At 46.5% G+C, this 72,089-nt stretch overlaps 1 long non-coding RNA gene across 3 annotated transcripts; it reads left to right on the top strand.

The window, feature by feature from the left end:
* Nucleotides 1-33,540: 33,540 nt before the first annotated feature.
* LOC125513136 (uncharacterized) lies at nt 33,541-36,031 on the top strand. Of its 3 annotated transcripts, none has more exons than XR_007285696.2 (4): nt 33,541-33,971; nt 34,042-34,197; nt 34,274-34,734; nt 34,953-36,031. It is a non-coding gene; the product is annotated as an uncharacterized LOC125513136 (long non-coding RNA). The 3 variants fall into 3 exon arrangements; XR_007285695.2 differs by having other exon boundaries at nt 34,896-36,031; XR_007285694.2 differs by having other exon boundaries at nt 33,542-33,971; nt 34,274-36,031.
* Nucleotides 36,032-72,089: the final 36,058 nt, after the last annotated feature.

Genomic DNA, 72,089 nt, shown 5'->3' with positions numbered 1-72,089 from the left:
GGCACCGACCAGAGACATGTCAATGGACCGAATCAAGGCCTTCCCACAAAGGCAAATGTGGTTGCACTGGGAAAATCTCGATTCAGTGGAACCATGACCCAGTCAACGATATATTCAAGTTAAGTTATATTCAGGTTCAACTTAAAATGAAAATGATCGGTGTCATAGCATGCCATGAAATGCAATACTACACATGCATCATATAATACGAAAATGTCTGCTGTCAACCATATTCACACTAAGCATAAGCATCAACAACTTATCTTACTTTCCTGGTCTCACTTTAACAACATATTTTTCAGCAAGTAACATTATTTTCTCATGCAAGAAAATAACTTCGATTAATTCTTCATATGCATACTAAGATTCTACCATCATCACCTCAAGCAAATCCTAATTTCTTTACCAATCAAGTTAGGTTCAAACATTCTGGAAATTAAGTAAAATGGCTACACCAACACTAAACAGGATATATTCTAGCAAATTTAACTATTTATTTATGCAAGAAAATAACTTTAAGCAATTATTCATACACATAACAACTCATTTCATCATTACCATAATTAGATCTTAGCCTCTTTACCAACTAAACTAGTTTCAAGGTTCTTTAAATTAAGCATAATACCAGCACACACTTTAACAGCATATAAATAACATAATAGTTATTTAAAATGCATGGATTAATCATTCAATTCAAGTAAGAAATTCATCAATATTGAAATGGCACCATGAAAATGTTGCTGTGGCTTGCCTTAGTGCAGATGAGGTTCACAAGCCTTCTGGTGATCCTCAAGACAAGTCTCACCCTCTGAAAATAATTTTAAACACAAGAAGAAAATATCAAGAACTCTTTTAAAAATCACCAGAAATTCTAGAGAGCTCAGAAAAATCTCATTTTTGGTGAGCTTATAGATTTCCTTGCCAAGAACATAATGCAAAAAGAATTAATTCATTTGGACTTATGGTTGAAAAGTTATGGCTGTTTGAAGCTCTCTGGAATTGAATGAAATTTGAAATTAAATAAACAAACTAGGGGGTGACGTCGAAGGCGTAAAGCCTCAGGGCGCCACCACTCGTACCGCTTCGCGCGCGTACATGGCTGACTAGCGGGCCCTGCTAGTCAGGTGAGAAGGAGGGGAGAAGGAAACATGGGAAGGTCGCGGCTTCGCCGGAGCTCTCGCCGGCGACGAGGGCTCCTTGGACAAAACCAGAGGGAGGGATCGAGAGAGGGGGGTTGAGGCGCACCTGCCCGTACCCGTAGCGTAGCTAGGGGCGGTCGGACGGCGTCGAAATCTTCCTCGCAAATGGAGGTAGAGGGCGGGGGTCGCCAGAGATGAAGAATACGGCGAGCAGAGGAAGCTCCAGGGGCTCCAGGGGAAGGGAGGGCTTCTCCGGAGAGAGGCGGAGGCCCTGGAAGGATCGCCCTGGCCTGGGAGGGGTTGGAGCTACTACGGCGACCAGAGGGGATCGCCAGCGAGCTCGAGCTCGAGGGAAGCGGCCCGCGGCCTGCCCGGCCGGGCTACGGCTTCCTACGCGTTTGTGGGGTGTGTGGGAGTGGTGGATGGTGCTCGAGGAGGCCGGGGGCGGCTCCATTTATAGGCGAGCGGAGAGGGGGGTTCGGGCTCCGCCGGTGGACACCTGTCCATGGCGCCCGATGACGAGCGGCATCAGTGAGAGGGGGAGAAGGTGATGCAGCTCACGCGGGAACTGTGGGCGAGCGGGGACGAGCACAGGAACGAGGAGATGGTGACGAGCACAGTGCGCACCGCACTGTTGGGTTGGCCGGACCGTGCCCGTGCTCGCTGTGGCGAGCTCCGGCGTTGGCGAGCACCAGGGAGGAGTAAATGGCGTTGAGACGATGATGGTGGCGAGGTTTGGCACGCTTAGGCAGGCGGGGAAGCGAGCACGTGAGCAACAGAGGCTCGGGCGCATCGCAGAGCGCGTCGGCTGCATGCTAGCATGCCTGGACGAACATGGTCACCGCGTGAACTATGACCTCATGCCGACCTAAGCCCAAACTCCATGTCTGGCATGTTGTTCGTGGTAGTTTTGAATGTTACCATGCCTCGGTTTGGCTCCAGGTGCAGTAGAGAAGATTTCACATGCCAGGTAAGCTTTTGATCAGTAACTTTGAGGTGTTACTGAGGTTAAATGGCTGGGAGTTGGGGGCTGTGCTTTGGAGGCTAGCCATCATCTACTAAGGTGATGATGCACAAGAAAATTCAGACACAAGGGAGCAAGTAAAATGGTAGTTGCTGTAGAAACCACCATTTCTGTCCAAAACAGAAAATATTTTCTGTAGCAAAAATATTCCAAAAAGTGATGAAATATTTTTGCTTAGGAAGGAGCCCTAGGGTTCAAAGAATATTTGGGAATTTTCTCAGATTTTTGTGGGCCATAAAAATGAGGGTTTCTTTGGAGCTCGTTGCTAGAGTTTTAGAGAAGAAAATGAATATTTTTCATTTAAGAAAAATATTCCCAAGATTATTTTGAGATGGATCAGAAGGGGAATGATGATTAGAGAGGGGAATGATGCACTTGGGTGAAAGCCAAGGGTACCCAAGTGTTTAAATCCATATGAAAAGATTCAGAAACCCCAACTTTCAAAATAAATCCAAATGAAAATCACGCAAATAAGAGAGAGCAAAATCAGGCTGTCACACCCAACGAGGAGCAGAAGGAAATGATAAGCGGTTTTCAGCAAGGTATTCTCTGCAAGCACTAAAATTATCGGTAACAGATAGTTTTGTGATAAGGTAATTTGTAACGGGTAACAAGTAATAAAGGTAAATAAGGTGCAACAAGATGGCCCAATCTTTTTTGTAGCAAAGGACAAGCCTGGACAAACTCTTATATAAATGAAAGCGCTCCCGAGGACACATGGGAATTATCGTCAAGCTAATTTTCATCACGTTCATATGATTCGCCTTCGGTACTTTGATAATTTGATATGTGGGTGGACCGGTGCTTGGGTACTGTCCTTCCTTGGACAAGCATCCCACTTATGATTAACCCCTATTGCAAGCATCCGCAACTACAACAGAAGTATTAAGGTAAACCTAACCATAGCATGAAACATATGGATCCAAATCAACCCCTTACGGAGCAACGCATAAACTAGGGTTTAAGCTTATGTCACTCTAGCAACCCATCATCTACTTATTACTTCCCAATGCCTTCCTCTAGGCCCAAACAACGGTGAAGTGTCATGTAGTCGACGTTCACATGACACCACTAGAGGAAAGACAACATACATCTCATCAAAATATCGAACGAATACCAAATTCACATGACTACTTATAGCAAGACTTCTCCCATGTCCTCAGGAACAAACATAACTACTCACAAATCATATTCATGTTCATAATCAGAGGGGTATTAATATGCATAAAGGATCTGAACATATGTTCTTCCACCGAATAAACCAACTAGCATCAACTACAAGGAGTAATCAACACTACTAGCAACCCACAGGTACCAATCTAAGGTTTTGAGACAAAGATTGGATACAAGAGATGAACTAGGGTTTTAGATGAGATGGTGCTGGTGAAGATGTTGATGGAGATTGACCCCCTCCCGATGAGAGGATCGTTGGTGACGACGATGGTGATGATTCCCCCCTCCTAGAGGGAAGTTTCCCCGACAGAACAGCTCCGCCGGAGCCCTAGATTGGTTCCGCCAAGGTTCCACCTCATGGCGGTGGAGTTTCGTCCCGAAAGCTTGCTTATGATTTTTTCCTTGACGAAAGACTCCATATAGCCAAAGATGGGCATCAGAGGGCTGCCAGGGGGCCCACGAGGCAGGGGGCGTGCCTAGGGGGGTAGGGCACGCCCCCAGCCTCGTAGACGGTGGGTGGCCCCCCTCTGGTACTTCTTTCGCCCAATATTTTTTATATATTGTGATACATGCTCCCGTCAAGTTTCAGGACTTTTGGAGCTGTGTAGAATAGGTCTCTAATATTTGCTCCTTTTCCAGCCCAGAATTCCAGCTGCCGGCATTCCCCCTCTTCATGTAAACCTTGTAAAATAAGAGAGAATAGGCATAAGTATTGTGACATAATGTGTAATAACAACCCATAATGCAATAAATATCGATATAAAAGCATGATGAAAAATGGACGTATCAACTCCCCAAGCTTAGACCTCGCTTGTCCTCAAGCAAAAGCCGGAATCGAAAAATATGTCCACATGTTTAGAGATAGAGGTGTCGATAAAATAAAATACGGACATGAGGGCATCATGGTCATTTATTATAATAGCAACATGTGACGCCCGGGTAATTAAGCTACAGTAATCCTCACTAATGATGCCACGTCACCTCTGTCACTGTACTTAATCTCGGGTTAAATCAAAACGGTTTCGAAATTCAATTCAAAATTATGATGGTAATAAAAGTTTTCAAAAAAATTAATCAAACTAAAATGTTCGGGGGTTGTCAAAAATTACAAGGTTAGTTATGGTGGGGTGCACGCATTTTTATAAAGTGTCTGAATATTTTAAAATGAAATAAGACAAAAGAGAAAATACAAAAGAGAAAAACTAAAACCTAAGCTAACAGAAAAAAAAAGGGAACCCCCCCCCTCCCACGGCCCACTGGCCCAACTGGTCGGCCAGCCCGCCAGGCCCACCCGGCCGCCCCCCCCCCACCACTTAACCCCACGACCCCCACTACCCAAACCCTAATTCCCCCCCGTCGCCCCACTTCCTCCTCCCGATCCGATCTGGATCGGGATCGATCCCTGTCAACCTCGCCCGAGACGCCCGCTCCCCGCGCCCCCGACGTCGGCGCCCGTCCCCGGCGCTGCCCCGCCCCGTCACCGGACCTCCTTCGCGCCCATCCTCTCCCTCGCGTGGCGCCCGCCGGAAGCCGCGGCCTCGACCCGTCGCCGCCCGGAGCTCGACGCGCCTCCGCCTCCCCGCTGGAACTGCCTCCCCGTCTCCGTCGCGCGTCCCCGACCTCCACCTCGCCCCCCCGCTGCCCGAATCCCTACCGGCCCCGTGAGCTTCCCCCGCCCTCCTCTCTGCTGCCGTGTCGCGCGCATGCTCTTCCGTGGCCACGCCCTCTCCCCCGTGCTCGGCTCCGCCGCCCGACGGTGCTCGTGGACAGCCGCACCCGACCAACCCGCGGCGCCCGCGCCCTCACCGCCCCGTAGCTTGCCGCGCGCGCACGCCCCGCGCCTAGCGGGGCCTCCTTCCCCTCACCGCGCTCCGCCCCTGGCCTCCTCCTCCTCCTGCTGCCTCAGGCCGCCGTCGTTCGCCACCGCGTGCGCGCCCGCTACCACTGCCCATGTCCGCCTCCCTCCCCCCCCCGCTCGCCCCTGCTGCCCGCTGTGGGCTCGGCCGTGCGCTTGCGCCAGTCGCAGCCGCTGCCGCCCTTCCCCGTGGCAGCCCCGTCTTCTGCCACGGCTCCGTCGCGCCGCCTAGTCCGCTCCCCGGCCGACTCCCCATGGCCCGTGCCTCGCCGTGCCTCGTCTCCGCTCGCTGTGGCCCCGACTGGCTACGACCAGTTCGGGCGCCCCGCAGCGCCCCAGCGCTCGTGCCCGCAATGGCCATGGGCCTATGACAGCCGGGCCCCGCGGCCCCAAAACGTTTACAAAAAAAAAATATAAATGTTAAAAACAAAGAAAAATAATAATTAAATAAATAGAATTAATAATTAATTAATTAAAGAATTAATTAACTTAACTAAACTTGGGTTAATTAAACCAAACAATTAATTAAACTAATTAATCATAATTAGATTAACCAAATAACTAATTAAACTAACAGCTGTTAGTTAATTAAATAGTCAATGACAGTGGGGCCCACCCCCTAATTAATCATGTTTAGGTTAATTAAAATTGATTAATCAAATATGACACTGACAGGTGGGACCCATGCGTCAGGTTGACCTGGTCAACTGCTGACGTCATGATGACGTCAGCAGACACTATTCTGGATAATGTTGATTAAATTAAATAAATAAATCCTAAAAATGATTTAAATCTTTTAAAATTTATATAAAATAAACCGTAGCTCGGATGGAAAAGCTTTGTACATGAAAGTTGCTCAGAACGACGAGACGAATCCGGATACGCAACCCGTTCGTCCGCCACACCCCTCTAACCTATCGAACTCGCAACTTTCCCCCTCCGGCTCCTCTGTCCGAAAACGCGAAACACCGGGGATACTTTCCCGGATGTTATCCCCCTTCACCGGTATCACCTACTACCGCGTTAGGGCACCTCTAACGCCGTAACTTGTCTTTTCATGCATCACTATGCATATGCTTGCATTATATTTATTGTTTCTTCCCCCTCTTCTCTATCTAGACACCGAGACCGACGCCGCTGCTACCCCGTACGACTACGGAGTTGACGACCCCTCTCTCTTGCCAGAGCAACCAGGCAAGCCCCCCCTTTGATCACCAGATATCGCCTACTCTTCCCTATACTGCTTGCATTAGAGTAGTGTAGCATGTTACTGCTTCCCGTCAATCCTATATTGATGCATAGCCTGTCCTTGCTACTACTGTTGTTACCCTTACCTGCAATCCTAATGCTTAGTATAGGATGCTAGTATTTTCATCAGTGGCCCTACATCCTTGTCCGTCTGCCATGCTATACTATCGGGCCGTGATCACTCGGGAGTTGATCACGGGTATATACTATATGCTTTATACATGATACATGTGGTGACTAAAGACGGGTCGGCTTGTGGAGCACCCGCGAGTGATTCACGGATTGGGGGCTGAAAGGACCTTTGTCCCAACGGCCCTCTGTGTGGATCTTTGAGGCGGAGCGACAGGGCAGGTTCCGACCACCTAGGAGAGAGGTGGGCCTGGCCCTGTTCGGCGTTCGTGGATACTTAACACGCTTAACGAGATCTGGGTATTTGATCTGAGTCTGGCCATTTGGTCTATACGCACTAACCATCTACGCGGGAGTAGTTATGGGTATCCTGGCGTCGTGGTATCAGCCGAAGCCTTCTTGACGTCAGCGACGGAGCGGCGCGCGCTGGATTGGACTGGAACGCCACTAGGCTAGGTCTGCTTCCGGCCGCCCACGCAACGTGCAGGTGTGCTAAGGGCGATGGGCCCAGACCCCTGGGCGCTTAGGTTTAGACCGGCGTGCTGACCTCTCTGTTGGTCTAGGTGGGGCTGCGACGTGTTGATCTTCCGAGGCCGGGCATGACCCAGGAAAGTGTGTCCGGCCAAATGGGATCGAGCGTGTTGGGGTATGTGGTGCACCCCTGCAGGGAAGTTAATCTATTCGAATAGCCGTGATCTTCGGTAACAGGACGACTTGGAGTTGTACCTTGACCTTATGACAACTAGAACCGGATACTTAATAAAACACACCCTTCCAAGTGCCAGATACAACCGGTGGTCGCTCTCTCACAGGGCGACGAGGGGAGGATCATCGGTTAGGATTATGCTATACGATGCTGCTTGGAGGACTTCAGTCTACTCTCTTCTACATGCTGCAAGACGGAGGCTGCCAGAAGCGTAGTCTTCGAAAGGACTAGTTATCCCCCTCTTATTCCGGCTTTCTGCAGTCCAGCCCACATATAATAGCCTTATTTCAGTTGATACCAATGCATACATATGTAGTGTAGCTCCTTGCTTGCGAGTACTTTGGATGAGTACTCACGGTTGCTTTCTCCCCCTTTTCCCCCCTTTCCTTTCTTCCTGGTTGTCGCAACCAGATGTTGGAGCCCAGGAGCCAGACGCCACCGTCGACGACGACTCCTACTACACCGGAGGTGCCTACTACTACGTGATGCCCGCTGACGACGACCAGGAGTAGTTAGGAGGATCCCAGGCAGGAGGCCTGCGCCTCTTTCGATCTGTATCCCAGTTTGTGCTAGCCTTCTTAAGGCAAACTTGTTTAACTTATGTCTGTACTCAGATATTGTTGCTTCCGCTGACTCGTCTATGATCGAGCTCTTGTATTCGAGCCCTCGAGGCCCCTGGCTTGTAATATGATGCTTGTATGACTTATTTTAATTGTAGAGTTGTGTTGTGATATCTTCCCGTGAGTCCTTGATCTTGATCGTACACATTTGCGTGCATGATTAGTGTACGGTCAAATCGGGGGCGTCACAAGTTGGTATCAGAGCCGACTGCCTGTAGGAACTCCCCTTCCACACTCCTTGGCCGAAGTCGAGTCTAGACATTGCAAAAACTTTTACTAACTTGGCTGTGTGCCTTATGGGCCCATGTCGCCATCGGGTGGTACTAGGATCTTTTACTCCTCGACCTTTACTCTGGGACTCTGAACTCTCTTCTACTCGGGTTAAACGAATTTACTAACTCTGACACTAGGTTCCCGTTACGACATTCACCCCAAAGTTGGATAAGCCCTAGTTATTCTTTAGAATTGTATTTGAACATTATTCACATTGTCATTTGACTTCTGTGAAAACATCTGTGTTTTCAGATGGAACCCACGAGGCAGGTCGTGCGCCACACGACGGCCATTGGTGCCTCAGGGTCACCTGCTGTGTTGGTTGAGATGATGACCTATCTGGGTTACCGCTGGCACCCTGAGTACACCGTCTATGAGGAGTATCAGGACTTCAACCAGGAGCAGTACCGTGCCATCGTCCACCTCTACTCTCGGGAGTATGACTCCACTACCGTGCTGCACACCGCTCATGGTGTTGGAGTAACTATCGATATGGCGGTCCACGATGCTGCTTATGCTGCTCTGACACGTCTCCGTGGAGAGTATCAGGAGTTGGATACCTCCCCCTTCAGGCACATTGCTATCGCATCCGATGTTGGTGCGGAGGGTTACTACACTGCTGCCTACTCCACTGTCACCCGAGAGCCCTTCTACCATCAGAACCTGGTTCTGCATGCTGATGGGCTGGATCGAGCTAACCGAGCTCTTCGCCACGAGTTGTACACCACTCGTCAGCACCTCTACCGTGCTCTGACACTGTTGCACCCCTCTGTCCGCTCTGGTGATCTGTCGCGTTCTGCGATCTACCCATCCAGGACCGTGATGCCCCAGGGCGTCGGCTGGCCAGATGTGGGAGGCTACTCTCCTGCATTGGGCCCTCTCCTGCCACCTGCGCGTCGGGTTCCGCACCAGAGTATCCGCGGACCCCAGGCTACTCGTGTGGAGGTCTTCCCTTCGCGTCACTGCCAGCTGTGGGGCTACACCTACCTCCGCAGTACCGCATGGGACTGACGTAGACTTGCTTATTAGTGTTAGATGCATTCGCCGCGAGCCTGCGTGCCGCCTATGATGTCTTAGTCTATGTACTGAACACTGTGTAACAAACTCTATGCATGATCTCTTTTGTAAGATATGCCGACTACTATGTGGTATCTATCGTGCTGCTTTCGTTGTGCATGTTTCATCATGAATGATTCTTGTTTTTACAATTCCTCAATGCTGAACTACCCCTGTTAAATATTAGCAGGATGGTTAGACCAGGTGGTCGTGGTCGTGGTGGCAACGCCCCACCACCGCCTGAGTACATGGCTGGTATGATCCAACAGCTTGAGATGAATCGCCAGTTCATGGAGAATATGATGGCTCAGTTTCCTCGCCCCAATATGAACCAGCAGCCAACCCCAGTAACTCTGCAGGATTTCATGCGCCTGAACCCAACAGTGTACCGCAGCTCAACCCAGCCTCTGGATGCTGATGACTGGCTCCGTGACATCACCTATGAGATGGAGTCTGCTGATGTAGCCCCTGCCAGCTATGTCACCTTTGCTTCCTTCTTCCTGAAAGGACCCGCAGCTCAATGGTGGGACAGCCACAGGCGTACACTGCCAGCTGGAACAATCATCACCTGGCCAGACTTCCAAGCTGCCTTCCGTGCTCGCTTCATTCCTCAGGGAGTCATGGACCGGAAGAAGCGTGAGTTCCGCAACCTCACCCAAGGCAACAAAACTGTGGAAGCTTATCAGCGGGAGTTTCTTGACTTGTCCCGCTATGCTGAAGAGGACATTGCAACTGATGCACGCAGACAGGAGAAGTTCCGGGATGGCCTTCAAGCTGACATCAAACTCGCACTTCTAGTGCATGATTTTGCTGATTTCGCCACTCTGGTGAACAAAGCCATCAATGTCGAAACTGGTCTGCAGGAATACCAGAGCTCTCACAGGCGCAACCGTGACACGGGCTCATCTTCGGGCCCGTCCTCGCAGAAGCGCAAGATATGGATTCCCAATAGCTTGTACCAACCGGATGCACCTACCCCAAGGCAGACCTATGCTGCACCTCGTCTGCCTACTCCTCCGACTAGGCGGCCAAGACTCCCAGCTCCACCACCACAAGCTCCTGTTCCCACTCCCAATAATGGATTGTGCTTCAGGTGTGGACAACCAGGGCATCGTGCTAGGGAATGCAACCAGAACCCGAATCAACTGGCCCTTCCAGCAACTGGCCGTGGAAGCAACCAGCCCCGCAGCAACAATGCCAAGTCTTATGGTCGTGTTCATGCCAACCACGTTGATCTGAGCGAAGCTCAAGACCAGCCTGCTACTGTGATGGGTACCCTCCTCGTAAATTCAGTACCAGCATCCGTTTTATTTGATACAGGTGCATCGCATTCATTCATGTCAGAAGGTTTTGCATGCTTGCACGACATTAAATGTGAGAACATGGATGCTTCACTATTAGTACACACCCCTGCGGGCCAATGTCGAACCTCCATGATTTGCAACGACGTCCCTGTAGAAATCGAAGGACTGGAATTCCTTGTCTCTCCCATCGTACTGAAGTCCTGTAGCATTGATCTCATTCTGGGAATGAATTGGTTAAAAGCGCATACTGCTTCTATAGTTTGCGCCACTAAGGTCGTCCATTTGCTACACCCTTCTGATGAAATAATAGCTTATCAAGCTCATCTAGTTCAGAACGCCGAGGCACGACTTTATGCCTTGAATGCGTTGAACGCTGCACCACTCGAGGGCATTGAAAACATTCTTGTCGTTCGTGAATTCCAAGATGTCTTCCCAGAAGAACTTCCAGGGATTCCCCCTGCTAGAGCTGTCGAATTCATCATCGACTTGAAACCCGGCACCACCCCTATAGCCAAACGACCCTATAAGATGCCGCCGCATGAACTCATTGAGCTTAAGGAGGAAATCGACAAATCTCTTGTCAAAGGTTTCATTCGTCCTAGTTGCTCTCCTTGGGGAGCACCTTCTCTCTTTGTTAAGAAAAAGGATGGGACAAACCGATTAGTCCAAGACTACCGTCCTATAAACCAAGCTACCATTCAGAATAAATATCCTCTTCCTCGGATCAATGATCTTTATGATCAACTGGCTGGCTCATCAGTGTTCTCCAAACTCGACTTGAGGTTGGGTTACCACCAGATCCGTGTTCGTGAAGAGGACATCCCAAAAACCGCCTTCGTGACTCGGTATGGATCATATGAGTACACAGTCATGTCATTCGGCTTAACGAATGCTCCCGCCACCTTCTCTCGTATGATGAATTATATATTCATGGATTACCTCGACAAGTTCGTCGTGGTTTATCTGGACGATATCCTTGTATTTTCCAAGAACAAGGAAGAACATGCTGGACATCTGCGTCTTGTGCTAGAGAAGCTTCGAGAACATCAACTGTATGCTAAGTATTCCAAGTGTGAATTCTGGCTCCCCAAAGTAACCTATCTTGGGCATGTCATCTCCAAGGATGGTATTGCCGTCAACCCTGAACGAGTTCAGGCTATACTCGATTGGACTCCTCCGAAGAACGTCAAGCAAGTCCGAAGTTTCCTCGGTCTCGCCAGCTACTGCCGTCGATTCGTCGAGAACTTCTCCAAGATTGCCAGGCCCCTGACTAATCTGTTGCATAAGGGTGTCAAGTTTGACTGGACAGACAAGTGTCAGGAAAGTTTCCAGGCGCTCAAAGACAAGTTGACTTCTGCCCCCGTGCTTGCACCACCTGATACTAAGAAGGACTTCGTCATTTACTGCGACGCTTCCCGCCAAGGATTAGGCTGTGTCCTAATGCAGGAGCGCAGAGTGATTGCTTATGCCTCTCGTCAATTGCGCCCTCACGAAGAAAACTACCCGGTTCACGACCTCGAGCTTGCTGCTGTCATTCATGCACTGAAGCAGTGGCGACATTACCTTCTCAGTAATCGTTGCGAGATCTTCACCGACCATCAAAGTCTGAAGTATCTGTTTACTCAGCCAGATTTGAATCTACGTCAGCAAAGATGGATGGAGACTGTTGCAGACTTTGACGTGGATATATCATATACCCCCGGCAAGGCTAATGTAATGGCTGATGCCCTGAGCCGCAAGTCTTACTGCAACCACCTCCAGGTCCACAAAGTTCAGCCCTCGCTTACCGAAGAATTTAGAAGGCTGAACCTTCATATTGTTCCTCCGGGATCACTCGCTCCCCCTCCCGAAGGTTTTCCCAAACGGAACCTCCATGTTGTTTCCAAGGGTTCTCTCAATACCCTGGTTGCGAAACCAGATCTTGTGGACACCATCAAATGGATACAGAAATGTGACGATGAGGTCCTCAAGATTAAGCGCGACCTCAAAAGAGGAAAGCCCTCATTCTTCACGATCGCCGACGATGGCGCCTTGTATTTCAAAGGCCGCTTAGTGGTACCATGTTCGAAGAAAAACCTAGATAAGACTAAAAGGGTTATGCAAGAAGCTCATGATACGCCTCTGTCCATCCATCCTGGTAGTACAAAGATGTATCAGGATATTCGTCAAAGATTCTGGTGGTCTAATATGAAGCAGGACATTGCTCGTTATGTTGCTGAGTGTGACATTTGTCGCCGAATCAAAGCAGAGCATCAAAGGCCCGCTGGGACTCTGCAACCTATCTCTATTCCTGAATGGAAATGGGACCATGTTGAAATGGACTTCGTCACTGGATTTCCCAAATCGCAGAAAGGTAATGATGCTATTCTTGTCGTCATTGACCGGCTTTCCAAAGTTGCCCATTTTCTGGCGGTCAAAGAGACAATCACTGCTAGTCAGCTTGCTACTCTCTACATGGCTAGAATTGTTTCACTTCACGGTATCCCACTGGTTATCAGTTCAGACCGTGGCAGCTTATTCACTTCAAGATTTTGGGCGAGTTTCCAAGAAGCTATGGGGACTCATCTGTCGTTCAGTACTGCGTTCCATCCTCAGTCGCAAGGACAGGTTGAACGTGTCAACCAAGTTCTCGAAGACATGCTTCGAGCTTGTGTAATCTCATTCGGCAAGAAATGGGAGGAATCTCTTCCATATGCCGAGTTCTCTTATAATAATAGCTATCAAGCTAGTCTGAAGATGTCCCCCTTCGAAGTGCTTTATGGACGAAAGTGTCGAACCCCTCTGAACTGGTCAGAAACTGGGGAACGCCCACTCTTCGGTCCGGATATTATCCAACATGCCGAAGAACAAGTTCGCATTATTCGCGAGAATCTCAAGACTGCTCAGTCACGTCAGAAAAGTCAGTATGACCGTCATCACCAAGACATGGTCTATCAACCTGGCGAAAAGGCTTATCTTCGAGTTACCCCAATGAAGGGTGCTCACCGCTTCGGGATCAAGGGCAAGCTAGCTCCTCGCTATATCGGTCCTTTCACTATTCTCGAAAGGCGTGGTAAAGTGGCATATCAACTGGAGCTTCCGCCGAACCTTTCTCAGGTTCACGATGTGTTCCACGTGTCACAACTCCGACGCTGCTTCAAGGACCCAATCCGAGCAGTGGATCATGAAGTGCTCGAATTGCAGCAGGACCTCTCCTATAAAGAGCATCCGGTCCGCATTCTCGACCAAGCTGAACGCCGCACACGTCAGAAGGCGATCAAGTTCCTCAAAGTCCAGTGGTCGAACCACTCTGAAGACGAAGCCACCTGGGAACGCGAGGATCGTCTGCGTGATGAATACCCCGCACTCTTTCCTTCTACCTCCTAAATCTCGGGACGAGATTTCTTGTAGTGGAGGAGAATTGTGACGCCCGGGTAATTAAGCTACAGTAATCCTCACTAATGATGCCACGTCACCTCTGTCACTGTACTTAATCTCGGGTTAAATCAAAACGGTTTCGAAATTCAATTCAAAATTATGATGGTAATAAAAGTTTTCAAAAAAATTAATCAAACTAAAATGTTCGGGGGTTGTCAAAAATTACAAGGTTAGTTATGGTGGGGTGCACACATTTTTATAAAGTGTCTGAATATTTTAAAATGAAATAAGACAAAAGAGAAAATACAAAAGAGAAAAACTAAAACCTAAGCTAACAGAAAAAAAAAAGGGAACCCCCCCCCTCCCACGGCCCACTGGCCCAACTGGTCGGCCAGCCCGCCAGGCCCACCCGGCCGCCCCCCCCCCCACCACTTAACCCCACGACCCCCACTACCCAAACCCTAATTCCCCCCCGTCGCCCCACTTCCTCCTCCCGATCCGATCTGGATCGGGATCGATCCCTGTCAACCTCGCCCGAGACGCCCGCTCCCCGCGCCCCCGACGTCGGCGCCCGTCCCCGGCGCTGCCCCGCCCCGTCACCGGACCTCCTTCGCGCCCATCCTCTCCCTCGCGTGGCGCCCGCCGGAAGCCGCGGCCTCGACCCGTCGCCGCCCGGAGCTCGACGCGCCTCCGCCTCCCCGCTGGAACTGCCTCCCCGTCTCCGTCGCGCGTCCCCGACCTCCACCTCGCCCCCCCGCTGCCCGAATCCCTACCGGCCCCGTGAGCTTCCCCCGCCCTCCTCTCTGCTGCCGTGTCGCGCGCATGCTCTTCCGTGGCCACGCCCTCTCCCCCGTGCTCGGCTCCGCCGCCCGACGGTGCTCGTGGACAGCCGCACCCGACCAACCCGCGGCGCCCGCGCCCTCACCGCCCCGTAGCTTGCCGCGCGCGCACGCCCCGCGCCTAGCGGGGCCTCCTTCCCCTCACCGCGCTCCGCCCCTGGCCTCCTCCTCCTCCTGCTGCCTCAGGCCGCCGTCGTTCGCCACCGCGTGCGCGCCCGCTACCACTGCCCATGTCCGCCTCCCTCCCCCCCCCCCGCTCGCCCCTGCTGCCCGCTATGGGCTCGGCCGTGCGCTTGCGCCAGTCGCAGCCGCTGCCGCCCTTCCCCGTGGCAGCCCCGTCTTCTGCCACGGCTCCGTCGCGCCGCCTAGTCCGCTCCCCGGCCGACTCCCCATGGCCCGTGCCTCGCCGTGCCTCGTCTCCGCTCGCTGTGGCCCCGACTGGCTACGACCAGTTCGGGCGCCCCGCAGCGCCCCAGCGCTCGTGCCCGCAATGGCCATGGGCCTATGACAGCCGGGCCCCGCGGCCCCAAAACGTTTACAAAAAAAAAATATAAATGTTAAAAACAAAGAAAAATAATAATTAAATAAATAGAATTAATAATTAATTAATTAAAGAATTAATTAACTTAACTAAACTTGGGTTAATTAAACCAAACAATTAATTAAACTAATTAATCATAATTAGATTAACCAAATAACTAATTAAACTAACAGCTGTTAGTTAATTAAATAGTCAATGACAGTGGGGCCCACCCCCTAATTAATCATGTTTAGGTTAATTAAAATTGATTAATCAAATATGACACTGACAGGTGGGACCCATGCGTCAGGTTGACCTGGTCAACTGCTGACGTCATGCTGACGTCATGATGACGTCAGCAGACACTATTCTGGATAATGTTGATTAAATTAAATAAATAAATCCTAAAAATGATTTAAATCTTTTAAAATTTATATAAAATAAACCGTAGCTCGGATGGAAAAGCTTTGTACATGAAAGTTGCTCAGAACGACGAGACGAATCCGGATACGCAACCCGTTCGTCCGCCACACCCCTCTAACCTATCGAACTCGCAACTTTCCCCCTCCGGCTCCTCTGTCCGAAAACGCGAAACACCGGGGATACTTTCCCGGATGTTATCCCCCTTCACCGGTATCACCTACTACCGCGTTAGGGCACCTCTAACGCCGTAACTTGTCTTTTCATGCATCACTATGCATATGCTTGCATTATATTTATTGTTTCTTCCCCCTCTTCTCTCTCTAGACACCGAGACCGACGCCGCTGCTACCCCGTACGACTACGGAGTTGACGACCCCTCTCTCTTGCCAGAGCAACCAGGCAAGCCCCCCCTTTGATCACCAGATATCGCCTACTCTTCCCTATACTGCTTGCATTAGAGTAGTGTAGCATGTTACTGCTTCCCGTCAATCCTATATTGATGCATAGCCTGTCCTTGCTACTACTGTTGTTACCCTTACCTGCAATCCTAATGCTTAGTATAGGATGCTAGTATTTTCATCAGTGGCCCTACATCCTTGTCCGTCTGCCATGCTATACTATCGGGCCGTGATCACTCGGGAGTTGATCACGGGTATATACTATATGCTTTATACATGATACATGTGGTGACTAAAGACGGGTCGGCTTGTGGAGCACCCGCGAGTGATTCACGGATTGGGGGCTGAAAGGACCTTTGTCCCAACGGCCCTCTGTGTGGATCTTTGAGGCGGAGCGACAGGGCAGGTTCCGACCACCTAGGAGAGAGGTGGGCCTGGCCCTGTTCGGCGTTCGTGGATACTTAACACGCTTAACGAGATCTGGGTATTTGATCTGAGTCTGGCCATTTGGTCTATACGCACTAACCATCTACGCGGGAGTAGTTATGGGTATCCCGGCGTCGTGGTATCAGCCGAAGCCTTCTTGACGTCAGCGACGGAGCGGCGCGCGCTGGATTGGACTGGAACGCCACTAGGCTAGGTCTGCTTCCGGCCGCCCACGCAACGTGCAGGTGTGCTAAGGGCGATGGGCCCAGACCCCTGGGCGCTTAGGTTTAGACCGGCGTGCTGACCTCTCTGTTGGTCTAGGTGGGGCTGCGACGTGTTGATCTTCCGAGGCCGGGCATGACCCAGGAAAGTGTGTCCGGCCAAATGGGATCGAGCGTGTTGGGGTATGTGGTGCACCCCTGCAGGGAAGTTAATCTATTCGAATAGCCGTGATCTTCGGTAACAGGACGACTTGGAGTTGTACCTTGACCTTATGACAACTAGAACCGGATACTTAATAAAACACACCCTTCCAAGTGCCAGATACAACCGGTGGTCGCTCTCTCACAGGGCGACGAGGGGAGGATCATCGGTTAGGATTATGCTATACGATGCTGCTTGGAGGACTTCAGTCTACTCTCTTCTACATGCTGCAAGACGGAGGCTGCCAGAAGCGTAGTCTTCGAAAGGACTAGTTATCCCCCTCTTATTCCGGCTTTCTGCAGTCCAGCCCACATATAATAGCCTTATTTCAGTTGATACCAATGCATACATATGTAGTGTAGCTCCTTGCTTGCGAGTACTTTGGATGAGTACTCACGGTTGCTTTCTCCCCCTTTTCCCCCCTTTCCTTTCTTCCTGGTTGTCGCAACCAGATGTTGGAGCCCAGGAGCCAGACGCCACCGTCGACGACGACTCCTACTACACCGGAGGTGCCTACTACTACGTGATGCCCGCTGACGACGACCAGGAGTAGTTAGGAGGATCCCAGGCAGGAGGCCTGCGCCTCTTTCGATCTGTATCCCAGTTTGTGCTAGCCTTCTTAAGGCAAACTTGTTTAACTTATGTCTGTACTCAGATATTGTTGCTTCCGCTGACTCGTCTATGATCGAGCTCTTGTATTCGAGCCCTCGAGGCCCCTGGCTTGTAATATGATGCTTGTATGACTTATTTTAATTGTAGAGTTGTGTTGTGATATCTTCCCGTGAGTCCTTGATCTTGATCGTACACATTTGCGTGCATGATTAGTGTACGGTCAAATCGGGGGCGTCACACAACACACACACATATATATATATTATCATATGATATCTTATTCTAAAGTAACAATTCAATCACAATTTCAAGTATGAATTAGAAACTTCATTGAGAACCAACGAACTATAATCTCAGTCACTGAGGCAATTGCAATTTATCATAACATCAGAAAGAGTCAATAAGAGCTTTTCAGCAAGTCCACATACTCAACCATCATTTTAGTCTTTCACAATTGCTAACACTCACGCGGTATTTATGGTTATGAAGTTTTAATCGGACATAGAGAAAGATAGGGGCTTATAGTTTTGCCTCCCAACCTTTTACCTCAAGGGTAATGTCAACAATAATAGTTCATGAAAACTAACATCCGATTAGCCATATATATCAGGATCTCTCCAACACATTGTGCTTGCCAAAGGATAAAATGTAAAAAGGAAAGGTGAAGATCACCATGACTCTTTGCATGGAGCATAAGACAAAAATAAAAGACAGACCCTTCGCAGAGGGAAGCAGAGGTTGTCATGTGCTTTTATGGTTGGATGCACAAAATCTTAATGCGAAAGAATGTCACTTTATATTGCCACTTGTGATATGGACCTTTATTATGCAGTCTGTTGCTTTTATTTCTTCCACATCACAAGATAGTATAAAGCTTATTTTCTCCACATTAATAAATCATACATATTTAGAGAGCAATTTTTATTGCTTGCAACGATGACAACTTACTTGAAGGATCTTACTCAATCCACAGGTAGATATGGTGGACTCTCATGGCAAAACTGGGTTTAAGGATATTTGGAAGCACAAGTAGTATCTCTACTTGGTGCAAAGAATTTGGCTAGCATGAGAGGGAAAGGCAAGCTCAACATGTTGGATGATCCATGACAATATAATTTATTTCAGGTGTAAGAAAACATAACCCATTACATTGTCTTCCTTGTCCAACATCAACTCTTTAGCATGTCATATTTTAATGAGTGCTCACGATCATAAAAGATGTCCAAGATAGTATATTTATATGTGAAAACCTATCCTTCTTTATTACCTCCTATTAATTGCAACGATGACCAAAACTATGCTTGTCAAGTCTCAACAATTTTTATTCATCATACTCTTTATATGTGAAGTCATTACTCTCCATAAGATCCATATGATCTCTTTATTTCTTTTTATTCTTTCTCTTTTATTTTATCCCCTAAAGATCATAGTAAGATAGTCAAGCCCTTGACTCAACACTAATCTTTATTATATATAGCCCACGGACTTGATTACATAGAAGGATCATAAAGCAAAACTCAAAACTAGATCATACTAAAACTTTATTCTACTAGATCAAGATATTATCAAAAGGATCGAACTAAGAAAAACGGTAAAGATAAAAGTGTGATACGATACCGGGGCACTCCCCCAAGCTTGGTAGTTGCCAAGGGAGTGCCCATACCCATGTGTTTATGTCTCTTTCTTCGGGGGTGGTGATGTGATATTCTTGGCGATGATGCCCCTCGGGATACGATTCTCTTCCTCGAGCTTATTGACTTGCTGCTTGAGGTCCATTATTTCCTTTCGAAGCTTGCCTGTGACGGCTAAAGCTCCTTTCACCCAAGGATGTTGCATAGCTGTGGGAGAACAAGTAACACTCTTTTTCATATTTTCATAAGAAATAAATCTAACATTGGAAGGGATGACCGAGTTTGGAATAGCTGAGCTCTGTAGTTCCCCCATCGTGAATCCATCTCGGAAACAAGAAGTAACTTCTTCATCCTCCTCCATGGCATCTATCCTTTTCAAGTCAGCCTCCATCTCTTCCTCAGTTGATGGTCCAAAGTGGTCAGCATCGCTATTTGCTCTTGGCCCTCGTGTCGGATGAGACACCCGACTCTCCCCGACTGACTCTTGAGAAGACATCTTGCTCTATATCTGTGGCAGAAACAGCTCGAAACAAAGACAAAGGACATTTGCGTGATACGGTGGTCAAAACCTTCGGGAGATTATATAATGAATTTTTACCAACCATAAGAAGTATCGTGCAAGAAAACGGAGTCCGGAGAGCACACGAGGTGCCCACGAGGCAGGGGACGCGCCCTCCCCCCTCGTGGACGCCTCGTGTCTTTCTCGGACTGCTTCATATTCTCCTATTTTCTTAAATATTCCAAAATGGAGAAAAAATGCTATTAGAACTGTTTTGGAGTCGGTTTACTTACCGTACCTCATACCTCTTCCTTTTCGGAGTCTGAAACATTCTGGAAAGTGTCCCTTATGTATTCCTCCGGGGTTACGGTTTCAATAACATTAGTTTCAACATTTATAGGATTACTTGAGATATAATGTTTGATTCTTTGACCGTTCACCACCCTCGGATTTGTGCCTTCGAAGTTGTTGATTTTTATGGCACCGGAACGATATACCTCCTCGATGACGTAAGGGCCTTCCCATTTAGAGAGGAGTTTTCATGCAAAAAAATCTTAAACGAGAGTTGTATAACAATACATAATCACCTACATTAAACTCATGCTTTTGTATCCTTTTGTCATGCCATCTTTTAACCTTTTCTTTAAACAGTTTGGAATTTTCATAAGCCTGGGTTCTCCATTCATCAAGTGAGCTAATGTCAAAAAGCCTCTTCTCACCGGCAAGTTTGAAGTCATATTTGAGCTCTTTAATGACCCAATATGCCTTATGTTCTAGTTCGAGAGGTAAGTGACATGCTTTTCCATAAACCATCTTATACAAAGACATACCCATAGGATTCTTATATGCAGTTCTATAAGCCCATAATGCATCATCAAGTTTCTTAGACCAATTCTTTCTAGATCTATTAACAGTCTTTTGCAAAATTAATTTAAGCTCTCTATTGCTCAGTTCTACTTGACCACTAGACTGTAGGTGATATGGAGATGCAATTCTATGATTAACATCATACTTAGCAAGCATCTTATGAAAGGCACCATGAATAAAATGTGAACCACCATCAGTCATTAAGTATCTAGGGACTCCAAACCTCGGAAAAAACTTCTTTAAGCATCTTAATAGAGGTGTTATGATCAGCACTACTAGTTGGAATAGCTTCTACCCACTTAGTAACGTAATCAACAGCAACTAAAATATGTGTGTACCCATTAGAGGAAGGAAACGGTCCCATACAATCAAAGCCCCAAACATCAAATGGTTCAATAACAAGTGAATAATTCATAGGCATTTCTTGACGTCTACTAATATTACCAATTCTTTGACATTCATCACAAGACAAAACAAACTTATGGGCATCCTTGAAGAGAGTAGGCCAATAAAAACCGGATTGCAATACCTTATGTGCAGTTCTATCTCCAGCATGGTGTCCTCCATAAGCCTCGAAGTGACACTTGCGTAGGATCTGTTCCTATTCATGCTCAGGTACACAACGTCTAATAACACCATCTAATCCTTTATAAAGACGTGGGTCCTCCCAGAAGTAATGTCTTAAATCATAGAAGAACTTTTTCTTTTGCTGGTATGTGAAACTAGGTGGTATAAACTTAGCAACAATATAATTACCATAATCAGCATACCATGGAACAGTACGAGAAGCATTTATCACAGCTAATTGTTCATCAGGAAAGCTATCATCAATAGGTAGTGGGTCATCAAGAACATTCTCTAACCTAGACAAGTTGTCTGGAACGGGGTTCTTAGCTCCCTTTCTATCAATAATATGCAAATCAAATTCTTGTAGCAAGAGAACCCATCTAATAAGTCTAGGTTTGGCATCTTTCTTTTCCATAAGATATTTAATAGCAGCATGGTCAGTGTGAACAGTTACCTTAGAATCAACTATATAAGGTCTAAACTTATCACAAGCAAATACAACTTCTAAAAATTCTTTTTCAGTAGTAGCATAATTTCTTTGAGCACTGTCTAGGGTTTTACTAGCATATTGGATAACATTTATTTCGTATCAACCCTTTGTCCTAGAATAGCCCCTACAGCATAATAACTAGCATCACACATGATTTCAAAGGGTAAATTCCAATCAGGTGGCTGAACAATAGGTGCAGAAATCAAAGCTTTCTTAAGTATTTCAAATGTTTCTACACAATCATCATCAAAGAAAAAAGGAACATCTTTTTGTAAGAGATTAGTTAGAGGCCTGGAGATTTTAGAGAAGTCCTTAATGGAACTCCTATAAAAACCGGCATGACCAAGGAAATTTCTTATACCTTTAATGTCCTTAGGACACGACATCTTTTCAATAGCATCAACCCTAGCTTTATCAACTTCAATACCTCTTTTAGAAATTTTATGCCCCAAGACAGTAGCTTCATTAACCATAAAGTGGCACTTCTCCCAATTCAAGACAAGATTATTTTCTTCACATCTCTGCAAAACTCGATCAAGGTTGCTTAAGCAATCATCAAAAGAAGTTCCATATACAGAAAAATCATCCATGAATACCTCAACAATCTTTTCACAAAAGTCAGAGAATATAGCAGTCATACATCTTTGAAAGGTAGCAGGTGCATTTCATAAACCAAAAGGCATACGTCTATAAGCAAAGGTACCGAACGGGCGAGTAAAAGTTGTCTTTTCTTGATCCTCTTTTGACACAGGTATTTGAGAGAAACCAGAATAACCATCTAGAAAGCAAAAATGTGTATGTTTGGATAATCTTTCTAGCATTTGATCAATAAAAGGCAAAGGGTAATGATCCTTTTTAGTAGCTTTATTTAATTTGCAGAAATCAATTACCATTCCATAACCTGTAACAATTCTTTGTGGGATCAATTCATCTTTATCATTAGGAACAACAGTAATACCTCCCTTCTTAGGGACACAATGGACATGACTTACCCATTGACTATCAGCAACGGGATAAATTATACCTGCCTCCGGAAACTTTAGTATTTCTTTTCTTACCACTTCTTTCATCTTAGGATTTAACCGTCGTTGGTGATCAACAACCGGTTTCGCATCCTTCTCCAATTTTATTTTGTGTTGGCATAGAGTGGGACTAATACCCTTAAGATCATCAAGAGTATATCCAATAGCAGCACGGTGCTTCTTCAGAGTTTTCAATAATTTCTTTTCCTCATGCTCTGAAAGATTAGCACTAATAATAACAGGATATATCTCTTTCTCACCAAGATAAGCATATTTAAGAGTATCAGGTAATGGTTTAAGCTCAAACACGGGATCACCCTTGGGTGGAGGAGGATCCCCTAGGATTTCAACAGGCAAGTTGTGTTTCAAAATAGGTCCCTGTTTAAAGAATATTTCATCTATTTCCATTCTTTCATTCATAAACATATCATTTTCATGGTCTAGCAAATATTGTTCTAAAGGATCACTAGGAGGCACGACAATAGAAGTAAGACCAATAATTTCACCTTTACTAGGCAATTATTTATCATGGGGTTGTCTACGAAATTTAGCAAAATTAAACTCATGAGACATATCCCCTAGACCAATAGTAACAACATCCTTTTTGCAGTCTATCTGGGCATTAACAGTATTCAAGAAGGGTCTACCAAATATAATGGGACAAAAGTCATCTTGTGGGGAACCAAAAACAAGAAAATCAGCAGGATATTTAACTTTCCCACACAAGACATCAACATCTCTAACAATCCCAATTGGTGAAATAGTGTCTCTATTGGCAAGCTTAATTGTAACATTAATTTCTTCTAACTTAGCAGGTGCAATATCATGCATAATTTCTTTATATAAGGAATGAGGTATTGCACTTGCACTAGCACCCATATCACATAGCCATGATAGCAATGATATCCTAATTTAACAGAAATAACAGGCATGCCTACAACAGGTCTATGTTTATTTTTAGTATCGGGTCTAGCAATTCTAGCAGCTTCATCACAGAAATAAATAACATGCCCATCAATATTATCGGCCAAGAGATCTTTAACCATAGCAACACTAGGTTCAACTTTAATTTGCTAAGATCGAGTAGGTGTTCTAGTATTACTCTTACGAACCACAGTTGAAGCTTTAGCATGATCCTTTATTCTAACAGGGAAATGTGGTTTCTCAATATAAGCAGTGGGAACAAAATGATCATTATAAGTGATAGTCTTTTCTTCAACTTTAATGGGTGCAACTACTTTTACTTCAATGGGAGGATTATATTTAAACCACTTCTCCTTAGGGAGATCAACATGAGTACCAAAGGATTCACAGAAAGAAGCTACAATCTCAGAGTCAAGTCCATATTTAGTGCTAAATTCACGGAAAACATCGGTATCCATAAAAGATTTAACACAATCAAACTTAGGTGTTATACCTGACTCCTTACCTTCGTCGAGGTCCCAATCTTTAGAGTTGCGTTTAATTTCTTTCCAATAAATCCCATTTGAATTCAATAGTCTTCATCATAAAAGAACCAGTACAAGAAGTATCGAGCATGGAGCGATTACTGAGAGAAAGTCGAGCATAATTTTTTTGAATAATCATTTATTTTGAGAGCTCATGATTGGGGCATGAATATAACATTGACTTAAGCCTCCCCCAAGCTTGAGTGATGCTTTCTCCTTCGCGAGGCCAAAAATTATATATATAATTATGATCACGATGAACAAGATGCATATGATAAAACTTCTGATGAAATTCCAATTTCAATCGGTTGTAGTTCCATGATCCCATATCATCACATAGCCTAAACCATGTCAATGCCTCTCCCTTCAAAGATAAAGGGAAGACCTTCTTCTTGATAACATCCTCGGGCATACCTGCAAGCTTAAATAATCCACAAACTTCATCCACACAGATTAGGTGCAAATTGGGATGTAATGTTCCATCACGTGTGAAAGGATTAGCTAGCAGTTTCTCTATCATACCCGAAGGAATTTCAAAGTAAACATTTTCAGTAGGTTCAGTAGGTTGAGGATCAACTCTTTACTCTACTGGTCGGGGTGAAGATACCCCGAACAAGCCCCTCAAAGGATTATGTTCCATAGTAACAAGTGACAGTAAATTTCAGCACACTATATAATTTTTTTTCCTTACCAAATTCCACCTACCAAAGGCGCTTCACTCCCCGGCAACGGCGCCAGAAAAGAGTCTTGATGACCCACAAGTGTAGGGGATCTATCGTAGTCCTTTCGATAAGTAAGAGTGTCGAACCCAACGAGGAGCAGAAGGAAATGATAAGTGGTTTTCAGCAAGGTATTCTCTGCAAGCACTGAAATTATTGGTAATAGATAGTTTTGTGATAAGGTAATTTGTAACGGGTAACAAGTAATAAAAGTAAATAAGGTGCAGTAAACATTTTCATCACGTTCACATGATTCGCGTTCGGTACTTTGATAATTTGATATGTGGGTGGACCGGTGCTTGGGTACTGTCCTTCCTTGGACAAGCATCCCACTTATGATTAACCCCTATTGCAAGCATCCGCAACTACAATAGAAGTATTAAGGTAAACCTAACCATAGCATGAAACATATGGATCCAAATCAGCCCCTTAAGAAGCAACGCATAAACTAGGGTTTAAGCTTCTGTCACTCTAGCAACCCATCATCTACTTATTACTTCCCAATGCCTTCCTCTAGGCCCAAACAATGGTGAAGTGTCATGTAGTCGACGTTCACATGACACCACTAGAGGAAAGACAACATACATCTCATCAAAATATCGAACGAATACAAAATTCACATGACTACTTATAGAAAGACTTCTCCCATGTCCTCAGGAACAAACGTAACTACTCACAAATCATATTCATGTTCATAATCAGAGGGGTATTAATATGCATAAAGGATCTGAACATATGTTCTTCCACCGAATAATCCAACTAGCATCAACTACAAGGAGAAATCAACATTACTAGCAACCCACAGGTACCAATCTGAGGTTTTGAGACAAAGATTGGATACAAGAGATGAACTAGGGTTTGAGATGAGATGGTGCTGGTGAAGATGTTGATGGAGATTGACCCCCTCCCGATGAGAGGATCGTTGGTGACGACAATGGTGATGATTCCCCCCCATCCCGGAGGGAAGTTTCCTCGGCAGAACAGCTCCGCCGGAGCCCTGGTTTGGTTCCGCCTCGTGGAGGCGGAGTTTCGTTCCGAAAGCTTGCTTATGATTTTTTCCTCGACGAAAGACTCCATATAGCCAAAGATGGGCATCAGAGGGCTGCCAGGGGGCCCTCGAGGCAGGGGACGCGCCCCCACCCTTGTGGATGGTGGGTGGCCCCCCTCCGGTACTTCTTTCGCCCAATTTTTTTTCTATATTCTAAAACGTGCCCCCGTGAAGTTTCAGGACTTTTGGAGCTGTGCAGAATAGGTCTCTAATGTTTGCTCCTTTTCCAGCCTAGAATTCCAGCTGTCGGCATTCCCCCTCTTCATGTAAACCTTGTAAAATAAGAGAGAATAGGCATAAGTATTGTGACATAATGTGTAATAACAGCCCATAATGCAATAATATCGATATAAAAGCATGATGCAAAATGGACGTATCAACCGCTTACAAACAATTTGGTGCGATTTGCATCTGTCATATTGGGTATGTTGCCATTTGTCAAACTAGAAAGATTGACATTTATTGATCTAGTAACATTGCCATTTGCCAACCTTGTAACACTGCGATTTGTCAAAATATGAAGCTAAAAATCACTAGCAGTATCTAAGTTTTGCAACTAAAATTCAGTAATTAAGCATAGATGGAGGCAAGGAGGCGTGTTCAGCCGGGCGTGCAGCGGGCCGTGCAGTACTATTTTATTTGACAGCAGGCGGCGCAATTCCTGATACGGCTTTAATGCACGCGAGGGAGAGGGTAGCGGTTCCTGAAATGTTGAATGGCCAATGATGCATCCTCCTTCAATTATCATCGTGTGAATGCATGAGGGAAGTAATGGGAGGAGGACCGGGAAAAGAGGCAGCACGATGTGAATGCAATGCAGTTTGCACTCATATAAAGGCGCCCCTCCATTCCAATGCATCTACTACATCGTACGCACCTAAGCATTTGCCTAAGCACCTACACTAATAAACGCAAAAGTGCTCACTCCAGACCCATGGCGGCGATGCGCGCGAGCGGCCAGCGGCTGTGCCAGATGGTCCACGACGCTGGCCTGCGGCATGGCACCATGGATCGTCTCCACACGATGTTGGCGACCGGCTGGTGGATGGCCGCCGCCCACGCCAGCTACGACTCTCAGTACAACTAGATGATCGTTCGCACCACCAACAGGTTCACCATCATCAAGAAGCTCGCGGACGACATCGCCGTACTCCTCCAGCCCGCATGCCCGGGCTCCTCATTGCCTGCCACCCTAATTGGTCTCCATGGTCGAAACCTCTTTCAAGCACTGGTGGCCCTGCGACTGCCCGCCAATGCCACGAAGAATGTCCACCTGGAGGTCGCGCTCGCCGCGAGGCGCCTCGCCCTGCAAGAAACCATAGACCTACACATCCATGTGTACGAGCGAATCGTGTACATAGGTATCTACAAGGCCAGTGAGGACGCTACGACATTGGCCTTCTTCAACCGGCTGGAAGCCTTGGATGCCTTAGCTGAGAAGCACCTTGACCTCGCCACAAAAGCCGCCGCTCCTTAGCCACCGGACGGTGGACCGACGCACTGGGTTGAGGAGGAGGAGGTCGTATGTTGATGGATGCATCTTTCTTCTTGCCTCCTGTAACCACCACTGCGATCGCATCATCATGGCCTTAATTCTTATTGTGCTATTACATTCTCATTCTAGTCAATACATACATGTGCAATCCCTTTGCTTAATTATATGCATCATTGTAACTAGTACTCCATCCGTCAATTTATAAGTTGTGCTGCCAGTGTTTGGGGTCGGCGCACGATCACACACGTTCGTGTGCATGCGGTTGCGCCGGGCGCGGCGTGACGATGCAGTTACCCGCTGCAAAAACTGCCATGCGGGGGATGTGGCATTGACCATTGGGCGGCAACATTCGATCATGCAGGTGCCCAATAAAGGATGCAAAGAGGGATCCTACAGCAGCAAGGACCAGCTTCCCTACCGATAGCTCATCTAACAGAACTCCCGTTACTTTACGACATGTTTCCAAAACATGGACCTCGAGGTTAATTCAACTAATAGGACGGAGCATTATATACATTGAATGCAATTAAATGTTTTCCAAAAAAAGTGATATGATTTCTGTGAAACCTATAAGTCATGTATGTCAAATTAACCTCCATGTACTTGTTCTCAAATTAACCTACGGGCCTTTTTTGCCGCGTATCACACACATCTTGTTAAGTTGAAACGTTTACATTCTCTTCCCTAATCGAAAACAGTTCATTCGACTGAACCGTATGCCGTATATCACACACACCTTGATCTGGCTGACCATTTCTGTTGCTTTCCCTAATAGCAAACAGTTCATCGAAGCGAACCGTATGCCGTATATCGCACACACATTAATATGGCTGCCCGTTTCTATTGTTCTGTCTAATCGCAAACAGTTCGTCTGGATCAACCGTATGCCCTACTTTGCACACGCAACTAAAATCTAAACCGTGTTTGATGCATCCGTCATCGCAAACGTTTTGCACCTTTTTTGATGGTTTTTTACACCACCGTTTGCGATTATGGCATCGCACATAGTTTCATCGAAGGGTCTCTGATCGTAGTGTCGCGTTAGCAGCATCCTGCAGTAGTGACATCCAGATTGTAGTATAAAGATAATCACAAAGTGACTACATTAACCATAAGAAATCTTGAACAGACTATCTCATCATACAATGATACAATAGACAATGTTAAATTAGCAAAAGAATAAAACAGTAAACTGCAAACTTTAGAAAATAAGTGCATACATCTATGGGGTATAATTGCTGACTATCAAAAGGATGAACAAAAATCAAGAGTCAGGTAGATCATACCATTCTGATGAATGACAATAAGGAAAGGGGATGCAGTTAGAATGCAACAATGAGGCTTAGAAAGCTCAAACACAAGAAGAAGCATCAGCTCTTACATCCGTGGGAGGAGGGGGGACCAAGCCATCGTCGACACCATCTGAGCACTGCACGCACTACACATGAAGGGGACGCAGTCAGGGAGCCCACAAGATTCCCATCATGCGAGGGAGGCGAGCTGGACTGGCCGTCATGCCGGAGGAGCGGCTGACAGAGGGCTTTGATTCGTGGCGCTGTACTGTAGACATGGATACGATTTCTGGAGGGCTTTGATGGGTGGCGAGAGGACTCAATTGGTTTTGCTCTTTTAAGGGGGAGAGAAAGGTGTCGATCAGTTTCTTTGTTTATTACTGAAAACGGGAGGGATTAATCAGTATGCCGGTAACTAAAGGCACTACGTAGCATTATGCATCGATCGGTTGCTTCATTTACTGCTGGAAACAGAACCATGCAAAGAAAATTACTACTGGAAACGGAAGGGCTTAATCTACACGCCGATAAATGAAGGCACTACCTAACAAAAATTGCTGATGTGGCACTTCTGCTGATGTGGACAACCTGCATGTGTAGATAAATAAGCTAGTGGGGGTGAACTTCTTAAGTATATAGGATATGAAGCATAAAGCACCATGTTCAAGTAGAGGGTACAACGGGTTGTGGGAGAGTGGACCGCTAGATATATATGAGGGAAGGTGATGAAGATATTGGTGAACATGACGGAGGTGTTGGTGTAGATCTCCGTCACACGATGATTGCCTCGGCGGCGTTCCAGCGCCACCGGGAGAGAGGGGGGAGAGAGAGCCCCCTCCTTCTTCTTCTTCCTTGACCTCCCCCTAGATGGGAGGAGGGTTTCCCCTCTGGTACATGGCCTCCATGGCGGTGGAGGGGCGGGAGCCCCTCCGAGATTGGATCTATCTCTCTATTTCTCTTCTGTTTCGCAACCCCGTTTTCTAGCCTTTCACTGTTTCTTAAATATACGGAGATCCGCAACTCCGATTGGGCTGAAATTTTAACATGATTTTTATCCGGATATAAGCTTCCTTGCGGCCTAAGAACACCTCAAACCGACCTACATGGTCGCCACAAGCTTGCCAGGCGCACCCTGGGTAGGGGGCCCGCCCCCTTGAGCTTGTGGGCCCCTCGGGCATCATCTCACATTGATTCCGCTTTCCAAAAATCACATATATTCAAAAAAGAATCTCCATAAATTTTTATTGCATTCGGACTTCGTTTGATATGGATATTCTACAAAAGAAAAAACATGCAACAAACAGGAAGTAGCACTGGGCACTGGATCAATATGTTAGTCCCAAAAATAATATAAAATGTTACCAAAAGTATATGAAAGTTGTAAGATAATGGCATGAAACAATCAAAATTTATAGATATGATGGAGACGTATCAACATCCCCAAGCTTAATTCCCGCTTGTCCTCGAGTAGGTAAATCATAAAAAAGATAATTTTGATGTGGAATGCTACCTAGCATAATCTTGATCATGTAATCTAATCATGGCATGAATATTAAGATACTAGTGATTCAAGGCAATAGTCTATCAATTTGACATCAAAAGAATAATACAAGACATGCATGTAATTCATCATTGCCTTTCATAATAATGGAGCTAAATGAAACAACCTCTATACACTTAATTGTGGTAAGCATGACACACTCAGTCTTCCCTGCATAAAGTATAAATCATGAGCACCTTGGTGTCAAACCAGGCAATTGAATTGTATTTCTAATGCGCTTCAACATTTTCAACTTCACTCAATACATGAGTATGAGCCATGGATATATCACTATGGGTGGAATAGAATGCGGTGGTAGGGATCAACAGGGGAAGGAAGAAAGTCTCACATAAACTCGGCTATGGAGATGCCCATCAATCCATATCAATGCGAGGAGTTGGGACCATGCAAAGGATGCACTAGAGCTATAAGTGTATGAAAGCTCACAAATGAAACTAAGTGGGTGTGCATCCAACTTGCTTGCTCATGAAGACCTCGGGCATTTGATGAAGCCCATCATCGGAATATACAAGCCAAGTTCTATAATGAAAAATTCCCACTAGTATATCAAAGTGATAACTCAAGAGACTCTCTACATGAAGAACATGGTGCCTCTATGAAGCACAAGTGTGGTAAAAGGATAGTAACATTTCCCCTTCTCTCTTTTTCTCTCATTTTTTATATTGTCCCTTTTTTATTTTATTTTTGTTGGGCTCTTTTTGGCCTTTTTTCCGTCTGGAGTCTCATCCCGACTTGTGGGGGAATCACAGTCTCCACCATCCTTTCTTCACTGGGGAAATGCTCTAATAATGATGATTATCACACTTATATTTACTTACAACTCGATATTACAACTCGATACAACTAATACATGATGACTCTATATGAATGCCTTTGGAAGTGTACCAGGATGTGCAATGATCTAACATAGTAAAGATATAGAAAAGGGACAATCCATGAAAAATATCATGCTAGCTATCTTACGATCATGCAAAGCAATATGACAATGAACGCTCAAGTCATGTATATGATGATGATGGAAGTTGCATGTCAATATATCTCGGAATGTCTATGGAAATGCCATAATAGGTACGTATGGTGGCTGTTTTGAGGAAGATATAAGGAGGGTTTATGCACCGACGAAAGTTGCACAATACTAGGGAGGCTAGCAATGGTGGAAGGGTGAGAGTGCGTATAATCCATGGACTCGACATTAGTCATAAAGAACTCATATACTCATTGTGAAAGTTTTATTAGCCCTCGAAGCAAAGTACTACTCGCATGCCCCTAGAGGAGGGAGGTTGGTAGGAGTTAACCATCGCACACCCCCGATTTAGAAAGATTTCAATCAAGGATAAATTATGCTCCGACCTCACTGCTATTGTGAGCGGCCACTACTTTACATGCGTGAGGATTTACTTGCGTAAAGACTTACTTCCCTTAACACCATTATTAATAATCAATTTTAATTCTTCTACTAGCATGCCCCATATTACCACCTCAATGTCGCGAAACTATTGCAAGGAATCAAACATATCATACTCAGCAATCTACAAGTTTTATGTAGGATTTTATGACTAACCATGTAAATGACCAATTCCTCTTGACTCTCTAAATAGATATAAGTGAAGCAAGAGAGTTTAATTCTTTCTATAAAAGATCACGCTCTAATAGATATAAGTGAAAGAAAAGAGCATTGCACAAATGACGGTTTTCCTATGTAGAGTAACACGCAAGCCAAACTTTAGATGATATAAGTGAAGCACATGACGCATTCTATAAAACCATACTCACAAGATATAAGTGAAGTGCAAAGAGCATTTTATAAATCAACCAAGGACTATCCCATACCAGCATAGTGCATAAAAGAAAAAGGAAAAATAAACACAAAAGACGCTCCAAGAATTTACGCATATCATGTGAACAGAACAAAACAAAAACAAGACATACCGATAATTGTTGAACAAAGATGGGATGCCTTCCGAGGCATCCCCAAACTTAGATGCTTGAGTCTCTTTGAATATTCACTTGGGGTGTCTTGGGCACACCCAAGCTTCAGCTCTTGCATCTCCTCATTCTTCTCATATCAATACCTCCTCGATCTTCGAACACTTCATCCACACAAAACTTAACCGAACTTTTCATTAGCAGGGTTAGTACATAAAACATCAAATCCCATCATGTAACGTGATATGTCTCCGACGTATATCTAATTTATTAAGTATTCGTGCCATGTTTACAACAATTATATATGGTTTTGGTATGATTTAAATGGAACTAACCCGGATTGACGTTGTTTTCAGCAGAACTACCGGGGTGTTGTTTTTTGTGCAGAAATAAAAGTTCTCCAAATGCAGCGAAATTTTTTAACGATTTTTTGGAACAAAAGAGGCACTAGAAGCTTTGTGGAAGGGCCAGAAGAGCCATGAGGTGGGTACAACCCACCAGGGCGTGCCTGGAGCCCAACCTGTGTGTAGGTGTATTGTGCTCAACTCGAGGCCCATCTTCGCGTGAAACCGACGCCCAAAAATTCTATAAATATAGAAACCCCCAGAAATAACCCTAGATCAATAGTTCCGCCGCCGCAAGCCTCTATAGCCACTAAAAACCAATCTAGACCTTATTCGGGCACCCTGCCGGAGGGGGAAATCATCACCGGTGGCCATCTTCATCATCCCGACGGCCACCATGATGAGGAGGGAGTAGTCCACCCTCGGGGCCGAGGGTTTGTACCAGTAGTCATGTGTTTAATCTCTCTCTCTCATGTTCTTGAGATGGCGCGATCTTGATGTATCGCGGGCTTTGTTAATATAGTTGGATCATATGGTGTTTTCTTCTCTCTATCTTGTTGTGATGAATTGAGTTTTTCCTTTGAGATTTCGTTTTTATCGGATTGAATACTTTTATAGATTCGAGAGCACTTGATGTATGTCTTGCTATGAATACCCGTGGTGATAATGGGGTATCATATTGATTCACTTGATATGTGTTTTGCCACTCAACTCGCGGATTTCTGATGTGAAATTGGGGTAATCTATGCATAGGGGTTGATGCACGTTCTTGTCTTTGTTTCTCCGGTAGAAATGTCGGGGCACTCTTTGAGGTTCTTTGTGTTGGATTGAGTATTATGAATTTGAAATTGTTTGATGCATTATTAATTAAGGACAGTAAAACTGAACCTAAACTGAGCTCTCTCAGTGATTAGCGTTTTCGGTCGTCCGTTTTCGTGATGCAGTCGTTTCTGGCCGTCAGATTTTGTGTGCAAAATGATCTGTCCCGCAATCTAGGTAATATAGCCCAGCTGCCCCGTGGGCTGCTGCTCCAGAGGCCGAAACAAAGACCTCCGGTAAACTGGGCCTACGCAGCCCATTTATCTCACGAGTCGAGAGCGTCGCTGCGGTCATAAAAAAACTCTTTGGTCGACCGAAGCGCTCGATGAAGAAGAGGAGGGGATGCGTGCGACCTGGGAAGGATAAGCGGTGCGCATGGATCGATCCGACACCAGGCTCCCGTGGGAGGAGATCATCCTCAGGCATGGGATGTGGGTACAGCCGATGCGCCCGAGAGGATGAAGGCGAGAGGCGCGCGATGGGGACTCGGCGGATGCGATGCGTGCGAGGGGATTTAGCAGAGGTGCGAGATGCGTGTGAATCAGGGGTCGGTCGATCCCTCTCTTTCATGGTGGCCTACCTCATCTCATCGCTCGACTTCCATGTCCCTGGCTTCAAAGAGATCTCGGATTCGATCTACTCTTCCAGGGTACTCAATTGTGTGATCCAGTGCTGCTCCCCGTGTGATGGCTCCATGGCGATCCTGTTATTCCTCTAGGTTTGCTCTCTATCTTCCTCTGCTTCATGTCTCTAATCTCTCGTTAATGATTCACTACGGAATGGTTCAGTTCTAGGAATGGGAGATATGAAGGAATTGAAAATCTGACGGTCCACTTCTGGGCATTAGAAGGACACACGCATGAGTTTTGCTGCTGATGGTAGAGAGGAGATCAACTGCAAGGGGGGCGAGGGAAAATCAGGGTCTGAAACTGAGGTTATTCCAGGTATGTCTTTTCCCCTTCTCAACTCCATCTCAATCCCCATCAATCTTCCTCTAATTTTTTGTTTGTTACTATTCAGGTTAAATCGGTTTACAACTAGGCATAAATCTTCCCGAGGACTCATATTATACAGATGCAAAATCATCAGTTACTGTTAAGCTGTAAAATTCCTATATTTAGGTGATGGCACTGTCCGGGAGTTCTTTCAGATTTTGCTTCTATCATGTGTAGTTAAGATTTTGTCTCATTCTCGGGGTCAGACCCTGCTCCAGCTGCTTGCTTGTCCACGAGCACACAGCGGACTGGGCGCGCATTGGCACAAAGAGTTGGATGCGTGACGAGTGTATTGTCTAGGAGACAACCAGGTTGAGGCGAGAGGCTGGAGGCCACGCACAGCGACACTATGTGTCCGAGACGCGTGAGGAGGCGCCGAAGGAGGGGTTGCGCGTCTACCAACGAGCTACACTGCAAAAAGTAGTCCCTGAGCACCTACACAGTGAGCGGGCCGGTGGGATGAGGATCAGGAGGCATACATCCATGGTGATTTCATTGCTTCGCTTTGCTCTGCTCTGCTCCTTCTTGTCAGTTGATCTTAATTAGCTATGCATTATCTAAGATTTTCAGTAACTGGTGTGTTAATCCAATTTCTAGGGTCTCAACGCAAGTTTCATCTGACCACTCAATCTGTTCTTTTGTTATAGTGACAAATCTACTGTGAAAAACATATACTGAAGTTGGTTCATATACTTTATTGCAAGGTGTGCTGGTGTGGATTACCATACTGAATGCTATGTAAGTTTTGTTCCTCCAATTTTTAAATTTCCTATTTAAATTAAGAGTTTTACCAATCACTATTAGTTGGCATAGTCCATTTTAGTCGGTGACATGTCATACAAGAATCAAGAAATGTGGTGATCTTACTATGCACTTTGAAGTCCATTACTGAACATTAACTGAAGTTTATGTACATGGTAACGATAAGGTTGGTTCTTCATATTTTTGCTTTTATCTGATCAAGATGACTAATTGACTTCATTAGTTTAGTTTGAAATGTTATATGATGCAAGGTTTGGGACTCGAACAGTTGCTGGTCTATTAATTCTTTTTCAAAAGGTTAGTTATGTTTGTCCCTACATATATGATAGTTATATTTATCAGATCACGATTGGTTAATTATGTCTTCTTGGTTTAAAGATTAACCATGGTTTGGGTTTCCGCGAGTGCTGATCTGATATTTTGGTATTTTTTTTCAAAATGTTGACCTGGTTTTAGAATCATGTTTAATGAAGTTTATAATGTTATCGTAATTATACTTGCCATGCCATCTAATTTGTTTCAGAAACTAAATAGTATTCTTTATTTAACAGTTGTTTGCACATATCTGTAATCTCGATGCTAAAACTCCATTCCAACTTTCAGACATTTTGAATTTGTGACCATTTGTCAAGCACTATGTTTCTACCTGTACAGAGACAAGTTTATGGAAGCAGAGATAATCACGATGACCGAGGCATATATTTCCTAAGTAATCTTGCTCTGAATTGATGTGTCTATCTATTTAATATTTGCACTGATTTTCTTTTGCAAAATTTAATCAGTGAATTTCAAGGAACACTAAATGTATTTTCTGAAGCTTTTGTACCTGTCCAACATGTTTCGACACCATACAGCTGCCAGAGCATGAAAATACTTGCAATGTTTTGTATTTGCCCAGCATCATAGTATTGTAGAACATTGAAGTATTTTCTGAAGATTTTTCACCTCTCCAACATGTCGCAACACCATATATATAGCCGTGAGAGCATGAAAATATTTGCAGTGTTTTATATTTGTCCCAGATCATTGGTATTGCAGATCCATATAAATGGTCCAGTGCGCATGAACGATGTAAATTGTTGTAGGTTACACATCCGCTCAATCAAGCATTCTTTTTGCATTTACAAGAAATTGTACACATCAGGATCCTGAATCTCCTTTTTTTTTGAGAATCTCGCAAAGCTTTATTACTGAATCATAATGTTCATAGGTACAAAAATAAGATCACCGGGTTGTCCTAGCCAAGTGTGTCGGCCAAACCCTAAAGATAAAACATGCTTTGCGAGATTATGGGCCTCCGTATTGGAGGTCCTATACTCATGAGTAAACGAACATGAAATAAAGGTAGTTGCTCTAGCCTTGATTTCTTCAACAATGGCTCCGAAGTCTGCAGCGCTTCCTTGCCTGATTGCATCTACCACCACCTTACAGTCTGAGGCCACCAGTAGTTGGTTGATATAGAGATCTTCTGAAAGCGCTAATGCCTCCCGAAGAGCTAGTGCTTCTAGCACCTGGGGGTTGCGCAGTCCATTGAAAACGAGAGCTGACGCTCCCATGAACACACCCCTTTCATCCCTGCAAACCACACCAACTGCGCCAAACGTGCCCGAGCGTGATACGGCCGTGTCCCCATTGAGCTTTTAATGATCGGTTGGTGGCGGAATCCACGTATGATCTCGTGGCACTGCTATCCCATGTGCTTTCTCCTTCTTCAGAAACTCCATATCTGATAAATAGGCTTTGATAAAGTTGTCAGTGGCAAATGGAGTCTGGTATATATCTTCATGTATAGCTTTCCGCCGTGCACTCCAAATAGCCCACAAGTAACAATCATCAACTGAAATTGCTCAGGTGGGAGAGACTCATTCATAGCAAAGAGCCATAACCGTGCGTCAGGCTCCGAAGTTGCCAGCATGTGCTCGACCATCTCGGCTTCTGAAAGTGCCCATACACATCTAGACGCATTACACTCCAGCAAAGAATGTCGCCAGCTATCCTGCCCACCACAGAGGGAGCAAGCACTCGTAGTGGCCATATGACGATGGTTTAGGACATCTCCCGTAGGAAGTGAGTGTTGCGCCAGTCGCCAAGTGAAAAGGCGCAGTTTCGGTGGCACAGGCATGTTCCATAACGAGTTCCACCCCCTCTTCTCAAGTTCAGAGTTGGAAGGATCCCCCTTTCCTCCAGCCATGCCTCCCGCCCAATTTTGATCTTGACAATCATCTTGTAAGCTGATCGAACGGAAAAACGCCCCCTTGGGTAAGCATTCCACGCCCAGAAATCGTCCACAAGCCGTGTACAGAGCGGGATTTGCAAGATGGCCTCCACGTCAATAGGAATGAACACCTGTCTGAGCAGGTCCTCTCGCCACGCAGCTCTAGTATGATCAATTAGCTCTGAAACCAGTTGCGGTGGGTCAGCAACTAATGAGGCTACCGGCTTCATCATTCCGTCCCTTGGGATCCAACTATGTTGCCATATGTTCGTGGTAGTTCCATCACCAATACGCCGGATAGCTCCTTGGGTGATAATATCTCTCCCATCAAGGATAGATCGCCACACCTGAGAAGGATGTGGACCTAGTTGAGCTTCCAGGACTGAACATTGTGGGAAGTATGATGCTTTAAGGATTTGTGCACTAAGAGAGGAAGGATCATTCAATAATCTCCAAACTTGCCTAGACAAAAGGGCCAAGTTGAAGATCTCTATATCTCGAAAGCCAAGTCCTCCCAAACTTTTTGGTCGGGTCATCAAATCCCAAGCTACCCAACATGGTTTCCTCTTGCCTCTCTTACTTCCCCACCAAAATTGGCGAATGAGTGACGTAATGCTTTCACAAAGGCCTCGAGGTAATCTGAAGCAAGACATCGAAAAAACTGGTAAAGCTTGAGCCACAGATTTTATGAGAACCTCCTTTCCTGCCACTGATAAAAGTTTCTCCATCCATCCCTTTATCCTTTCCCAAACTCTGTCTCGTAGGTATTTGAAGGTGCCATTTTTGGACTGTCCAACATCGGTCGGCAGACCCAAGTACTTTTCACTCAAAGATTCATTATGCACATTAATAATATTCTTTATCTCCCCTTTAAGGGTCTCCGGACATCCCTTGCTGAAAAAGATGGACGATTTATCATGGTTTACCCTTTGGCCTGAGGCCAAGCAATATGCATCAAGTAGGTTTGAAACGTCATTTGCCCCTGGACACTAGACTTGAAAAGCAGCAGGCTGTCATCTGCAAACAAAAGATGGTTCACTGCCGAAGCTGTGGGCGCCACCTTTATGCCACCGAGCACTAATGACTGAGAACTGTGTTTTAAAAGGAACGAAAGGCCCTCCGCTGCAATCAAGAATAAGTAAGAGGAAATAGGATCTCCCTGCCTGATACCTCTGGAAGGTGAGAAACTCTCCAATCTTTCTCCATTAAACAAGACCGAGAACGAAACAAAAGTGATCATGCCCATAACTGTATGGATCCAATCTGGTGCAAAGCCAAGCTCATGCCCATAACTGTATGGATCCTGAATCTCCTAGATGTGTTATGTTGCACAACATGTAATTTGTATGTGATGTGACATGTCACCGTAGTTTGCCACTTAAGAAATACATCAGCAACTTCCTTTTATGTTGTTCTTGTATGAGGTTGAGATTTCTCTTGGGCAACATTTCTGCTATTGATCCAATGTAATGTATACTCTATGGTGCTGCTTATGCACTCAAAATATTACATCAATTTTCTGGAAACTCACTTCTATATGTACTTTGTTTTTTTATAACCGAGCTATAAAGCAGCAATTTGGAAATACCATGTAGCTCTAGTGCAAGACCTAAAGTCTAGCCCTGAGCAATTTGGTGGACAAATTGCTATTTGATCTGAACAAGAAGGCTGTGAGGCCATGCCGATGTGACCTGAAGTCATGGTGAGGATGTAAAAGGAAGCCCCATGGAAATTCGAAAAGCAATAGTCATAGCCACGTGTCAATTAATGTGAGATCATTATATCTTTAGTTAACTGTAGCATATGTAAGCATGATGGCAAGTTGCATATAGCATTGGTTTTCTGATGTAAGAATAATAATGTGTGGCTTACTTTCAATGTGGAAATTATTATTGTGATCATTCATCATAGATGCATACGTGCATTATTTTCTATATTTATAAAGCAATTCAAGTTTGAAACTTAGATTCAACAGTTATTCAACATGAAGTGTCTACTACGCCACTCACAGTAAGCATAGCTTCCATCCAACGTCTTTGGTTGAGTTAAGCCGTGTGTTGATGTTTCGCCAATTCCTGAAGTTATATAACCTCTTGTGGTTTCTTTCAATTTAATGGCATTACTCCATTAAGTGAATGTTAGTTGTTGCTCCCTAATCAAGTACATTCATAGTATTCCAATCGTGGCGGGTATAAGTTAAGGCAACAGGCTCCATTTTCGTTTGAAAGTAGCCATAAGATACAAATTGACATGTACATACATTGTATACATAAAAGTAAAATGTGAATAACATGTCTAGCATAGTGTTTTCCTATTTTTGGTTATACTTACTACTGCTTGTTTCAAAACGAAAGAAAACTTATGCGAAACAACTTTTTTTCAGACTATTCTATCATCCCAATAGTTTGTGTTTCAATTATGTTTACCTTTTGTCACCTTGTATATATGTAAATTCCTATCAACCTATTGCTAAAATAGACGGGCGCAGCAACACACGCCTTTGATGATCTAGTATCGTATAATCAAGTCACGGATACTCGTGGTGACATTAGAGTTGGTTAATGTGTATCATATGGTGTTATTTTAGTACGAACTCTTGGATAGATCGATCGGAAAGGATAACATGATGTTATTTTAGTACGAACTCTTAGATAGATTGATCAGAAAGGATAACTTTGAGGTGGTTTCGTACCCTGCAAACAATTTCTTCTTATGTTCTTCGCTAGATAGGAACTTTGGAGTGATTCTTCATCGCACATTGAGGAGTGGTTATAGGATCCAATTATATTAGCATTGTTTAGAGATTGTACTAGTGAAAGTACGAATCCTAGTCCTCATTTTCAAGCATTGCAATCCCGTTTGTGCTCACTTTTGTTACTTGTACCTTGCTATTTTTTATTGTTCCTATTACAAAAATTAACATCTACTATCATTACTACGCTTGTATCACCATCTCTTCACCGAACTAGTGCACCTATACAAATTACCATTGTATTTGGTGTGTTGGGGACACAAGAGACTTTTTGTTATTTGGTTACAGGGTTGTTTGAGAGAGACCATCTTCATCCTACGCCTCCCACGGATTGATAAACCTTAGGTCATCCACTTGAGGGAAAATGCTACTGTCCTACAAAACTCCGCGCTTGGAGGCCCAACACAAGTCTACAAGAACAAGTTGTGTAGTAGACATCAATCTCTTTTCTGGCGCCGTTGCCGGGAAGGTGAGTACTTGAAGGTATATATTTAGATCTTCCAATTGAATCGAGGTTTTCTCATATCATTCGTATTTATCATGTCTTTGTTGAAAATGATGGAAAGGAAAATTGTGCTCAATTGATAGAAGAAGAATTCAATGAAATATTTGGCATGGATGATGAGCATGATTGCAATGTTGTTAGTATGAGTTATTTGATTATCCATGATGTTAATGATATGCAAAGCCATAAGCTCGGGGATGCTATGTTTGATGAAGATGATATTTGTTGTCCTCCAAGTTTTGATGAGAAAATTTATTATGATGAAAGCATGCCTCCTATTTATGATGATTATATTGATGAAAGTGGGTTTGGAAGAGTTTCAACTCTAGATACTAATGATCCCACTATTTTGGAGGGTGTTGAATCTTATTGTGATAATTATGAAAGTGGATTTGGAGAGGCCATGACTTTATTTAGTGATGAATCCACTATTTTGGAAGAGGTTTCAATTGACCATGAGAACAAAGTTGCTATCTATGATGATTATGGTGATGACATGGATGCTATAAAGAACAATGATAACCATGAAACTGTCATTATGATTCTAATTTTTAATTCCATGATAGTTATTTTGTTGAGTTTGCTCCCACTACTATTCATGAGAATAAATTTGCTTATGCGGAGAGTAATAAAATTTCTATGCTTGTGGATCATGAAAGAATGATTTATGTGATAACTATATTGTTGAATTCATTCATGATGCTACTCAAAATTATTATGAGAGAGGAACATATGCTTGTAGGTATTGCAATAATATCAATTTTCCTCTTTATGTGTTGAAAATCTTGAAGTTCTGCTTGTTTTGCCTTCCTATGCTAGTTGATTCTTGCTCCCATAAATTGTTTGCTCACAAAGTCCCTATGCATAGGAAGTGTCTTAGGCTTAAATGTGCTTGTCATGTTATTCATGATGCTCTCTTTATGTTTCAATTCTTATCTTTTATGTGAGCGTCATTGAAATCACCATACCCAGCTTAAAAGGCATAAAAGAAAAGTGCTTGTTCGGAGACAACCCAACATTTACACCTACTGTTTTTGTGTGTTCACATGATTAAGTTACTGTAGTAATCATGTTTTATAGCTTTTGTCTCAATAAAGTGCCAAGTGAAGCCTTTGGGATAGTGTGGATGATAGTTGACTTGATTTTGTGCAAAAAACAGAAACTTTTGCACTCAGTCCAGGAATTTTAAAAATTCAATGGAACACACTTTTGATTTGAAGTTTTTGCAGATGATTGATATACAAATTACCCACTTTGTCCTAATTTTTCAGAATTTTTGGAGTTACATAAGTATGTCAAGTTCATATTACTACACACTATTCTGTTTTTGACAGATTCTGTTTTCAATGCATATTTTGCTTGTTTTTCTAGTTTCTATGGCTTATATTGCTCAATATAAATTTTTGGAAATGATAAGGTACAGTAGGAATTGTGTGAGAACAATTATGAGTCTTGTCTTTGACAGTACCAAAGTGAATGATTTGTCTTTATCATACTAACGTATATCACAAAGTTTCGTTACGTTTTGTGTGATTGAAGTTTTCAAGTTTTGGGTGAGATATCGATATGAGGAGAATAAGCTGTGGCAATACTGTAAGATTGGGGATGCCCAAGGAACCCCCAAGGTAATATTCAAGGAAGATCCAAGCAACTAAGCTTGGGGATTCCCCGGAAGGCATCCCCTCTTTCGTCTCCAACAATATCGGTAACCTTACTTGTGGCTATATTTTTATTCGTCACATGATATGAGTTTTGTTTGGATCAACATTTTCTTTTCTTTTGATTTGATTTATGTTATTTAGAATAATGTTATTTATCTTTTATTTCAATAAAAATTTCAAGTATAGCCTTTTCCATGCTTATTTTACAAGTCTATATGTGGCTGTTTGAAAACAGAAAGTTGCACGCTAGTGCGTGAATTCTTGAAAAAAGTCAGAATGTGATAAGATTTTGATTTTTTTGCACAGTAAGTTATGATAAATTTTCTACAGTGTGGTAAAGTGTCATAATTTTTAGAGTTAAAAAAGCATTGATATTCTTGCTTCCTTTACAGACTGTCCCGTCTAGACAGATTGCTGTTATGATTGCATTGTTTGCATATGTTTGCTTGTTTAATGATTCTATTTGAGTATAGGAGTATTAAATATGCAAAGGCATATATTATGCAATGTTAAATTATAATTTTAGTGATTTTCTACAGTAGATAATGATAAGGTTTTGCATCGATTTACACTAACTTATCTCACAAGTTCTTGTTGAGTTTTGTGTGGATGAAGTTTTTGAGATTTAGGGAAACCGTGTCATGAGAAGGAATTAAGGAGACAAAAAATCTCAATCTTGGGGATTCCCAAGGCATCCCAAATTAATATTTCAAGAAGTCTCAAGCATCTAAGCTTGGGGATGCCCCGGTAGGCATCCCACCTTTCTTCATCAACAATTATCAGTTAGCCTCGGTTGAGCCTAAGTTTTTGCTTCTTCACATGATGTGTGCTATTCTTGGAATACCATTTTATTTTGCTTTGCTTGTTTTTTTAATAAAATACTTAGATCCAAAAGTTTTTTAAATAAGAGAGAGTCCTCAATTAGCTACCACTTTAGTCAACTACTCGCTTGATCTTCACTTATATCTTTTTGGAGTAGTTTGTCATTTACTCTTGTGCTTCACTTATATCCTATGAGTAAATTTGTTGAATGAATTGAATATCATGAAGTTGAAATTATATGTTCATATCATGCCCCGTAGTAGCCTCACATTGGGTTTAGAAAGTGAAATCTATTGAAGCTTGACAATCACAATATTGGTCATACAAGCAATTCATGAATGATTATTATAAGGAAGAGAACTTTCACATACAAATATATTATCTTGGACATCTTCTATGATTGTGAATACCCATTAATTATTTTCAAACTTTAGCAAATTAGTTGAAGTTGGAAAAGGAAGACAACGTAATGAGTTATGTTTGGGTATATTTGCATAGAAGTTATATTGTTATGGATCCTCCAACATGTGGTGTTTGCTTAAGATCTTTTGCTAGACAAAAATTCGTATTAAGTACAGATACCACTTGTGCATCCAATAACCCTTAAACCCAGTTTATTGCCATGAGTTTCCACCATACCTACCTATTGAATGAGATCCTTCAAGTAAGTTGTCATCGGTGCAAAAAGGCAATAAAAATTACTTCCAAATGTGTTTGATCATTTAGTGTAAGAGAAAATTGAGCGTTGTACGAACTTGTGATGGCAAAGTAATAAAAGTGACAGAATGTATAATAAAGGTTGCTATCATAAGGGACAATATAACATGACGTTCTTTTGCATTAAGGGATTGTGCATACAAAACCAAAAAGCGCATGACAGCCTCTGCTCCCCTCTGCGAAGGGCATATCTTTTACTTTTCAGTATTTACTTTTATGCAAAGAGTCAATAGTATGAATTCTCATTCCAACGTCAATTATTCTCTAGTTGGCAAGCATCATGTGGTGGGGAAAGATCTAGGCACATATGACCAGTCAAATATATTTGATCATGAATTATTATTGTTGACAATTATCTCTATGATAAATGAGTTGGGAGGCGAAACATTAAGCCCCTATCTTTCTCTGTGTTTGATGGATGCCATTTGTTCTAAGAATATGCTTTGAGAACTAGCAATCATAGAAGACTATATGATGATTGAGTATGTGGAGCTCTTAGATTTTGTTGAGAATAAGTTGAATTGCAATTGCTTGGTGACTGAGAACATAGGTTGTTAAGTTTCAAGAGAATTAATTGTTTCAACCATAACATGTGAACTGATTGCTAATTTAACATGAGAAGTTTTATGAGAAGGAGTTGCTGTTATGATGCTAGGAAAAGTTATTGAAATTATCATTGATCAAACTTATGCACTTTGCTAGCATTCACACTTCATAAATTATTTCTTTTATCATTTACCTACTCCGCCTATGTTGTCTCAACATAGCCAGTCCCAAGCCCGGGTAAAGGAGGAGGGTTGTGATAGGCTTGGCGAGCCAACGTAAAAACTCAGCCACTCTTATGGAGATGAAGCCCAAAAGATTTTCGTTGGGGCGTAACCCTCTCAGCGACGTGCCACATCGGAACCCGGGTGTGGTGGAAAGTGGGCAAGGGCCGGGCCGTCACCCCCCAAGTGGCGCGCCGTATCTTGATCCGGATACAGTGGCAAGTGAGCGAGGATCGGGTCATCGCATCCTTAGTGGCGCGCTACATCGGCGCCCGGGTGTAGTGGAAAATGAGCAAGGGTCTTCGCATTTGACTCGACGGGTGCGAAGGGTAAGGAAGCTAGCTGAGCCTAGGAGGATTCGCTTAGGTAGCTGGAACGTAGGGTCTCTGACAGGGAAGCTTCGGGAGCTAGTTGATGCAGCGGTGAGGAGAGGTGTTGATATCCTTTGCGTCCAAGAAACCAAATGGAGAGGACAGAAGGCGAAGGAGGTGGAGGATACCGGCTTCAAGCTGTGCTACATGGGACGGCTGCAAACAGAAATGGCGTAGGCATCTTGATCAACAAGAGCCTCACGTATGGAGTGGTAGACGTCAAGAGATGTGGGGACCGGATTATCTTGGTCAAGCTGGTAGTTGAGGACTTGGTTCTCAATGTTATCAGCGCGTATGCCCCGCAAGTAGGCCACAATGAGAACACCAAGAGGGAGTTCTGGGAAGGCCTGGAAGACATGGTTAGGAGTGTACCGATTGGTGAGAAGCTCTTCATAGGAGGAGACCTCAATGGCCACGTGGGTACATCTAACACAGGTTTTGAAGGGGCGCATGGGGGCTTTGGCCATGGCATCAGGAATCAAGAAGGAGAAGATGTCTTAAGCTTTGCTCTAGCCTACAACATGATTGTAGCTAACACCCTCTTTAGAAAGAGAGAATCACATCTGGTGACTTTTAGTAGTGGCCAACACTCTAGCCAGATTGATTTCATCCTCTCGAGAAGAGAAGATAGGCGTGCGTGCCTAGACTGTAAGGTGATACCTGGAGAGAGTGTTGTACCCCAGCATAAGCTGGTGGTTGTTGACTTCCGCTTTCGGATTCATGTCCAGCGGGATAAGCGTGCCAAAGTCGCTAGAACAAAGTGGTGGAAGCTCAAGGGGGAGGTAGCTCAGGTGTTCAAGGAGAGGGTCATTAAGGAGGGCCCTTGGGAGGAAGGAGGGGATGCAGACAATGTGTGGATGAAGATGGCGACTTGCATTCGTAAGGTGGCCTCGGAGGAGTTTGGATTGTCCAGGGGAAGGAGAAGCGAAGATAAGGATACCTGGTGGTGGAATGATGACGTCCAGAAGGCAATTAAAGAGAAGAAAGATTGCTTCAGACGCCTATACCTGGATAGGAGTGCAGACAACATAGAGAAGTACAAGTTAGCGAAGAAGGCCGCAAAGCGAGCTGTTGGTGAAGCAAGGGGTCGGGCATATGAGGACCTCTACCAACGGTTAGGCATGAAGGAAGGTGAAAGGGACATCTATAAGATGGCCAAGATCCGAGAGAGGAAGATGAGGGACATTGGCCAAGTCAAATGCATCAAGGACGGAGCAGGCCAACTCTTGGTGAAGGCGAGGAGATTAAGCATAGATGGCGGGAGTACTTCGACAAGCTGTTCAATGGGGAGAATGAGAGTTCTACCATTGAACTAGACAACTCCTTTGATGAGACCAACATGCGTTTTGTGCGGCAAATCCAGGAGTCTGAGGTGAAGGAGGCTTTAAAAAGGATGAAAGGAGGCAAGGCGATGGGCCCTGATTGTATCCCCATTGAGGTGTGGAAAGGTCTCGGGGACAGAGCAATAGTATGGCTAACCAAGCTTTTCAACCTCATTTTTCGGGCAAACAAGATGCCAGAAGAATGGAGACGGAGTATATTAGTACCAATCTTCAAGAACAAGGGGGACGTTCAGAGTTGTACTAATTACCATGGAATTAAGCTGATGAGCCATACAATGAAGCTATGGGAGAGAGTCATTGAGCACCGCTTAAGAAGAATGACAAGCGTGACCAAAAATCAGTTTGGTTTCATGCCTGGGAGGTCGACCATGGAAGCCATTTTCTTGGTATGACAAATTATGGAGAGATATAGGGAGCAAAAGAAGGACTTGCATATGGTGTTCATTGACTTGGAGAAGGCCTATGATAAGATACCACGGAATGTCATGTGGTGGGCCTTGGAGAAACACAAAGTCCCAGCAAAGTACATTACCCTCATCAAGGACATGTACGATAATGTTGTGACAAGTGTTCGAACAAGTGATGTCGACACCGATGACTTCCCGATTAAGATAGGACTGCATCAGGGGTCAGCTTTGAGCCCTTATCTTTTTGCATTGGTGATGGATGAGGTCACAAGGGATATACAAGGAGATATCCCATGGTGTATGCTCTTTGCGGATGATGTGGTGCTAGTTGACGATAGTCGGACGGGGGTAAATAGGAAGTTAGAGTTATGGAGACAAACCTTGGAATCGAAAGGGTTTAGGCTTAGTAGAACTAAAACCGAGTACATGATGTGTGGTTTCAGTACTACTAGGTGTGAGGAGGAGGGGGTTAGCCTTGATGGCTACGTGGTACCTCGGAAGGACACCTTTCGGTATTTGGGGTCAATGTTGCAGGAGGATGGGGGTATTGATGAAGATGTGAACCATCAAATCAAAGCCGGATGGATGAAGTGGCGCCAAGCTTCTGGCATTCTCTGTGACAAGAGAGTGCCACAAAAGCTAAAAGGCAAGTTCTACAGGACAGCGGTTCGACCCGCAATGTTGTATGGCGCGGAGTGTTGGCCGACTAAAAGGCGACATGTTCAACAGTTAGGTGTGGCGGAGATGCGTATGTTGAGATGGATGTGTGGCCACACGAGGAAGGGTCGAGTCCGGAATGATGATATACGAGATAGAGTTGGGGTAGCACCAATTGAGGAGAAGCTTGTCCAACATCGTCTGAGATGGTTTGGGCATATTCAGCGCAGGCCTCCAGAAGCTCCAGTGCATAGCGGACGGCTAAAGCGTGCGGAGAATGTCAAGAGAGGGCGGGGTAGACCGAATTTGACATGGGAGGAGTCCATTAAGAGAGACCTGAAGGATTGGAGTATCATCAAAGAGCTAGCTATGGACAGGGGTGCGTGGAAGCTTGCTATCCATGTGCCAGAGCCATGAGTTGGTTGCGAGATCTTATGGGTTTCACCTCTAGCCTACCCCAACTTGTTTGGGACTAAGGCTTTGCTATCCATGTGCCAGAGCCATGAGTTGTTGTATGCGGATACGCCTCCAACGTATCTATAATTTATGAAGTATTCATGCCATGTTTAGAACAATTATATATGGTTTTGGTATGATTTGAATGGAACTAACTCGGACTGACACTGTTTTCAGCAGAACTACCGTGTTGTTGTTTTTTGTGCAGAAATAAAAGTTTTCCAAATGCAACGAAACTTTTTGATGATTATTTTTGGAACAAAAGAGGCACTAGAAGATTCATGGGAGGGCTAGAAGAGCCATGGGGTGGGAACAACCCACCAGGGCGCGCCTGGAGCCCAACCCGTGTGCAGGTGTATCATGCTCACCTCGAGGCCCATCTCCGCGTGAAACCAACGCCAAAAAATCCTATAAATACAAAAACAACTAGAGATAGCCCTAGATCAGAAGTTCCGCCGCTGCAAGCCTCTGTAGCCACGAAGAACCAATCTAGACCTTGTTCCGGCACCCTTCCGTAGGGGGAAATCATCACAGGTGGCCATCTTCATCATCCCAGCAGCCACCATGATGAGGAGAGAGTAGTCTACCCTCGGGGCTGAGGGTTTGTACCAGTAGCTATGTGTTTAATCTCTCTCTCTCTCTCTCGTGTTCTTGAGATGGCACAATCTTGATGTATCACAGGCTTTGTTCGTATAGTTGGAGCATATGGTGTTTTCCCCTCTCTATCTTGTTGTGATGAATTGAGTTTTCCCTTTGAGATTTCGTTTTTATCGGATTGAATACTTTTATGGATTTGAGAGCACTTGATGTATGTATTGTTGTGAATGCCCATGGTGACAATGGGGTATCATATTGATTCACTTGATATGTGTTTTGGCACTCAACTGTAGATTCCCGAGGTGACATTGGGGTAATCTATGCATAGAGGTTGCTGCACGTTCTCGTCTTTGTTTCTCCGGTAGAAATATTGGGGCACTCTTTTTGGTTCTTTGTGTTGGATTGAGTATTATGAATATGAAATTGTTTGATGCATATTGTATAATCAACTCACGGATACTCCATCGACATTGGAATATCTAGGTGACATTAGAGTTGGTTGATGTGTATCATATGGTGTTATTTTAGTACGAACTCTTGGATAGATTGATCGTAAAGGATAACTTGGTGTTATTTTAGTACGAACTCTTCGATAGGTCGATCGAAAAGGATAGCTTTGAGGTGTTTCATACCCTACAAACAATTTCTTCTTATGTTCTTTGCTAGATAGGAACTTTGGAGTGATTCTTCATCACATGTGGAGGGATGGTTATATGATCCAATTATATTAGCATTGTTTAGAGATTGCACTAGTGAAAGTATGGACCCTATGCCTCATTCAAGCATTGCAATACCATTTGTGCTCACTTTTTTTACTTGTTACCATGCTCTATTTTATTGTCCCTATTACAAAAATCAATATCTACTATCATTACTATGCTTGTATCACCATCTCTTTGCCGAACTAGTGCACCTATACAAATTACCATTGTATTTGGTGTGTTGGGGACACAAAAGACTTTTTGTTATTTGGTTGCATGGTTGTTTGAGAGAGACCATCTTCATCCTATGCCTCCCATGGATTGATAAACCTTAGGTCATCCACTTGAGGGAAAGTTGCTACTGTCCTACAAAACTCTGCGCTTGGAGGCCCAACACGAGTCTACAAGAACAAGTTGTGTAGTAGACATCATACTGCTATAACGTTATTGTACAATTATAATCAATCATTACCCACTGTATGCTATCACAATTCTATGGCCCCAAGTCAAAGGAGGCTCAACAAGATTTCAAACGCAAATAATGAAACTATAACAACAATCTATGAAAACATGACAATCTGTAAAGATGCAAATGGTACATATACTTATGTACCTCATTTTTTTGAACAATTAGGACAAAACAAACAATGGTCATGTAAGTACTGTGTAAAAATTTCAGAATTTTTGCATGTTCCAGTAAAAAAATGTAAATTCACGCACTACAACAAAAGTTTCTGTTTTTGCACTACACATACCAAACAAGCAATCTAATCATCCTAAAGGCAAATCTTGGCACATTATTTTTATAATACAATGGATTTTTACAAAGTGGATAATTTTTTTATTGAGAAGTTTTTGTAATTCAAGATTTGCAAAGTTTCCATGGGCATGAACAAAGTTCAAGGAGCCCCCCCCACTTCAAGGGTGCTCGTCTTTCTTACTTCCACTTTCCTTTTTGAAAAGTTTTAGGTTCCCCTATACATTTTTTTGTTTTTAAACTTTTTAAAAGCACACAACAGAATAAAATGACTCTCTAGACTTCCAGGTTGTCTCGCTGGTAGCGCTTTCTATAAAGCCATTATGCTACGCATAAAGTGCTCAAGTAATCGATGCACTTGGATCCCAAGGTATATTAGAGCCAATTTTAATTAACAATGATTTGTAATTTAGTATTTGTCAGATTTCGGGTTTCGGCAAAACCCTTGAGGTTCGAACACGGGGGTGCGCACGAAGAACTCTCCCCCTCTCTTGCTCGCGCACATCATGATCTCACGGCCTAGCTCGACGAACCCAAAGAACAAGAGACACAAGAGTTTATACTAGTTTGGGCCACCGACGTGGTGTAATACCATACTCCAGTGTGGTGTGGTGGATTGCCTCTTGGGCCGTGGATGAACAGTTACAAGGGAAGAACAGCCTCCTGAAGAGAGGTGTTCTTGTGCTTGGCGAACTTGTGTGAGGCTATGGATGGAATGGCTCTGGTCCCATATCTCTTCTCTCTCAGCTCTCAGCCCTCTCAGCTCTCAGCTTTCCCCACTACGGTGGTGGCTAGTCCTATTTATAGAGGCCCTGGTCCTCTTCCCAAATATTGAGCGGGAAGGGATCCCACAACGGCCAAATTCGAAGGGAGACAACTAGTACAAGTTATCCTGACAAAACTAGTCTTCGCCTGCCAAAGGCTCTGGTGGTGATGCCGTCTTGGGCTCCACGGTGACCTCTCTCCTGCCGTCTTGCTGGTCTTGGTCTTATTGCACCGATATGGAAACCTTTGCCTAATGCCTCGGGACTCCTCGCCTGCGCTTGCCCCTTTAGCACCAAAGAGGAAACGAGGACACTGTGCTCGCTGGTGCCCGCCTGGCCTTGGTCGTCATGCCTTGCGTCACAGAATCCTCGCGAGGTATCCTTTGCCTTGATCTCTCCACCCCTCACGAGCCGGCCTGGTCCGCCCGCCTGGTCTTGCATCGTCCGCCTCGCGAGGCTTGGCCCGTCGCGAGGGTCTTGAGTGTTTGCTGGTGAAGATGTGTCGTACAGGTCCGCTGGTGGAGCCACGCCACGGGCCGCAGGCAGGCAAGTCTGGGGACCCCTGTTCCTAGAACACTGACAGTAGCCCCCGGGCCCAAGGCACGCTCGGACTTGGCTTCGAGGCGAAGCCAAAGGGTAAGTGCAGAGCGCCGCGGGCCCCAACAGCCTGTGGCCCCGGTTGGCGCGTGGCGACTGATCAGACGTGGGCGTCTTCGCTTCCCCACGCTGCCTCGGCAACTGCCCGACTTGACAAGTCCTTGCTGCATGCAGAAAAAGATCATTATTACCTTAGATCGTGGAGGCCGGCGGTTGGCCTCCCCTTGGCTATAAATGGGGAGAGAGGGGCGGAGCCCCTATCACCCATCTCCTCCTTCACTTCTCCCGCTCTTTCTTCTTGCTTGCTTCATCGCTTGCTGCATCGATCATGGCGCCGATACAGAGGTTCTCAGCCGCGGAGAAGGGGAAGACTCCCCTTGACGAGCCCAGGCCACTTCCGCCGAAGAAGAGGTCGTCCCATCGTCGCGACCTAGTCGTGAGACCGGAAGTGTCGCGGCCATGGTACGAGCGGCCACCTCCCGGGTATCCGTTGCCCTTGTACACCCAAGCTGAAGGCTCCGGAGGGAGGGGCGATGAGCATTGCTGCCCGCGCCAGGGCCGTGGTCGCCACGCCACGGTGACGCGCACGGTGGCCCAGGGGTACATGCTGCGGACTCCTCGCGCGATTTTGTGCTGTGGGCGGCGATGCCTCCGCGCACTTGGATTCGCTTCCCGTAGTTCTTCTCTGCCGAGATGCCGCCGAGGGGCCCCCTCGAGCTTTGGCTGCAGCACGCCGATTGCGATGCCCCAGCAACTGGAGTGGTGGTTGAAGCCGTATCCTCCGGGAGGATCTTCATGACTCGTGGCTGGGGCGAGGTCGCTCGAGTCCGCCGCGCGGAAGGCGCCCTCGCCATCCACTTCGAGTACGATGGTGCCTCCACGATGTTCTTCAAGGTCTTCAACAAAGAAGGACGCCGCTTGGAGTGCTGCCCTGAAGGGGGTCATCAGGACGGCGCAGCGGCCAACGCCGAGCCTGCCGCTGGGCTCGCTAGCAGCTCCTCCAGCAGCAGTGGTGACTCCTGGTGGTCCAGCGATTCTCCCGAGCTCGTCGAGACTCCGGAGACAAGCGACGACAACTATGTGCCTCTGAGCTCTTGCCGGGCCCGGAGCAAGGCCACATGTCCGGCCTCTGCCGTCGCTGATCTGGATGGGGTTGGCGCCGGCCTCCAGAGGCCCACTGTTGATGATGGCGTCGGCCGCCCCGACGCGTGTAGATAGAGCTCCTAGGAACTCCCTTCTTTTTGTTTGGACCCCGTGGGGGCGTGTAAAGGGTCTGTAATGTCTTTTGTTGATATTATCCTTATTATGAAAATTTGTGAACACATGTCCTGCTAAGGCTCGGTCTCCCCTTTCCAACCCCGCGGCAGCTTGGTGCTCTACGCCGACAGGTCTTGGTCCCCAGGCAGGCTGCAGCCGTCGCTGGTATGCCATGTCACGATGCCGTGGTCAAGGCCAGGAGGTGAGTGGCCCGAGGTCCAGTAAGAGCTCCTGAGGCGCGATGCTCAAGAGGTCCCCTTTAACGCGCAAGCAGCTACCTAAGGATGGAAAAGGGAGGCGACATTGCCGCAGCAGGGCAGCGAAAGGCGAGGATCTTATGCCATAGCGCTGGGTCGATCCAGGCGCAAGACTTATCTTGGCATTCCGTGGCTGGTTCCTCGTGTTGCGCCAAACTTGTGCATCGACCACTGTTGGGTAGCTAGGTTAGGCCCGTGCGAGCCTCCCCCTCTTCTCCATGCTCTTCTATGTGCTCTACGTCCTCAGGTCCCGGCGCTCGAGCGAGCTCAGCCGCCGCTGGTATGCCAGGTCACGATGCCGTGGTCAAAGCCAGGGGGTGAGGGCTGGAGAGCCATTAAGAGCTCCTGAGTCACGATGCTTAGGAGCCCCCCTTTTAACACGCACGTGAATTGCATGGGAGAAGAGGGAGCCCGCGGTACCGCCCGCTGTAGTCCTCAGGAGGTTCCTACAAGTTAGCGTGAGGAAGGGCACAAATTGCCATGGTGATTGCCGATCTGCCACTGGTTGCTTCGCAAGGAGGTGGGGGCACTAAGGGTCTGGTGAGGTGACGTGCGCGGGCGTGCCGCGAGCCAGAGCTCGACCGCTCAAATTTGTCAGCATTGCAGGGACGGACCCGGGCACAAGCGCCATGCCGACATGAGAGGTTCCCATGGCAGGCGATAATCAAGCAGGCAGTGATGATAGGTAGCTTATGCATGGAAAGCAAACTAGCTTAGGTAAATGTAAGAATGATACATGCCACTGGGTTGGACTCGAGCGGCCTGGGGATGATGCAGCCCGAGGGGCGCCCCCAGTAGAGCAAGCTAAAGACGTAAAGGGATACATGCCGCAGGGACAGACCCACACGGCCTGGGAATGATGCAGCTCAGGGGGCGCTCCTAGATAAATAAACTTGGAAAATGTCACCTGGTTTGGCTGTCGAAGGAGTGTTGGGGTAGCTGAAGGCGCGCGCTGAAGAAGTCGCTCCTCACGAGCCGTCGAGGCCCAGAGCCTCGGGAGGCTCTGGAGGCTCAGGTGGCTTCCTGAAGACCGTCTCCATATCGGCCAGGACTGCGTGATGCCTGGCCTCCTGAACTGCCAGGATGCTCCACAGGTTGTGCTGGAAGGCGGCTGCCACACTCGTCAGGCTGAACGACATGCGAACGTAGCTGTGAGGTGGGCCCTCACACCATCGAGCACGCGAAGGCCAGAAGCGCTCCTGAGATGCGGCCCTGTTGAGCCCTAGGATGTCGATGCAGACGCGCAGCTCACCACCCTCGCCTGGGTGGGGAACTACACCAGGTGGGCGACGGTCGCCGCGTATTGCCCTTGCTTCTTGAAGCTCCTGAGTGGTCTTGACGATGAACTCCTGAGCGCCGGGTGCTCCTCTCCCGGTGCCCTCCTGAGGGAAACGTGCCGTGAAGCACACCTCCACATGGTGCCAGAGCGCCTCCCTCGTGATGTTGGCCAGGTCTGAGGCCCTCCAGAAGAGAGCTCCCAAGCCTTGCCCAAGGAGGGCGCCGGGCGCGCCTCCCTATGCGAGGGAGGGAGGCGCGCCAGGCGCGGGCACTGATCCTGAGGTGGCGCCGCTCCCCTGAGTCCCAGTGCGAAGTAGCTTCTTCTTCTTCTTGGGGTTGGCCTCAGGAGGGTACTGCACACCCGCGCTGTTAGGGTCTCCGACTGTTGCGGCTTGGAAGGCGCGCTCGAGGGAGCACACCGCATATCTTTCTTCGCATGGGAGTGTGATGATTCTGCCGCTTCCCGACATCTTGAGGACATTGTATCCATGGTGGGTGACTGCCACGAACTTGGCTAGCACTGGGTACCTGAGGATGGCATTGTACGGCAGGTGGATGTGGGCGATGTCGAAGTCGACGAGCTTGGTGTGGTAGTTGTCGCGCTGACTGAAGGTGACAGGGAGACGAACTTTCCCTATCGGGGTGGTGGAGCCGCCAGTCACTCCTGAAAAAGGCTTAGTGGGCTGGAGCTGATCATATGGCACTTGAAGGCTGTCGAATGTCTCGACGGACAAGACACTAAGCCCTGCGCCGCCGTCGATGAGGGTCTTGGTGACTTGGACATTACTGATGACGGTGAATAGAGCATCAGGAGAATGCCGGTGGTTGCCGCGCATTTGAGCTTGTCCTCCGAGCTAAAGGTGATGGCGTACTTGGACCATCTGAGCGGGCGCGTGGCCTTGAGCTTGGGAAGGGCTGCATTCACCTCGCAAGAGAACTGCTTGAAGATGCGCTGGAAAGCTGGGGCCTGAGCACCACCCAGGATGCAGGCGATGGCGCGCGGCTCCTGGAAGCCCCTAGCCCCTTCGTCCCGTTGGTGGTCGTCGTTCCTCCTTGGTGGTGGCGGTAGTGGAGGGAGACCAGGGTTGCCCTGAGGACGGTCCTCGCGAGGCTGGTCCCTCCAGGTGCCCTCACGAGGCTGGTCCTGCCAATGGTCCTCATGAGGTTGGTCGCGCCACTCCTGGCGGGGCCCGCGGTCGTCCCAACGTCCTCCACCTCGTCCACCTCCTCGGACGTAGCCCCGTTCATTGCGCTCGGGGCATCGACCGAAGCGTCCATCTCGAATGGCCCTGAGCTCTTGACAATTGTTGGTGTTGTGGCTGCGCACGTTGTGGGAGGCGCAGAACGTACAACTGCCCATGGACGAATCGGGGAGGTCTCGGCCGCGCTTGGTATCTGGCTCTGCCGCAAGTACGGCCACCCCTTTGTGCTTCACGTCCTTGACCTTGGTCTTCTTCTCCTCTGGATCCGCAGCAGGGAGCTCGAGGAGGGAGAGACGCCCCTCCTCAGCTCTTGCACACTTGATTGCTATGTTGAACAGCTCCAAAGTCGTGCACATCTCCTCATGGATGGCGAGCTCCTCCTTCATCTTGATGTTGTGGACGCCACCGGAAAACGCTGAGATGATGGCCTCGTCTGTCACCTTGGGGATCTTGAGGCGCACGCCGTTGAAGCGCTGGATGTACTTCTGCAGGGTCTCTCCCAGTTGTTGCTTGATGCGACGCAGGTCACCTGTGGCCGGGGGGCGGTCGCGAGTGCCCTAGAAGTTGGCGAAGAAGTGGTCGCGCATATCACCCTAGAAGGAGGTCGAGCCCGGGGGCAGGTTCAGGAGCCATGAACGGACGCCGTCCTTGAGAGCCATGGGGAACCAATTCGCCATGACCTTCTCGTCGCCGTTGGCCGCCTCGATGCTCAGCTCATAGAGCTGCAAGAACTCCGCAGGGTTGAGGGTGCCGTCGTAGCGAGGAGGCAGATCCGTCTTGAACTTGCTCGGTGAGACGACGCTACGCAGCTCAGGAGTGAAGGTGTGGCAGCCTGCCGTGGCCACCGTGGCCCGTCGTGGAGGCGGAGCTTGATCTTGGTGTCTCTGCGCCGCCACGGCAAGTGGCGCTTGGCCCTGCCATGGCAAGCGATCCTGACATGGCGGTGCTGGGAGCGGTGGAGCGTTTTCTTGCGGACAGGGAATCTCTTGGCAGCTTCTTTCTTCGTGCGTAGGCACACGACGCGGTGGATCATGCCGTGGAACCACACATCTTGGAGCGAGGACGCCGTCTTGACGCAGAGGGGGCGGAGGCGCTCCATGAGCCGCACGTCTCGGCGTGAGGGCACCGTCTTGATGTGGAGGGGGCGGAGGCGCTCCGTGAGCCACATCGCCTGCAGCTGGGGGCAGGCGAGGCACCGAGAGGGATGGTGCAGGGGAGCCCCCAGCGGCACTGACGAGCTCGGCGATGTGGTCCAACCAGTCCTTGTAGAGGTCATCGACCAGGCGGTAACGCAGGAGCTCGCGTGCCATGAGCAGCGCGGCCTGCGCGTCCGTGGGTGCGCGGCGAGCGTGAGACGATGAGCCGGCCGGAGTTAGCGACGGGGTGGCGGTGCGGCCGCCTCGCCGCATGGAGGGGTGAAGTGAGGAGGCTTGCTGCTCATTTGCCGCCGGGACGGTAGCGGCGTTGGTGGCGGGTGACGGAGAATGATGGGGAGGCCTGCTGACAGGGGCTGTCTGAGTGACGCGGGTGGCGAGAGCGGCCCGGCGCTCAGCGCAGGCCCGGCGAGCATCAGCCATGAACTTGGTGGAGTGGCGAAGCGCGGATTGGCGAGGGAAAAGCTTCAGTGCACTCCAACCTGGTGCGCCAAATGTCGGATTTCGGGTTCCGGCAAAACCCTTGAGGTTCGAACACTTAGGTGCGCACGAAGATCTCTCCCCCGTCTCTAGCTCGCGAACATCATGATCTCATGGTATAGCTCGATGAACCCAAAGAACAAGAGACACAAGAGTTTATACTGGTTCGGGCCACCGATGTGGTGTAATACCCTACTCCAGTGTGGTGTGGTGGATTGCCTCTTGGGCTGTGGATGAACAGTTACAAGGGAAGAACAGCCTCCTGAAGAGAGGTGTTCTTGTGCTTGGCGAACTTGTGTGAGGCTATGGATGGAATGGATCCGGTCCCATCTCTCTTCTCTCTCAGCTCTCAGCCCTCTCAACTCTCAGCTCTCCCCGCTGCAGTGGTGGCTAGTCCTATTTATAGAGGCCCTGGTCCTCTTCCCAAATATTGAGCAGGAAGGGATCCCACAATGACCAAATTCGAAGGGAGACAACTAGTACAAGTTATCCTGACAAAAGTAGTCTTTGCCTGCCAAAGGCTTTGGTGGTGACGCCGCCTTGGGCTCCACGGTGACCTCTGTCTTACCGTCCTGCTGGTCTTGGTCTTGTTGCACCTATATGGAAACCTTTGCCTGATGCCTCGGGACTCCTTGCCTGCGCTTGCCCCTTTAGCACCAAAGAGGAAATGAGGACATTGTGCTCGCTGGCGCCCGCCTGGCCTTGGTCGTCATGGCTTGCGTCACAGAAACCTCGCGAGGTGTCCTTTGCCTTGATCTCTCCGCCCCTCGCGAGCCGGCCTAGTGAGGCCGCCCCTGAGGAGGTCTTGTGTCGTCCTCCTCGCGAGACTTGTCCCCTCGCGAGGGTCTTGAGTGTTTGCTGGTGAAGATGGGCCGTACAGGGCCACTGGTGGAGCCACGCCGTGGGCCGCTGGCAGGCAAGTCTAGGGACCCCCGTTCCTAGAACGCCGACAGTATTGAGCATAAAGAAACATATATCATGAAACAACAAAGTCTGACTCTCTTCCTATGCACCAACATGTCATAAAAGAACATTTCATGCACACATAGTAAAGGCCGTGAATCTCATTAGAAGGCGGGCACATGTAGCTAATATGCTCTTCCTCCTTTTGTTCTTCGCTCTCCTCATCATCTTTTTCATCCAATGAGCTCATAGTTTCAACATTTTCTTCTTCCATAGTTTCCTGTGAAATATAGTATCATCTTGAACAGCGGATACTTTCTCAATAAAATCATCAATATCGGCATTGTATTTATAATTCTCATAGCAATATTTAAGTATAGCAAAATTTCCAGATTGGTAAACAACATCATCACAATCTTTATACTTTTCAAACAAAGATTCAATTTCATAAGCACCCTTAAAAGCAACAAATTCTTCTATTCGTTCCACATCATAGTAATCATATCTACCATTAGCATAAGAAGCCAAGGTTTCATTATTATTAAATTCACATGAAAAGGGAAGGTGTGGAGCCTTCATCCTAGAGCAACAAGTGTAATCATATCTCAAGCATAAATCCAAAGCATACCATTGCAACATTTTAATTTGATCCTATAAGAGTTTCCCCTTTGAGTGAAGTGATAATCCCTAAAGTATTCACGTTGATCCAACATGTTTCCCATTATCAAGTTGAATGGGGTTTTCTCAGGATTATCAAAGTAGTGTTTAATACTTTCCACATAATGAGCATAGAGGGTTTTAGGAGGTTCTCCCTCTCCATGAGTAGCAAGTACAACTATTTTTTGGTGTTTCGTGTTCCATATCAATAAGTAAAGATAGAGAACAACTTAAAATAGAAAATTAAATCTACTTAGTGATAAAGCAGACAAGCACACACGAGAATATTCACCCCATGCTATTGCTCCTCGACAACGGTGCCAGAAAAAGGCCTTGATAACCACAAGTATAGGGGATCATTTGTAGCCTTTCTCAATAAATAAGAGTTTCGAACCCAACGAGGAGCTAAAGGTAGAAAAATATTCCCTCAAGTTCTATCGACCACCAATACAACTCTACACATGCTTAATGTTTGCTTTACCTAGAATAAGTATGAAACTAGTAGTACTTTGTAGGTGTAGTAGGATAGATTTGCAAGATAATAAAGAACATGAAAAATAAAATTTAGGTGTTCTAATAAAAGTACAATTAAGTTAGTATAGCGAGTGTGGAAAAGTGGTGATAGGATTTGCTCAATTGTCCCTAAGCAATTGACTACATTAGTAGACCGATAACAAGTTTTTATGTGGGAGAGGCCACTGCTAGCATGTCATCCCTTACTTGGAATTCTAAGGACTTATGATTGGAACTATTAGCAAGAATCCGCAACTACTAACATTCATTAAGGTAAAACCAAACCATAGCATTAAGATATATTGGTCCCCCTTCAATCCCGTATGCATCAATTTCTATGTTAGGAAGAAGTTTCTGTCACTCTTGCCCTCCAACGCATAGTCCTATCACCATACATCTAACCCTATGGTGTGATCCACACACGCGCTCATATGATGGGCACCAAAGGACAATGACATGACCACAAGAAAATTAAACCAATCATAGAAATTCACCAATCACCGATAGGACAACAAAAATCTACTCAAGCATCATAGGATGGCAACACATCATTGGATACTAATATGAAGCATAAAGCACCATGTTCAAGTAGAGGGTACAACAAGTTGCGGGAGAGTGGACCGCTGAAAATAGATTAGGGAAGGTGATGAAGATGTTGGTGAAGATGACGAAGGTGTTGGTGTAGATCACTGTCACACGATGATTTCCCCAGCGGCGTTCCGGTGCTATCGGGAGAGAGCCCCCTCCTTCTTCTTCTTCCTTGACCTCCCCCTAGATGGGAGGAGGGCTTCTCCTCTGGTCCTTGGCCTCCATGGTGGCGGAGGGGCGGGAGCCCCTCCGAGATGGATCTATCTGCCTGTTTCTCTTCTATTTTGCGACGCCCTTTTCTTGCCTTTCACCGTTTCTTAATATCTGGAGATCTGTAACTCCGACTGGGCTGAAATTTTAACATGATTTTTATTCATATATAAGCTTCCTTGCAGCTAAAGGACACCTCGAAACGACTTACGGGGTGGCCACAAGCTTGCCAGGCGTGCCTTGTGTGCCCCTCGGGCATTATCTCACATTGACTCCGCTCCTTAATAATCACATATATTCCAAAAAAAATCTCCGTAAATTTTAATCGTGTCTGGGCTTCGTTTGATATGGATTTTCTATGAAACAAAAAACATGCAACAAACAAGAACTATCACTGGGCACTAGATCAATATGTTAGTCCCAAAAATAATATCAAATGTTGCCAAAAGTATATGAAAGTTGTATAATAATGGCATGAAACAATCAAAAATTATAGATACGACGAAGACGTAGCAACGAGCTCGAGGTGCTTCAATCATGGTAGAAAAAGAGCGGGCGTGTCATTAATTAGGAGGGGGGATGGCAGCTCATGAACGTGGCGTGGCGCAACGTGGGCGCGAGGTGGAGCGCGGACGGTGGCAGTTGCTACTTCTTGAGCTTGCGTTGGTTTTTCCCTTGAAGAGGAAAGGGTGATGCAGCAAAGCAGAGATAAGTATTTCCCTCAGTTAAGAACCAAGGTACCAATCCAGTAGGAGGAACACACAAGTCTCCAATAGTTGTACCTACACAAACAAACAAATACTTGCACCCAACGCGACGATAAAGGGGTTGTCAATCCCTTCACGGTTACTTGCAAGGATGAGGTCTGATAGTGATGGATATAAAAGATAAGTAAAAGTGGAACATAAAATAAAAGTAAATAAATTGCAGCAAGGTATTTTTGTGTTTTTGATTTTGTAGATTTAAAAATAATATGATAAAAGATAGACCGAGGGGCCACAGTTTTCACTAGAGGCTTCTCTCTTGAAAGAAAGCATACGGTGGGTAAAAAAATTAGTGTTGAGCAATTGATAGAAAAGCACATCGTTATGACGGTATCCAAGGCAATGGTCATGTACATACGCATCACGTCCAAGACAAGTAGACCGACTCCTGCCTGCATCTACTACCATGACTCCACACATCGGCTGCTATGCAACATGCATCTAGTGTATTAAGTTAATAAGAACGGAGCAACACCTTAAGCAAGATGGCATGATGTAGAGGGATAGATCCAATCAATATGAATAAACCCCATATTTTTATCCTTAATGGCAACAATAAAAATACGTGTCATGTCCCCTTCTGTCACTGGGATTGAGCACTGCAAGGTTGAACCCATTACAAATCACCTCTCCCATTGCAAGAAAAATCAATCTAGTTGGCCAAACCAAATCAATAGATTGGAGAGAAATACAAAGCTATATAACTCATGCATAAAAGAGTTCAGAGAAGACTCAAATAATATTCATAGATAATTTGATCATAAACCCATAATTCATCAGATCTCAACAAACACACCGCAAAGAAGATTACATCGAATAGATCTTCAAGAACATCGTGGAGAAAATTGTATTGAAGATCAAAGAGAGAGAAGAAGCCATCTAGCTACTAGCTATGAACCCGTAGGTCTATGGTAAACTACTCACACATCATCGGAAGGGCGACAAGGTTGATGTAGAAGCCCTCCATGCTCGAATTCCCCTCCAGCAGAGTACTAGAAAAGGTCCCAGACGGGATCTCACAAAGATAGAAACTTGCGGTGGTGGAAAAATATTTTTGGTGTGCCCTCAGGTCTACGGGGAATATTTGGGTATTTATAGAATAAGAATTAGGGATAGATGTGCCACAAGAAGCCCACAAGCTTGGGAGGGCGCGCCCCTGAGCTTGTGGCTAGCTCGTGGCCCTTCTGGCCTCCGCTCGAAGCTTCCAGGGTGCCTTGTGGTCAAAGAAAAATTGTCAACAAGTTTCATTTTCTTTGGACTCTGTTTGGTATTATTTTCTATAAAGTCAAAAACAAGCACTACTTCAGGATGCTGCTAACGCGACACTACGATCATGTAACACCCACAATGCGGCTATATCTCCCACATGTTGGGGCACGACTTAGAGGCATAGCCGCATGGTAGGTTTGTCGCAAGAGGGGTAATCTTCACACAATCCCATGTACTGAATAAGAATGGGATAAAGAGTTGGCTTACAATCGCTACTTCACACAAATACAAGTTAAACATACATCATCCAGAATACAATCAAGGTCCGACTACGAAACCAAAATAAAAGAAGAAAACCCCAAATGCTAGATCCCCGATCGTCCCAATTCAGCTCCACTACTGATCAACAGGAAACGAAACAACACAACGAACACGATCTTCATCGAGCTCCCACTTGAGCTTGGTTGCGTCATCTGCACTGGTATCATCGGCACCTGCAACTGTTTGGAAGTATCTGTGAGTCACGAGGACTCAGCAATCTCACACCAGCGAGATCAAGACTATTTAAGCTTATGGGTAGGAAAGGCGTAATGAGGTGGAGCTGCAGCAAGCACTAAGCATATATGGTGGCTAACATACGCAAATAAGAGCAAGAAGAGAAGCAATGCATGGTCGTGAGCTAGAAGTGATCCTAAAACTACTTACGTTCAAGCATAACACAAGAACCATGTTCACTTCCCGGACTCCGCCGGAAAGAGACCATCACAGTTACACACGCGGTTGATTCATTTTAATTAAGTTAAGTGTCAAGTTCTCTACAACCGGACATTAACAAATTCCCATCTGCCCATAACAGCGGGCACAACTTTCAAAAGTTCAAAACCCTTCAGGGGTTTCCCAACTTAGCCCATCACAAGCTCTCATGGTCAACGAAGGATATTCCTTCTCCCGGGAAGACCCGATCAGTCTCGGAATCCCGGTTACAAGACATTTCGACAATGGTAAAACAAGACCAGCAAGACCGCCCGATGTGTCGACATCCCGATAGGAGTTGCACATATCTCGTTCTCAGGGCAACACCGGATGAGCGCTCCGTACAACTAAAACCAGCCCTCAAGTTTCCCCGAGGTGGTCTGCAAAGGACTCTAGTTCGGACCAACACTTAGAGAAGCACTGGCCCGGGGGGGTGTTAAAATAAATATGACCCTCAAGAGCGCGACTCCCAAGGGAAAAGTAGGTGGTGGTGAGGCAAATGGTAAAACCAAGGTTGGGCCTTGCTGGAGGAGTTTTATTCAAAGCGAACTGTCAAGGGGTCCCGATAACACCCAACCGTGTAAGGAACGCAAAATCAAGGAACATAACATCGGTATGACGGAAACTAGGGCGGCAAGAGTGGAACAAAACACCAGGCATAAGGCCGAGCCTTCCACCCTTTACCAAGTATATAGATGCATTAATTAAATAAGAGATATTGTGATACCCCAACATATCCATGTTCCAACATGGAACAAACTTCAGCTTCACCTGTAACTAGCAACGCTATAAGAGGGGCAGAGCAAAGCGGTAACATAGCCAAACAACGGTCTGCTAGGAATGGTGGGTTAGAGGCTTGACATGGCAATATGGGAGGCATGATAAAGCAAGTGGTAGGTATCGTGGCATAGCAATAGAGCGAACAACTAGCAAGCAAAGATAGAAGTGATTTCGAGGGTATGGTCATCTTGCCTGAGATCCAGCAAGGAAGAAGAACGAGTCCATGAAGAAGACAAATGTACATAGTCGAATGGATCCTCACAACTCCGGAACGAAACCGAAGCTAACAAGAGAAGCAACCCGGAAAGAAGCAAGCAACATAGTAAACAACCATCACATAAACATGGCATGATGCACAACCAAGTATGATGCATGTCCAGTTTAATGAAGCATGGCAAGGCAAAGTGCACAAACAAAACTACAAATTAAGTGGAGCTCAATATGCAACGAGTTGCATATTGACGCAACACCACATGACTTATTTAGTTCTCTCCCGTTTAAGTACTCAACAATATTAAATGTTGGTTAGCATGGCAAGAGGGTGAAGCATATGAAAAACTACCTATCTAGGAAAGTTTAAATGAGGCTGGAACAACAAACAACAATTCCGGTAAATCCTCATGTGCAAATTTATGGATTTAGTACTGTTTTGCCCTAAACCATATTTTAGAGTTTTAAACACGCAAAGCAAGTACACCATGTTAAACCAGGCATTTTCTACCCCATTTACATATAAAGTTTGTTAAGATCGGAGCTACAATTATTAAGTTATGAATTAAATCATTTTAGCATGGCAATAGGAAAAACAAAGCAAACAACAAGTTTAACATTTTTAACACGCATGAAAGTTGCAAATTATTAATCTACACAAAATTCTAAGCAAGTTTCATATATTAAGTTTTTACATGTGATGCATGGTTGGTGAGTTATTAAATGCATGAAGTAAGAGGACTTTTCTGCAAATCTGGCGTTCTCTGGATAATCCTAAAATTGCAACACGGGAAAAAAGGTCTACATGCCGAATTTGGAGGGGTTGGGTTGCTCACCACGGCACTTGGGCCTGGTCGGTACAGCGGGCCGGATTGCGCTAGATGTGGCTGAGGCCCACACGCGTGAAGGAGGCCCACCCGCTCGGCTGGGTTGGTGACTCGGTCAACGGGCACGCGCTCGTCTCCTCGAAGCAGGACGATGGCGGCGACATAGCGCGGCTCCGGCGAGGGCAGCGCACGGGGAAACGACGACGCGCGCGACCGACGAGGTAGGGAATGGGCAAATACAGGCGCGGGGGTCTCGGATCCGATGGCGGTGGAGGGCGAGGGGGCTGGCGACGAGCGTGGCGACGGCGGCTAGGCCATCTCCGGTGACGAGCGGCGGATCTGCAAACGGCGGGGAGGCAAGGATGGATCAGGGAGGGAGACAGAGCACGGGAGATGGGGACCAGGGAGCGGTGACTGGCCTGGTGGCGCGGGTGTCGGCGTTCTGGGAACGGGGTCCCCAGACTTGCCTGCCTGCGGCGTGGCTCAAAGGGGGGCCCAGCGCGGCCCATCTTCACCAACACAAACCCAAGACCCTCGCGAGGGGCCAAGCCTCGCGGGGCGGACGACGTGGAGCTTCCTCAGGCGCGGCCTCGTCAGGCTGGCTCACGAGGAGGCGGAGAGATCAAGGCGGGGTACCTCACGAGGTGCCCGTGACGCAAGCCATGACGACCGGGGGGCCAGGCGGGTGCCAGCCCGCACAGCGTCCTCCCTTCCTCTTTGGAGCAAAGGGGGCAAGCGCAGCCGCGGAGTACCGAGGCATCAGGCAAAGGTTGCCATTTCGGTGCAACGAGACCAAGACCAGGAGGACTACGAGACGGAGGTCACCGTGGAGCCCAAGACGGCGTCATCACCAGAGCTTTGCGCAGGCGAAGACTACTTTTGTCAGGATAGTTGATACTAGCTGTCCCCCTTCAAATTAGCCCGCCATTGTTGGCTCCCTTCTCGCTCGATATTTGGGAAGAGGACCAGGGCCTCTATAAATAGGACCAGCCACCCACATGCAGAAAAAAGGGAGAGAAGGAGAGAGAGGCTAGAGGCTGGGGAAGAAAGAGCTGGCCAGAGAGTGGGAAAGATAGAGAAGGTCAGGTAGAGAGAGAGAGAGAGGGGTGACTGAGCTCCTCCCAGCAGTTCATCGCCCCAGCCAAGAGCAGACCCTCGCGAGGCTGTTCTTCCTTGTATTGTTCATCATCATCAGCCCAAGAGGCAATCCACCACACCACACACTGGAGTATGGTATTACACCACAACGGTGGCCCGAACCAGTATAAACCCTATGTATCTTGTGTTGTTCTTTCCTTTGTTTAGATCCTAGTAAGGCGGAGGAGTGCAGGTAGGTAAGAGGCGAAATCTCCGCGCGCACCCCAGTGTTCGAACCTCAAGGGTTTGCTGGAACCCGAAATCCGACATTTGGCGCGCCAGGTAGGGGTGCGCCGGGATTCGTCTTCCACCGCCCCGTTCTCCTCCAACCATCACGCCCATGTCTGACGCTCGTCGGGCCCGCGCCGAGCGCCGGGCCGCGCTCGCTGCCCGCGTCGCCCAGACGGCCCCTGTCGGCGGGCATCCTCGCCATTCCCCGTCACCTGCCGTCAACGCCGCCACCGGCCCGGCGGGGGACGAGCAGCAAGCATCATCCCAGCATCCGTCTGTGCGGCAAGACGGCCGCACCGCGACTCCCTTGCTCACCCCAGCTGGTTCTTCGTCCCGCGCGCTCCGTGCGCCCATGGAGGCCCGGGCTGCACTCATCGTGGCGAACGAGCTCCTACGCTACCGTCCCGTCGATGACGTCTATGAAGAATGGCTCGACCGCGTCGCCGAGCTTGTCCGCGCCGCAGGGGGCTCTCCTGCGCCGTCCGTTCCGCTGCACCGCACCCCGCCCCGGGCGGGCAATGAAGCTCCGGCGGCGCCCCGGCCGCCTCCTCCTCAGGAAGGCACCATGGCTCCAAGGCGCGTGGCCCCTGGGCGGAACCCGCTCCGTCAGGCGCCAGCGCAGCAAGAGCAGAGCTGTCAAGAAGTCCCTCGCCCGCAAGAAGCTGCCCGGGCGCTCCTTGCTCCAGCACGTCGCGACCATGCTCCTGCTCCCGCGCGTCAAAACCCCGCACTGCTCCTAGCTGCAGCGCGTGGGGACATGCAAGACCAAGTTCCCCGTCATCCAAGGCCTCCCGTGGCCACAGCAGGCTGCCGCGCCTTCACCGCCGAGCTACGCAACGTCGTGTGGCCCGGCAAGTTCAAGCCAGACTTGCCTCCTCGCTACAACGGCACGGCTGACCCTGCGGAGTTCCTCCAGCTCTACGAGCTGGGCATCGAAGCTGCCAACGGAGACGAGAAGGTCATGGCGAACTGGTTCCCCATGGCACTCAAGGACGGGGCCCGCACCTGGCTCCTGAAGCTGGCTCCAGGCACAATCTCCTCCTGGGACGAGATGCTGTAGGATCGAAAGTATGTCTAGAGGGGGGGGGGTGATTAGACTACTTGACCAAATAAAAACTTAACCTTTTCCCAATTTTAGTTCTTGGCAGATTTTAGCTATTGTAGGACAAGTCAAGCAATCATCACACAATTCAAGCAAGCATGCAAAGAGTATATTGGCAGCGGAAAGTAAAGCATGCAACTTGCAAGAATTTAAAGGGAAGGGTTTGGAGAAATCAAACGCAATTGGAGACACGGATGTTTTTCCCGTGGTTCGGATAGGTGGTGCTATCCTACATCCACGTTGATGGAGACTTCAACCCACAAAGGGTAACGGTTGCGCGAGTCCACAAAGGGCTCCACCCACAAAGGCTGACAGTTGCACGAGTCCACAAAGGGCTCCACTCACAAAGGGTCCACGAAGAAGCAACCACCCACAAAGGGTCCACGAAGAAGCAACCTTGTCTATCCCACCATGGCCATCGCCCACACAGGACTTGCCTCACTAGCAGTAGATCTTCACGAAGTAGGCAATCTCCTTGCCCTTACAAACTCCTTGGTTCAACTCCACAATCTTGTCGGAGGCTCCCAAGTGACACCTAGCCAATCAAGGAGACACCACTCTCCAAGAAGTAACAAATGGTGTGTAGGTAATGAACTCCTTGCTCTTGTGCTTCAAATGATAGTCTTCCCAACACTCAACTCTCTCTCATAGGATTTGGATTTTGTGGAAAGAAGATTTGAGTGGAAAGCAACTTGGGAAGGCTAGAGATCAAGTATGTCTAGAGGGGGGGGGGGTGATTAGACTACTTGACCAAATAAAAACTTAACCTTTTCCCAATTTTAGTTCTTGGCAGATTTTAGCTATTGTAGGACAAGTCAAGAAATCATCACACAATTCAAGCAAGCATGCAAAGAGTATATTGGCAGCGGAAAGTAAAGCATGCAACTTGCAAGAATGTAAAGGGAAGGGTTTGGAGAAATCAAACGCAATTGGAGACACGGATGTTTTTCCCGTGGTTCGGATAGGTGGTGCTATCCTACATCCACGTTGATGGAGACTTCAACCCACAAAGGGTAACGGTTGTGCGAGTCCACAAAGGGCTCCACCCACAAAGGATGACGGTTGCGCGAGTCCACAAAGGGCTCCACCCACAAAGGGTCCACGAAGAAGCAACCACCCACAAAGGGTCCATGAAGAAGCAACCTTGTCTATCCCACCATGGCCATCGCCCACACAGGACTTGCCTCACTAGCGGTAGATCTTCACGAAGTAGGCGATCTCCTTGCCCTTACAAACTCCTTGGTTCAACTCCACAATCTTGTCGGAGGCTCCCAAGTGACACCTAGCCAATCTAGGAGACACCACTCTCCAAGAAGTAACAAATGGTGTGTAGGTAATGAACTCCTTGCTCTTGTGCTTCGAATGATAGTCTCCCCAACACTCAACTCTCTCTCATAGGATATGGATTTTGTGGAAAGAAGATTTGAGTGGAAAGCAACTTGGGAAGGCTAGAGATCAAGATTCATATGGTAGGAATGGAATATCTTGGTCTCAACACATGAGTAGGTGGTTCTCTCTTAGAACATATGAGTAGGAATTGTGTATGTGTTCTGATAGCTCTCTCCACGAATGAAGAGGAGGTGGAGGGGTATATATAGCCTCCACACAAAATCCAACCGTTACACACAATTTTCCAATCTCGGTGGGACCGAATCAACAAACTCGGTCAGACCGAAAATGTAAACCTAGTGACCGTTAGAGATTTTCGGTGGGACTGACATGCAACTCGGTGGGACCGATATGGTTAGGGTTTGGGCATAACGTAATCTCGGTGAGACCGATTACACAAACTCGGTGAGACCGAATTTGGTAATTAGCTAACTAGAGAGTTGGTCAGGCAAACTCGGTGGGACCGATTTGCTCTTTCGGTGAGACCGAAAAGTTACAAAAAGGAAACACTGAATTTACATTGCAATCTCGGTGGGACCGATTCGCTCTTTCGGTGAGACCGAAAAGTTACGAAAGGGAAACAGAGAGTTTGCAATCCCATCCCGGTGAGACCGAGATCCCTATCGGTAGAACCGAATTGCTAGGGTTTGGCAGTGGCTTATGACAAGTGAAACTCGGTGGCGCCGGATAGGAAGAATCGGTAGGACCGAGTTTGGCTTAGGGTTTAGGTCATATGTGGATATGGGAAAGTAGTTGAGGGTTTTGGAGCATATCACTAAGCACATGAAGCAAGAGGCTCATTAAGCAACACCTCATCCCTCCTTGATAGTATTGGCTTTTCCTAAAGACTCAATGTGATCTTGGATCACTAAAATATGAAAAGAAGAGTCTTGAGCTTTTGAGCTTGAGCCAATCGTTTGTCCTTAGCATTTTGAGGGTTCCTCTTTCACATCCATGCCATGCCAATCATTAAGCTTTCCTGAAATAGTCATCTTGGAATAGCATTAGCTCAATGAGCTATATGTTGTTATGAATTACCAAAACCACCTAGGGATAGTTGCACTTTCAATCTCCCCCTTTTTGGTAATTGATGACAACATATAGATCAAAGCTTTGACAAATGATAATAAGCATGAAATATATCGTCGCTTTGAGAAGTATGTGATAAGTAAGAGCTCCCCCTAAATTTGTGCATATTTAAAATTTGCTTTGGACTGTAAATGCACAAAGAGTTAGAGTCATGGGTTACTCTTCCTTGTCACATACATCTTGGTGGAGTGCTTAAAATGATAAGAATGAAATACATGCACTCATCACCAAGAATAGTGAATGATCACATAAGATAGATAAGATAATAGCATTAAGCAAACATTAAGTGTAGCTTATGATCAAACACATGATCATCAATGTCTCACAGATAATGACGTAGTATCTCAAGCACTCAAAAGCAAACAAAGTTCGAAAAACCACCAAATAAAGCAAGAGAGAAAAAAGCAACACTCTCTCTCTCTCGAAGCCTATGATCTATACATTTTTCTCCCCCTTTGGCAACAAGTTACCAAAAAGTTCCTAGAAAATGCATAGTGCTAGATCGACACTCAGGCTTGATCTTCTGGTGGTGGTGGAGTCTGGATCACTCCAAGGACGAAGGCTTCTGTAGACGCTGAAGTAGACACTGGAGTTGGAGCTGAAGTAGATGCTGGAGCTGGTGGAACTGAGGCTGTAGCTGGTGCTGAAGTGGTGGCTCTGGTGTCAGCAACTGGCACGACAGACGACCTCGGACCTCGTGGCACTCTGGCAAAGGCATGAGTGGTAGTCCTGCCTCTCCTCTCCTGCATGTCATCCTGGAGCTGCTCCACTGCAGTCTGAATCTCTGTCACCTTGACATCCAAGTCATAGAACTTTTGTTCCATGATTCTCTCTAGGCTTGCCTGGTTTTGAGTTAGGGTGGCTAGTCCTTTCTCAATCCGCAGGGTGGATGCAATCAGGTAACCAAGCTGCTCTTGTTTGGTCTTCAAGAAATACTCAGATGCCTCCTCTTGAGTTGGCATCTTGGCAGCTTTCTCCTTCCTTGCCTTCTCCTTCTTTGCTTGTGCTTGGGCAGATGATGGTTCATTTTCAGTCATCACAACTTGATTGTCGTCAAAATCTGGACGGATGGGCAGGTGTTCCTTGTCCAACAAGTATATGCCCATGCCCATCTTGGAGTTAATGAGCTCCTGAATTTGTGGGGCATACCCACAGCTCCTCTTCTGGTCTGCTGCAGTCCTCTTGATAGTCTCTACTATGAGGCTCATGACTTTGAATTTCTGAGGTACATCAAATACATGAAGCAAATTGATTGCATGGCCTCTGATCATCTTGTGATCTCCAGACTTGGGCAAGAGAGTGTGCCTCAATATCCAATTTATAGTAGGCAGCCCTGACAGAAGATAATGCACAGACCCAAACTTGAAAGTATCAAGAGCTTCATTGGGAATTTCCTTGTACATATTGGACATTGAGTTATGATCCATCTTCTTCTTGGCATAGATATCCAAGTCATCCTCATGCTCCTCTGGGGCATTGATGAGCTGTGCCCACTCAGCAACAGTAGATTGGAACCTCGTACCCTCTGACATCCATGTGATCTTTCCATCTGGGTAAAAGTGTGCTGTGGAGTAGAACTGCATGATTAGCTCCTCGTTCCACTTTGTGAGCTTCTGCCCAACAAAGTCTGCAACTCCACACGCACTAAAGCTGTCATACACTCCAGGGTAGTGTTCCTCATTTTCCTTCATGTAGGTCCAGTCGACCCATCTCATGTCACAAACTATTGGCTTCTTGTCAAGCAAAACTGTCTCATAGAAGTCCTGCTGTTCCTTGGTGTGAAATCTGTAATCCACAGCAGTCCTTCTCCTTGAAGCATACGGATCTGCTTCTCTCCATTTCCTCAGCCCTGAGTCTCTCCTGAGCTTCATGTCTTCAGCCACAGGATGAGCATCGTTGTGGTCTGGGATCTTGGGCTTGAGCTTTCTCAGAAAATTCTCTTCCTCTTCTTCTGCAGCTTCAGGCACTGGGGCCTTGTTCTTTTCAGCAGCTGGGATGCTTCTTGTATTTCTCTTTGGTTTTGGCTTTGGAGCTGGCTTGGCCTTGGAAGCAGCTGCCCCTGATCTTATGGCATCACCCATCAGCTTGGGTGCCTTAGGTGCTGGTGCAGATACCTCTTCTTCCTCTTCCTCTTCCATGATGGAAGCCTTTCCAAGCACTCTGGCTACGGTCTTCTTGACCCTTTCCTTCCTCTTCTTGCCTTCAGCAGCAACTGGCTCTATGGGTGCATGCTTTTCAGTTGAAGCTCTAGCCTTTGACATAGGCTGCCTGCCTGCTGGCCTTTTGATCTTCATCCCTGGCTTTATGCCTTGAGTTGGCTCAACTCTCTTTGATGTGGCCTCTTCCTCTGCCACATAATCTTCATCTTCAGAATCTGAAGTTCTCTTCTTCCTCTGTCTAGTGGCAGCTTTTGGCAGATTGCTTGGGGTACTTCTGCTGCCATCATCTGAAGAGCTGGAGGGACTAGTGCCCTCACTCATCACCACTTGCTATTTTGACACATTCTGGCTGTCACTCTGATCTGACATGTTGAACAAGCTGACTGCTGACCCTGTGAATAGTTTATAGATGAGGTAGAGTGGATGAGCATCACAAAATGCAGATATCTTTGCAAAAAGAATGATCCAAAAACTTAGTTTTAGTTTCCCACTGAAATCATCTCGGATCTACCGATTTTCAAACTCGGTGATACCGAAGCAGTTTTGGAACCTAAACTAGTGAACTCGGTTGGACCGAGTCACAGTTCGGTGGCCCCGAGACTGCTAGGGTTTCACAGAGTTCCAAAATCGGTCACACCGATAAGTAATTCTCGGTCAGACCGAGTCTCACTTGTGCAATGGCATAAGCCAAATCGGTGGGACCGAGTTTTTCAACTCGGTGGGTCCGAGATGGTTTCGGCGGAAACCTAATCCTAAAATTTTCGAATCAAACCTAATCTATGAACGCATTGACTGGACAGGAGTGTTTCAATCGTGGCAAGAATCATGATGATCACAATGT

The sequence above is a fragment of the Triticum urartu genome, chromosome 6A (genome assembly GCF_056163025.1).
Source record: "Triticum urartu cultivar PI428250 chromosome 6A, HENAU_Tu73, whole genome shotgun sequence".
In the NCBI taxonomy this organism is placed as follows: domain Eukaryota; kingdom Viridiplantae; phylum Streptophyta; class Magnoliopsida; order Poales; family Poaceae; genus Triticum; species Triticum urartu.
The sequence above is the reverse complement of the archived record's forward strand: the minus strand, read 5'-3'. Positions and strand labels throughout refer to the sequence as shown.